We start from the raw sequence: 63,147 nt of genomic DNA on the forward strand, positions 1-63,147 counted from the left end.
AACAAAAGCAGATAGATCAATTGACAAATACAAGGCAAGACTTGTGGTCAAAGGATATAGACAAAAAGAACGTCTTGACTACTTTGACACATACTCACTAGTTACTAGAATAACATTCAATAGAATGTTAATTGCCAATACATCTTTGTACAATCTAGAAATTCATCAAATGGATATGAAAACAGCTTTCTTAAATGGTGAGTTAGATGAAGAAATTTACATGGAACAACCAGAAGGATTTTCTGTTCTAGGAAAAGAAAAGAAAGTGTGTAAATTGGTTAAATCATTATATGGTTTAAAACAAGCGCCAAAGTAATGGCATGAGAAATTTGACAAAGCAATGATGTCAAATAGATTCAAAATTAATGAATGTGACAAATGTGTTTATATTAAAAACACAAGCAAGGATTATATTATAGTATGTCTTTATGTAGATGATATGTTCATCATAGGTAGTAATAATGACATGATTAAAACTACCAAGAAATTGTTGAATAAATATTTTGACATGAAGGACATGGGGCTTGCTGATATAATTCTTAGTATGAAAATTACCAAAACATCAGAAAGTTATGCTTTGTCACAATCATATTACATTGAGAAAATACTTGACAAATTTAGCAAAGACCATGATCATCTTGCTAGAATACCTATGGATGTTAATTTATTTCTTTCTAAGAATGTACAGGAAAGTATTTCTCAATTAGAATATGCCCAAATTATTGGAAGCTTAATGTACTTGATGAATTGCACTCGCCCGGATATAGCTTATGCAGTAAGTAAATTAAGTAGATATACAAGTAATCCAGGAGTAGAACACTAGAAAACAATTATTAGGATTCTAAGATATCTCTGATTTACTCGTAACATTTGGCTAAATTATACTAGATATCCAGCAGTACTTGAAGGATATTGTGATGCAAACTGGATATTAGATACTAGAGACTTGAAATCCACCAGTGGGTATGTTTTTACTCTTATTGGTGCGGTTGTATCTTGGAAATCTTCCAAATAGACTTGCATTGCTAGGTCTACTATGGAGTTAGAATTTATAGCTTTAGATAAAGCTGGGAAATAAGCAGAATGGCTTCGTCACTTCCTTGAAAATATTCTAATGTGGCCAAAATCGGTGCCTGCTATATGTATACATTTTGATAGTCAATTAGCAATAGGTAGAGCACAGAGTCATATGTACAACGGTAAGTCACGACACATTCGTCGTCGACAAAACACCGTGAGACAACTACTCTCTAATGGAATTATTTCCATTAAATATGTGAAGTCTAAAAATAACATAACAGGTCCACTAACCAAAGGGTTAGCAAGAGAGTTAGTTGAGAATTCATTGAAGGGAATGGGACTTAAGCCTACTAAATAAGAGTTACCACAACAGTAACCCAACCTAGTTGATTGGAGATCCCAAGATCTAGGTTCAAAGGGACAACCGAGTTGTGTATGACTCATAAGGATCACTGGGGAATCAAATTCCTATCCATTTCTATGATGAAATAATGATGTCTGTAGCGTTTTAGGTTAAGTAAATAGTTTTAATGATTCTTGTATCTAGGAATACCTAGTGGAGTATGGCAGGATACTCTTCATAAGAATCACTTATATGAGTGTGAACTGGGCCGATTCTTTGAGATTTGTGAAGGGCTACAATTCTCTAGAGCACTCATGAAAGACTAGGTTGTTTAAGGCCAAAATGAACACAATAGTGAGAACTAAACTATGTCTAGTAATATACTGTATGAGTTTTATTATCTTGATTTACACAAATGGTTGAACAGTCCAAGACATCATGTTCACTGGTTAGCTAGTAAATCTGATAGTGTCTCACAATAGAAGGTTCAAAGCCAAAAGCTACCTATCCTTTGTAGAATATCTCTAATTTCTATACTCTCGGTAATTAGATCATATTGTTACATTTTCTCTCCGTCAAATTCCATTCATGTGGGGGATTATTGGAATTTATGGTTTTATAGGCTTATTTTAGGCTAACTTTGAGCCCAAATTTAAGTGGGTCCCACACGTCTTTTTAGGTGGGTCCAAAAGGTGATGGTTTCTTACTGTATGGCAAGTCACATGGTGAAGACGGTTTGTCAAAACCATTTATGAGTGAATAGGAAGTTGATATTGTTTTCGGGTTCGTGGAATAGACAATTTAAGAAGTAAAATGTGGGTTTCCTTGAAATGGTTATCCCACATTAGAAACTTAAGAGAACTTATGTGTGTGTATAAGTTCTAGATGGCAATACTTGGGTTGGGCCGCAAGGGCCACCCCAAGTTTGTAGAAGGGAAGAGTTTTGGACAATGTGACCTTTGGCTCAAACCACCGCACATACGTGTGCGCCGCCGTCCATCCATCCGTCTAACCGGTCAACCGAGCTGAGCCATGCCGTGCTGGGTACGGGTGCGAGTTATGGGTCGGGTCAGTTCTAACATTAATTTTTTGGACAAAATTTATTTAATTTTTTTCAAAAATTCTTACAGGAAAATTTAATTTTTCTGAACAAAATTAATTCAAATTTTGTGCCAAATTCGAATTCAATTTTATGTCCAAAACAATCCTCCTCCGGTCCAAGTTCCAGTGGTACAATAGGTTCAAACAGCCAAAAAGATTCAATTTTTCCAGACAGATTCAAAACTGGGTTCAAACAGATCTTACACCTATTCCAGTTTCAATTCATAGTTGTTCGGTTTGAAATTCATACTTGTTCGCCTCTATAAATACCAGCTATGTTCCAGCAATTATTTCATTATGAAAATCTATTTTCCTTGCCTTCCTTTGTACTCTCTTACATATATATTCTACATATTATTTTAGAAAAATCTCTGAGAGTATAGAACACAAGTCTTGTTCGCCGTACAGATTGTTTGAAGTGCTACTACAATCTGTGTAAAGATCATTGTATCCTAAGAGGTAGATGCCATTTATCAGTAAGCACCGAAACGGGACGAATCTGTCTTAAAAACAGAGTGTCACACACTCGACTTGATCTATTTTTGTACTTATTCATTTTGGTAAAATAAATTTTGTAAGTAATTTATTTTTATTTGTTTCAAGTAATTTATTTTACACAGAAGATTGTTCTAACAATTATTTCATGTTTAAGACCTTTATTAACACTTTTATTATTAATGGTGGACTGTTATGTTGGGCTCATTATTTGGCCTTTTATTAATATTATGTATGAGTATGTTGGACTTTTATTATGTTGGACTCACTATTTGGACTTTTATTAATATTATGTATGAGTATTTTGGACTTTGTTAGTTGAATGGTTGAGTAATAGGTAGCATTTATTTGAATGGTTGTGCTGGATGTTGCAATTTAGGTGGCTATCATTGTTACTATTCTTAGATACAATTTTTATTAGGTGGATGTCATTTGAATGGTAAGTGGCATTTATTTGAATCTTGAATATGAATGGTAGGTGAATGGTTAAGTGTATATATATATATATATATGTAGATGTGTTGGCGTCAGGTATCCTTCAATTTTGGTGTTTCAGTTTTCTTCAAGCAAGTCTTTTGCTGAGACACTAGTTGTGTTTTCAAAAATTTTGGCCCCCAAGTATTTTGGTAAACAAATCTTATTATGTTTTCAATAATTAGTTGTATTTTTAATAAATATTATTGTGTGTTCATTTCATTACTGCACTAGTAAATAAGAAGTCTTTAAATGAGTAGGTATTTAGAGATGAGTAACAGTGATGATGATGAATGGAATGGTGATCATGATGATGAAGATGCTGAAGATAAAAGCAACACATCGCAAACCCAACAAAATGATAATATGCTCTTAGCTACGCCGGCAACAGTTGCAGTGACATATGTGACAAATTATTTGATAAAAGAACCATATAGGACATCTTCTCTAACAGGGCGAAAGTGGATGGTAGAATTACAAGAAGAGAATCGGACAAGAATATTTGAAAATTTTCGAATGGAAAGAGAGATATTTTTATCAATTGTGTGATTTGTTACAGAAAAACTATGGCCTTGAAACTAGATGAAAGTCTTAGTTCAGGAGCAGGTTACAAAATTTTTGTATATTGTTGGCGGTGACATTCGAAACAGAAATGTCCAAGAAAGATTTCAACATTCCGGAGAGACAATTTCAAAATACTTCAAAAAGGTGTTAAAAGCTGTTACAATGATATCTATTGATTGGATAAGGCCTCAACCGAGAAATGGTGTACATCCATATATTAGAAGCAATCGCAAATACTATCCTCATTTCTAGGTAAATAATTAACTACAAGTGGAACTTGGGTGCTACATTCAATTAATGTTGGTAGGATATTTCTAATAATGAATAAATATATTTTTATTCTAAATTTTGTAATAGAATTGTAGTGGAGCAATTGATGGAACACACATCAAAGCATATATATCTCCAGATAAGCAACCTCGTTTAATAGGTAGAAAGGGGTATACGACTCAAAACATAATGGCCGCATGTGACTTTGATATGTGTTTCACATTTTGCTTACCAAGATGGAAAGGAAGTGCACACGATACTCGGATCTTCTTAGATACAATTAGGAATCCTAGTTATAGTTTTCCAAAACAACAACGAGGTAACTGTTTTATATTTGATTGCTACAGCAGATGCACCACACTTACATTTTCATATTTATTTTTACATTTATAATTGCTTACTTTAATTTCATTTTGAAATTTTAAAATAGACGATTTTTACTTGGCGGATGCTGGGTATCCAAACATGAAAGGATATCTTGCATCTTACAAAGAATAGAGATACCATCTAGCTAAATTTGAACATGGTCAACCCCCCCCCCCCCCCAAAAAAAAATGCACAAGAAAAATTCAAGCAAGCACATTCATCACTTAGAAGTGTAATAGAAAGAATGTTTGGGGTTTGGAAAGCAAGATGGCCAATGATAAAGGATATCTCATCAAACTACAAGTGGCCAACCCGAGTCAAACTTGTTTGTGCAACAATGGCAATTCAGAATTTCATCCGACGAAGTCAGTCCTGCGATATTGCATTTGACTCTTATGATAAATTCACGGATTATGTGCCTAATGAAGAGGAATGATCAAAGTCTCAACAAGCACGCCATGGCAATCATGCTAAAGGTGATGACAACAAGATGAAAGTGAGAAGACATAATATTTGTATGTCAATTTGCAGACGAAATTAGAAGTTATCTAATATGTATGAAGTTTTATTTTTATTGCCTTAATAGTAATTTATTGTATTTTTATTGCAATGACATTTTCTTATTCCCTTGTGAAGTCAATATTAAAAAAATAAAAATAAATAAAATAAATAAATAAAATTAAGGTAATGTAAAAATGAGGTACTAATTATATTAATTTCCATTAATGAAATAACTTTTTCAAAATTTAAAGTGAAGAAAATGATAAAATTACAATTTTTATATTTATAAGGGCAAAAATGACAATTATACAGCAAAAAGCTATTTTACAACTTATTTACCAAACACTACTCTGCTGCTTAAATCCATAATCCCACAACTGCACCAAAACAGGTTATTAGCTTATGTTCACAAATGTAAGCTATAATCTGTTAAGCTATAATCTATAATCACTTTCCCATAGCTCTACCAAACGGGGCTCCTGTCAGGATAAGTTGGATCTTCGGTGTGTTCGAGCTGGCTTCAGAACAATAGCCAAGGGGTTCTATCTCAAGTCGGTCGCACCTACAACTACATTGTTGGTGCCCACAATTTGTTAATGGTTAGTAGTGGCCTACAATAGTGGCTTGCGAGTGAGCAGGTCATGTCGGCGGTGTCCCTGGTCACGCCCATGACCAGTTTGGTCTCTTAATCATGGTCACAGTGGTGGCTTTCGTGCCCGTGGTCTATTTTTCAATATAAAGTGCCAAAAGCTGAAAATATCTCATTTTTTAGTTCATTTTCTTTCTCTCTCTCTCTCTCTCTCTCTCTCTCTCCTAGATGTCATTTTTGGCCTTCTCGAGCTATGAAGCTTGATTTCATCTCTTTCTATCCATTTTCTACCCCTAGTTCCATAGATTAAAATATAGAACTCGGCGACGGCTTCCATTTAATTTGAGTGGATTGTCGTTTTATCGCTGGTGATTTTTGGGTTATCTCATCTTCGCTTTAAGAGGTAGAGATTTTTGAGTTCCTTTTCAATACTTTGCTATAGATACATTTGTGGTAGTTTTTATTGTATTAAAAGCATAGTATTGGTTTGGGTTTAAATTGGTGGGATTATGGATTATGATTTTTAATATGATTATGGGTTGTAGGAGCATGTTTAAAATGGAGGGGTGGAAGGGTTAGTATTTAATTTGTGAATTTCAAATTATTAATAGAAATGGTTATGGTTGAATTGGGTTTTGGGTTATGTTTGGTTGTTATGAATTAGGGATTTGAAATGGTGAGAATTGGTTTTCAAAATATAGTGCGATTGATTGCCTCTTTATAAAAAGAAAAAGGGAGTTGGGATAGATTGGTACGTAATGGATGCATGTTATGATATTAATGCTATGATTATGTTATTGGCGTCTTAGAGTTTTGTCCTTGGCCACCGGTGGAAAGTGGTATTGTGTGTTGTTTAGTAAATGCTATGTTTAGGTGTTAGTGTTGGATTGTGTAATGTTTGATGGTGTAGCGATCCCGATTTTGACCCGGTCAACTTACGGGGGTCGAGCTGCCCGGTCAGCTCGCCGAAAACAAAAATGCAAAATGCATTCGAAATTGCTTACGGGAAAGTGTATTTCACGCTCGAGCAGACTATGTTATATCAATCCGTGAGGGGAGATTTCAAATCACTTTTTCAGTTCTCTCTCTCTAAAACCCTCCAAAATTTCCAGATCTAGAGCTTCTCTCTCTAGAAATCATCTTCTCTCTTTGATTCCTTCAAATCTGTTGGGAGTTAGACCGAAATTCTTTATCAAAGTTGTGTAACTTCTCGAGGGCTTCGTTGTATGCGGTGGAGATCGAGTTTCGACATCGTAAATTTTGGAGTTTCATCTCCTTTCTTCTTCAAAACTTGAGGTAGGGATTTTCTTAGAGTTATATATATATATATATATATTTGCAAGATCTATATGATTTTCGAAATCATCTTTCGATAGCTTTGAAAATTAATTGTTGATTCAAGAAGTTGAGCGATTTTAAAAGTGGGTTTGTCTCTTGTTCTTTTAAAGTGACCTTATGAGTTTGATCTTCGTTGATTGAAGAAAAGATGATTTTGGAAAGTTTTCTTTCAAAAGATTTGAGTTGTATAGTTTTGGTGAGAAAACCTAGAATTTGGGAATTTTTTTTAGAGACTGAAAATCCATGAATGGTATTGTTATATTTATTTTGTGTGTCAAAATAAATGGATGTTTGGAAATTTTCTTATTTTTATTTATATAAATGATGAATTTTAGGGAATATGAGAATTATTGTTCATTTTGAAAACTATTGTTCAATACATTGAAATAGTCTTGAAATGACTAATTGTTGAGGATACTTGAGAAGAGGGAATTGTGTTATTCCTTGGATGATGAATTGGAATAACAGTATTTATATTCATCTTGTATTATTGGCATATCAATTCATTTAATTACATTAAACTTTGAAAGTTGATTTGAAAACTTGCATTCAGAAAAGAATGTTGAAAAACAAATTTTCATGGAATGGTTTTGGGGTAAATACGTTGGTAAGTCTTGATAGGTGGTGCAGATGATATTGAATAAGTTGGCCTAAGAGTCCGGGGTGAAAGACCGAAAATCCGCGTGGATAGATGTCGAGCCTTCCGGTTAATACCGGTAAAAATGACAAATTGGTAGTACTTGTATAGTCTATTTGCAGACACTGACCTAGGGATTACCAGAGTCGTATTTACTACTCTTGATATGAATTGTTAAGTTTTGAATAATTGAAATTGCATGACATCATTGAGCATGATGGTTTTCAAAGATGAAGATATAATTTTCTTTCAAAAGGGTATAGCATGGCATGTGCATTTCATCTCTTGAGACTTGTATAAAATGTATATACTTTGTTAAGGATTTCCTATTGGGCTTTATGCTCACCCTACGGGATTTTTTGTGCAGGAAAAGATGTGGTGATGCTGCCTAACTAAAGGTGAGGAAATATGTATTGAGAGTATAAGACTCTCATTTTGCTGTGACTCTGTGTGTAAGCCAAGGGCTGTATGTGTGTGGGTTTGAATAATCGTTTGTGTAACTAGGCTCAAGCCTTGGAAACTTGTAAACCCTTGGGGGTATTTATTTGTTTATTTACTTGTTGTTGGATTAATGTATTGTTGCATGAAGAACTATTGTATCATGTAATGTAAGTTTAGAGATTTATATTCAGTTTTCCTTGAAAGAGCCATGATTGTTGCATTATCATTTGGGTTAGAAATTTAGGGTGTTACAGATGGCATGTTGTTAGTTATTGATAGCTAGTTATATCTATCTAGTATGTGTTGATGTGTGGTAGCAATTAATATTATTGTGATGTTGAGACGAGATTGGTGAAAGAGAGGAGAGTGGGATTTATTTTGATATAACTCGTGTTTTCATATTGTGGTTGAGTAAGAGGTAACCATTAGAGAGTCTTGGTGTTGGTTATAGCAATAACTCGTAGCGTATTACTTTGAAATGTTTTAATGAGAGTGAAAACCCATTACAGAACAAAGGTGCATGGAGCACATTTTGTTGCAAGTGTAGATTGATGCCTTTGGTGCATTTGATATGATTAAAATAGTTTGGTTTAATTAAATGATTAGGGTGAATCCTGGTCATGTATGGTTGTGTCATGTTGGTGCTAGTTAGGTGGTGCTTAACGATGGCCGCCAACAGAGTGTATCTTCTTATAGTGCACTAGTTTGTGGATTGGTACTCATATGGACCACAGGGTTTAGTGACGTTTAGTGATGGTCACAGTGACACTCAGTGATGGTCAGGGGTTGTGGTGGTGCTCAGCGATGGCCACAGGTTATTGGTGATTGTGTGTCAGTAGCTTGGTAACAATTTAAAACTTATAAACTTGTGCTATGTGAGTTGTCTAATACGTGGCTTGGCCACAGGTTTCGTTTGTGTTATGAAGTTTTGGTATGTGTGCATATGTCTTAAGGTTGGTATTGAGTTTGAGTTGAGAGCAGTTGTTAGTGGTTGTTTAAATCTTTTATCTTGAGTTGGTGGTTAAGAAAAGAAGATAATGTTTCTAAACCGAACAAGTGGGACTTTTGAGAGAAACTATACTTATATAAGTATATTTTGTAAATGAAAATGTCATATATCTATACATATCAATGTGGAATATGCATGGTCATATCTATCTATCTGTTGTGATTGTTTATGATCTTTGGGATCTTTACTGGGCTTTGTGCTCATGCCACATGTTGACAAACTTTTCAGGTACTTGGCTGGAAGGACTATGCAAACTTGAAGTTTTTTAATTAGTGGCCACGGGGCCTTTTATTTGTTGGTTGAGTGTCATATTTTATATAAGAGTAAATCTCTTTATTTATTTATTTTTTTAATTATATCAGATTTTATATATATCATCATCACTTTCGAGAGAGAATGTTATTGTTTATTTACTATTTGTGTTGGCACGTGTATGATATTATTCAAACTGGTAATAATATAAAGAATTTAGTAATAGATTCGGGTAATAAAAGTCAAGGCATTACAAATTTACACAAGTTGTATCTTACAAACCTAATTAAAAATAAATTTAAATAAATTGGACATGTGTACTCGTTCCACCTCTTCTACCATGATCGTCACCATGGCCACCCAACTACTACCATCCCCACCACACCACCACCAACAGCCCGCCCACTAACCCCACCATCGTTAGAAAAAAGAGCTCAACAAAGTAGACAAAATAGTTGGGTGAAATTGTTCGACCCGTACTCAATTTATCTCAATTCATTTAAAATGAAATGAGTTGTTTTAATGTACAATGCTTTTTAATTCATTCAAACCGGTTAAAATAAATAAATAAATAAAATAGAAACACTATTTAAATCCATTCGTTTGCCACCTCCAATACTAATGTTTCCAAATAACAGCCATGTTTGTTTTACTCCTTAGGCTATGGAATTGAATTACTAATCATGTCAGCCTCTCACACACACACACACACACACACACACACACACACACACACACACACACACACAAACATGTTTGGTTGGAAAAAAAATGTTATGAGACTGTGAATATCTTCTAAGGTGGGAACTAGTAGTTCCATGGGGAGGTAATATTGATAATTTGATCCCATAGAATTAGAAATTAAAAGACTATGTTCCCTTTCATTTTACAAAATCACCTCTTATATAATTAGAATTTTTACATAATTTTATAAATTTAATTCTGGCTAATTAATATCATTACATGGTGTACAAACAAAAATAATTTTTCATACCTCTCATCACACTAGTAATTCCTTCACTCAACCTCACTTATAATCCCACCAAATCTAATTCGGTAAACATACAAGTTCAAGAGTTTGAAAGTTTTAAAATGTTCAAACTGAAAAAATTGTGTGAACTAATTGAAAAAAAAAAGAAAGAGTATTACACTGAACTTTCTTACTATTCAAAAAAATACAACAAGTTTTACAATTTTAATATAATTACATTGGCATTCCTTTTAGTTAGATTAAAAAGACCAAAACTAATTTAGATGATGTGAAAATAAAAGGATAAACAATGCAAAATATGCATTTCAATATAAAAGAGATGACAATATCAATTTTTTATTCATATAAGAGAGTCCAGTGTTATATAAATTAAAATTTTAAAATATCTTATTATAATTATGTCAAACTTATAAAAAAATATTATATTTTTTTCAAGAGTTTTTTTTGTTTTTTATAGACAAAAGTCAATTGTTAGATTAACACCTATGAAAGTTAGTCTTCTCACTCTTTACAAAGTATAATGGCCTCTTAATTCAATTCCCTAAAGAAAGTTAAATTCATGACATTTATAGAAACTAAATCCTCAAAAAAGTCATCATAACTAACTACCTAGCCGATTTTTTTTTCAAAAGTCTTGTTAACTTGTGTCCATAGGTCATATATTAAAAGAGCAATGGTAGAGGGTCACAAAAAGTGTGGCTTAAATGGTTTAAAACTGTCAAAACGACGTCATTTTGGACGTAAAACGACGCAAAACGACATCATTTTGACAATTTTGAGCCATTTGAACTACACTTTTTGTGGCCCTCAAACATTTTTCATATTAAAAACTTGAAACACATTATATATTTTTTAATACGCCCACTTTTGTAGAAATGTACAAACTTTTCAAATTTTAAGTATCTCCTAAAGATTAATATTAACGAAATCTTTTTTCCAAGCCTCAAGTGAGACGTCATTGTAATTTTTTTTCTCTTCCCAAAAAAAAAAAAAAAAAAGAGGTTTGCAAATAGGTCATTAATATTTCATTAACTATTGGTCAATATTATTGTGTCTCATCATTTATATATTCGGATTATTTTGGACATAATTTATAAATTAATTTTTTTACTTATTACGAAAAAAAAGTGTGTAAAAAATTAAAAAAATAATAATAATGTGACGTTAATAAACTGATTTTTTTACATATTACTAAAAAAAATCTAAATAAAATAATAATACTCATCAATAATTTAAGAGATTTTAGTGTAATTAACCTAAATAGAATAGGGCAACAGTGAAGTAAAGGGTGGGTGTCGTAAGCAAAGACAATACTCGTATGCGAGCAACCCCACACGCAACCCCTGTCCGCATGCGTACATCTCCATCTCCTCTCTCTCTCTCTCTCTCCTCTTCTTCTCCACCTGCAACAGCTTCACATTATTCAAAGTCGCGTTTGCACTCTCCGTAAGTCTCTCTCTCTCTCTCTCTCTCTGTATATATATATGTGTGTGTGTGTGTATGTCTGTGTAAAATACTACTTGAGTTGATTTGTTTCTTCAAAACGCGTGATGGTTTTGTTCTCTTGAGGTATGGTCTTCGGCTTTTGATTCTGAAATTAGGGTTTCAATACACATGCTGTTTTGATTCAGAAAGTTAGGGTTTTGATGTAGGGATTTATCTTCCCTCAATTTACATACCGATAAATTGCTTAATTTTTACCAAATTCGATCTTGATCATAAACTCATGTTTTCGTTGAATCTTTCGTCCTTTTATGTAATTCTTGGGTAATCGTACATGAATACTTGTGTTTTTGTGCAAGTTTGATTCTTGATGAACACATGCATCACACAGAGACAATATCAGAGAAGTATACATATATGTATTTAGCTTAATGCTGTGTTTGGATCAAGGATTTAATGGGTGTTTTGTAGAGAGTCAAAACCATTTTTAAATCCTATTTCATTCACTGTTTTCTTTCTTTTTTGTTTCGCTCGGCAACTCCTTGATCCAAACACATCTTAGGGATATTAGTTTTGTTATGTTATGTAATTGATCTGATGAGTTTATAATGTTATTGTTGTCCAGCGAAGAATTTTGGTCCGATTTGCGCGTGACCCGTTCTCTTCTCCATTTCCAAGTTTCAAGCCCTTTTTGAATATATAATTTGTTTTTGTGAAAAATACTCGATTTTTACTATCTAATGGAGGTTAAGCTATGGAACGACAAGCGCGAAAGGGAGATGTATGAGAACTTTGCCGAGCTCTTTGCCATCATTAAAGCCACTGAAAAGTTGGAGAAGGCTTATGTTCGGGACATCATTTCGCCATCAGAGTATGAGCTCGAGTGCCAAAAACTAATTGCCCACTTTAAAACATTATCTTCCACACTCAAAGACACCGTTCCAAGCATTGAGAGGTTCCATGACACGTACAAAATGGATTGCTCAGCTGCCTTGAACCGCCTTGTCATTTCAGGCGTGCCTGCAACGGTTGAGCACAGGGCAGCTGCAGCAATGTCTTCCACTACTTCGGCTGCCACTGTGGCTGAATGCGTGCAGAACTTCATTACAGCAATGGACTCGTTGAAACTGAACATGGTTGCTGTTGATCAGGTCCACCCATTGCTCTCAGACCTATCCGCTTCACTCAACAAGCTTACCATTTTACCTCCTGATTTTGAGGGGAAGACAAAGATGAAAGAGTGGATTGCAAGGCTTGCTAAGATGGGGGCTGCGGATGAGCTGACAGAGCAGCAGGCTCGGCAGCTTCACTTTGATTTGGAGTCGTCTTACAACTCTTTTATGGCAGCGTTGCCCACTGCTGGGACATAACTGATTGTGGTAAGCATGTAAATAAGTGGAGATGGTGTTGCTTTGTTTTAGTGGCTCCAATATATAGTTTCATCCATTTGCTGTGACTTGGTTGATCCTTAATGATTGTTTGGAAGGGATTATTGCTGATTCTGTATATGCTTTTGGGGTGGCTGGATTGTTGATTGCTTACCTGAGAGTTTGTGCTGACTATGAAAGATTTGCTTTCTTGTTTTCTTATGAAGTTGTGAAAATGAGTTTGTATGTTAATCTGGGTTCTCTATGTTTATCTTCATTTTCTTATTGTATTTGGTAATGGCGAATAGTTCTTTAATGTCAATATAATTCTTGAATTTGAACTTTTGATTGCATGCTTTGTGTGTCTCAGAATTGTTCTTATGGTATTTTTAATTTTGCAGTTCTGTACACCTCTTCCATCTTCCTTTAGTTATGAAGGACAGGGCATACAACTATTTATATATTTTACAAGTAAAACCACTCTCTTCATCATACATTACTTAGTGGTTTGATTAAAGATGTTAATTTTATTTTTTTCTTGATGCTATGCTGTGTTCTACTTGAAGGCTGTGTTTCGTGGATTCTTCTACTTCCTTCAAAGTACCTTCATCCAGAGGATGTGACAAGGGTGTGACATGCTGTATATATTTGACTTAACTATTCTAATTTTATATGATGTTTAGACACTTGTTTATGGCTTCTCACATGAACGAGAGATGCAAGCTTTTCTTTTTCGTTTTTCTAAATTTCATTTAATTTGAAGTACATTATTAAATAATTTGTAACATGTTATATAAGAATAATGTGCATTATGCAATATATACAAGTGTTTAGACATGTTCCTGTACTCATACACAACTTTTGGATGCAAATCCCAATATCCTAAAATTTAGGCATCGGATGGTCTACCGCTTAGGCATGCATTGGCCACACAATGCTCATCCGAGTCCATGTAATGTAACATAGCTTGAAGCTTTTTGAAATACCTGGTCCAGCATCAGTTTTCATGTTCCATGATTCATGATGTTCGTGCTCATATATACAGGCCACTCCATTCCTTTACAACCTAGACTCTGCTTATAATCTGGTAATACTAGGTTAGTAGGTTACCATGTTTAACTAGGTAGTCAGTCATTAACAGATTTTGGTGGACTTTAAGCTTGACCGTCTTTCTTGCCTGCTTGTAATCTCACATTGAAGATTGTTAAGCCGGTAATGGTCCTTGACTTGTTGAATCATATCCTCCAAGTTGTTTCCGGGAAACTCTTTATCAAATCTCGATGTTCTCCTTTCTCTTGAATTATTTTTCTACCTATTTGTTACCATTTCCCAAAAAGCTTTCTTGATTGCTATGTCAGTTACTGTCCCAATAATAACAGTGTTTACTAATGAAAAAACAACAATACCTACGGTTTTCAATGTGTTTGATGGAATTATTACCTTCCAAAAATGTTGGTGGGAAGTTTTTATTTCGATGAAGTTAATAATCCGACAGCGGGATCGAGTTTAGAAATTGGAGGGAAATGAGTAATTTGGTAACCATATCACTCATTTGCCTTGGTGGAATAATTCCTAGTTGAGATGAGGAGTCTATGTGTGTTACTTATATTGTAGGGCTGTTGCATGTAGGCTTTAGCTTTAGTTGCTTTGCTTATTGTTGCTCATCCAATTAGTTGATTTCAATCCGTGTGATATACCAATAATTAAGTCTTAGTCAACTGCTGGAATACATGGCATCAAACCTGGGAGCATTAGCCGATTTGGTACATCAATACATGTTTCCATGTCCATTTCAATCTTGTCTAACTTTGCTAACTTTCCCTTCTCAACCGGTATCTTGTTCATTTTGGAAACATGTCTTCAAATTCCATCTATTATCGAATCTCACTAGGAAGGTAATCAAAAAAGAAAGAAGATGAGTTGTTGTCGTTGTCTCTTTTTTTTTTTTTTATCACTTGGGAACCATGCGAGACGAAACTCTCATGCATGGTCTTGAATCAGAGAAAGAAATGAGGAATTCTCTTTTTGATGTTGGTGTCTAATTAATAGATTCTACACAATTTGATGTTGAACTCCATTTTTAGTACTACTAAAAACTCGACGATGAAATTTGCTCATAGCATGAAAAGTTGGAATGATTTCAAATATTGTAATAGGAACTGTGGAGGCTAGAGAGAGTTGTTGCTTAAAGAACTTGTTTTGTTGACATAAATAGAGTTCTATGTTTGCTTCAATTGCATTGGGTGGCTTTTCCTTTATGGATATCCATGCATTGCTTATTCTTGCATCTGAAATTGCCAGTACTATTTTTGGTGAAACGAATTGGACATTTTGGATTTTTGGCATATATAATTCAACCAACCAAGGGGATATTTAGGAAGCCCAAAATGGCTTTTTAACTTTGAATTAAACCCATTCAAAAGGGTGTATTGTTGGGACTTGGAGGATATGCCACCTCCCTCCTCCCTTGACATTATTCTATTTCTTTTTTAGTTTTTTAATTGAGGGGAAATCACCCCACAGTGGGATCTTCAAAAAATTATTACATATCCATGGAAAACTTTATAATTTTAAGTTTTAATATTGATAAAGTTTACTATTAATTTGTAATTATTTTTGAAGTTATAGACTGATGTGATTTTCTCTGTAATTTATCCCCTCCAGCTCAATCGCTAAGTTATTATTTGGAAACTACACACACTTTGTTACTGTATTATCTTTTGAATTTTTAAGGTTTTTTTGAAGACAATAAAAAACTAAGAACCTATATTAAGTATATGACAAAAAAAATTTATAACAAGCCATGTAAGCTGAAAACATAAAACATAATTCCAAATTTGACTTTAAATTTGTTAGGTTCAACTAATTGAAAAATCAAAGCATCTCTCTCATGTAATTTGAGTGCGTTCTCATTATTTACATATGCATAAGCTTATCTTTAATAGTGATTTAGTGATTTTAATAATATTTTAATTCATTTAAACTCAAGTTACCAGATGCCTCCTTTCTAATTCAACCAACGATTGAATTCTTACTGTGTCACGGTTTGCCCATGCATGGCCAAATCCGTGCCAAGTTAGCACGTGTCATTTGATTAAGTTGCTAAGTAGTGCTTTTAAATCTTGAGAAATTTAGTCAAAGTCTCAACATTGGATTCTTATTTGGTGAAAAGAACAGACTAATTTATTTTTCTTCAACAATCCTCCTAAAGAAAAAAATACATAATTGAATAACGACAAAATAATATATATATATATATATATATAATGTTTGAGACTTCCATTGGAATGACCCCTACACCCCCAAAGTGATCTTGAGCCTCTATATATGTGTGGAGTCCACATCATAAGTGATTCAGATTTGTGCAGATGTTGTGAGGATGGAGTCTCAATCATTGCTCTATATATATTTTTTCTTTTTTGGACAATATTGTCAAAGTAACACATTACTGTAAACCAGAATAGCATATTATTGTGAGACTAAGTAACATATTACTGTTACTATTTACATCAATTTCAACGTAATAAACTTTTTTGTAAAAAAAAATCCATAATCAACATAAATCTTATTTGATAGATATTAATGAGAGAATTCTAAAAATATTAATTTTATTAAAAACTGACATCTATATCAAAAGTTATATTATTTTAAAATTTAATATTTTAATAATAGTGATATTTATTGGACTTTTTAAGAAAAAATTTTTACATTTATTCTTAGGCTAAGTTTGGCATAACTCAAAAAAGTTAAAAAGTCAAAAAATCACTATCATATTTAAGTCATATCATCTTATTTAAGTTACATCACCTCTCTACCACATCACATCAAACCCAACCCATATTTTATAAAAAAATCAAAAAATACACTTATTTAGATCATCCCAAACAACCCCTTAATGTATTAAAATTTTATTATGAGAAAATTTTAACCAAATCCCCGTTAATTTCTTAGCAGTATCTAAAACAAATCGTTCTGTAATTAGTCCAGCTCATAGACTTGCTAAATATGTAAACAAATTATTATTTACCGGTATTCGATGGTTCAAAAAAAAAAATGTAGTGGGACTATAGTTCCAACCTGAACCAACTTAATTGCAAATTTAGCAATATACACCCCTAGTTGAAATATTGTACAAATAAAAGGGTTTTGGGATTCCTGCTGCAGCAACTGGAGTGCTTTAAAACAGCAAAGTTTCAATAAATTTATAAGCTAAAAATTCAAGTTTACTCGAATTCAACTCTTCTAAAACTCATTTAAAATCGATTCAAAAATATAAACAAGGTCAAACTCAAACAGACTTTAGTTATCAAGCCAAACTTAAAACAACTTACTACTAAACTTGACTAAATTCATTTACCACCCTAGCTCCATAACAACAATGTTTAGATTGACCATTCCAACTCCATTTTGAATCTACTCGGCATATTAGATCTGGTCCAAGGTCAATCACCCGAGACAAAGAAATCATAATAATAACTATGGCTGCAAATGAACCGAACTGTTCATGAACAAGCTCGGCTCGGCTCGCTTAGTAAACGAACCGAGCTCGAGCTCGAATATTAGGCTCGTTTAGTAAATGAGCCGAGCTCGAGCTCGCATAAGCTCGGCTCGTTAAGCTCGACTCGTTTATATTTATTTAAATTATATAATAAATACATTATTTATATATTAAATAATATATATATAAATAATAATATAAATACATTTTTTATATATTAAATAATATAAGTAATATTTTTTATTTAAATATTTATATTTAAATAATATAAATAATATTAAAAAAAAAATCGAGCCGAGCCGAACTCGAGTCCAGTTCCTTATCGAGCCGAGCTCGAGCTCAATAAACGAGCTCGATAAGTAAACGAGTCGAGCTCGAGCTCAACAAAGCTCGGCTCGGCTCGATTCGTTTGCAGCCCTAATAATAACCAATCTGGAAGAAAAAATCACAATTTCAACTAGATATCATTGCAAGCAAGCAAAGCTGTGAAGAGAAAGGAACTGCAAGAAAGAAAGACATGGGGTTACAGAATTACCAGCAAGCAAATTCTTTTCAGCCAAACAAAAAAAAAAAAAAATTAAAAAGCATACATAGCTTAACTTAATTACATATTTAATACTTACCCTCACTAGGGCAGGAAGGTGAGCTCCAAAAACGCAGATTCAAAATAAATAGGCTTCAACCCACACTACCCACTCATCAAAGTCACAATTCCCAGCTTTTCCTTGCTTTTCACACTCCATTGTCCCAGTTCTATCAATGTAGAGAGGATCACAATATATAAAAGCATATTTAAGCAGCAAAATTATCGGCACCTACCTCTCTTCTCTTCTTTATGTACAGATCTACATATGCACGATGCCACTGCAGATTAATGTACAACAAAAAGCTATCTCCCCCCTCTTTTTTATCTCTCTGCGGCTGATGTGGATCCCAGTGCATTTGAGTTCGAAGGTACAGAACATTCGGCTTCAGCTTCCTGGTGACTGCTACTACCAATGGCAACACTAACATTGTTTCTTAAGTTCCCCCCTATTCCAATTCCACCCAACTGCAGCTGATTGCCCGATGAATTTCTGTTAGGGTTTGTTAGTCTCTGCTGCCTTAGATACCTCTCCGTGGCATCTTGGACCAATCTCATCATGCTGCCAGAATCCGAACCAGGTGACAGCTCCTCATCTCTCTCTGGCTGGATGTTCAGGTCAATCTGGCCTTTGAACGTTGGAAGGGATGGTCTCATCCTGCTCAGATCATCATCCGGATCCTCACTGCTTGGGATTTTCTGTTTTGGACTAATGCTTCCTCCATTGTTGTCATCGAGCAGTGTCTCGGGTAAAAGTGGGTGCTGTTGCGACTTTTGACGGGCAGTTTCTGCATCTTTCTCAGATTGTTTCTGCTCACGCCGCATCATCAGGGTCCGGAAACGGCGCTTCACCGTTAAGCAGACATTACACGTGCATGTTTGCTTGTGCTTAGGGCCCTTTCCACTTGGGGGTTGAATGCAAACAATGCATGTACAGCCGGGTCTATGGCGCGGGTGCTTCGTTGTTGCCTGTGATGATGATGCTGGGAGGGCCTCACCCTCTTCCTGGATGGCTAGGTTGGCAAGTGCGTCAAGCCCCTCTAATGCTTCCACTGAATCTGGGTCCTGTTTAGCGACCTTCATTTTCTTAGAAGCAGCTGCGCAATAACCAATTGCGAATTCCACAAAACCATGCACAATCGTTATGCTTAGATTAACATAGTATTTAAAATAGTGATCAACTTGAAATTATATAACCGAGATGTGCTATCCTATTAAGTGCAACCATCTGTGAGCGTTCTCAGGCTCTTTGAGGATTATATTTACATCCAGTGAAATCTGGAATGTTTTTTTTTTTTGGGAAAGAGGGAGAGAGGGGGGGGGGGGGCGGGGGGGGGGGGGGGGGGGGGGGTTAAGATGGTGAAATCTGGATAACAAGGAAAAAAGCAACACAAGAAATGGTTTGAGCAATTCATACCTCGATTACTGGAAGGTATCAGATCTTCAAGTTGTTCTGCTGTCAATTCTTGAGCCACTGAACACAAAGATCTGGTAGCAAAAAAGGATACAAAAATATTAACACATTTCCTAAATGCTACAACTCCCATGGATTCCAATAGTGTAATAACGCAACTTCCAGCACCTATGCATGGGTCATGTACTCCAGATGGAGGGAAAATAGCAAACAAGTGCACATAAGAGAGAGAGAGAGAGAGAGAGAGAGATAATTGAAAGTGGACAATCTTAAGTTCACAGTTATGACAGTGAGATAGGTACTTCCAGGTTTTCTCTGATCTACATACATCAGTCCAATTGAGAGTAATTGTTACAGAAACAGCTAAGGTTCCATTTAGCAACACTTTAAGAACTTCCAAATATAAAAAAGTGTCGCATAACTCTGATTTTTGCTTAACAATGGAAGTAAAAAAGAAAGGGAAGGGAAAAAAACTAGAGAGCATTTCCCAACTAAGGTACCACTCACAGCATGGAGCTGGGGGAAGGAGTCACTGTGCATGTTTGTGTCCGAGAGAGAGACAGAGAGAAAGAAACCCATGACAATAATGGTACTAGACCTTCCCAATTTACATGCTGATGATGTTAGCTTAACAGGGAGGTAGGTGCTTTCAGATTTTCTGATCTATCCATACCAATAACACAGAGATCACGTTATGGAGAAAAATGAAAAAAAATGCTTTATCATAATGAAAGTCAGGTACTCAAAAAAGTGCAGGCCAAAGGATTAAAATAGTGATAGAACTTGGAAGAATCATGGAGGACATAAATCGGCTGATCAAGCTAACTAGAAAATAGGCGGAATAGAGTTGAATGACCAAAAGACAGGGAAAGAAGTGTATTCAACCTCAGATTGTTGGAAAGGCTCAATTAAGTAATAAAAACTTAAGTTCAGAAAAACAAATAAACCAAAAATCAGAGTGTACCCGCAGTAATTGAGGCACTTCACATTGTTTTAAGGGAGCCAGAATCCAGACACCAAATCGCTTGAGGTTTCAGAAACATCTCTTGGAAAGTATAATAGGCAAAATAAGGAATATGAAACGAGTGGATAGTCATTGATGTTGACCATTTCCAGGGGAAAAAGAAAAGCAATACTCATAGCACTACACCTACAGGAGTATGAAAAAACATGTCTGAAGTGCTCAAGTTCAACTATTTTCCAAATCCAAAAGTGCTGGGACATTTAAAGTAATCCATGCATCACTCAAACGGATTTTAAGTATTGGCCATTACGTATCGTATCGCCACTTACACATCGGAATACAATCTGAGAAAAAAAATATGCCTTGTATACACATTTGCATCCCTCAACAAGATGAGGAATATATAGCAATGCATGCTTTGACAGCGGCAATCAACAACATATTTCAAAACAAAGAAACATTGTATGTAGGAACACAAAGTCCAGGTTTCATAAACAGAATTGGATGCCTATCTTACCTTTCGGGATCCCATGAGTTTTCGGAACAGGTCCATCTTGCAGGAAGAAAAGCATCAGCGGGAATTTTGCGCCACTTAAAACAGTCTTCACATTGAGCCCACTGGATATTTTCTCTGACATATTTGCAAAGCAGCATTGTCATTCACTAGGCACAAAGTGATAAAATTGAAAACATTGCAGCAAGAAATTGAGATGTGGTATAATATTACGAGAAATAAATGAAACTCAGTTTCAAGACAAAATAACTCTGTTACATTCCCAAAATGGAGACCAAATATGGATAAGATTAACATTGCAGATGCTGGATGCAACATTTAGGCCTCGTTTGGGAACAGGCTAATTTAGTAACTTTTTGGCTATTTGGCTAAAAAGGTAGGTAAAAAAAACTTGTATGTTTGGGATGACTTTTTGGCTAATTACGAAAAGATGTGCAAAAAGTAAAGAGAAAAGAGAATCTTTGACTTTTTGGTATGGGTTGTTGGCTTTTTGGCTAATTTAGTAACTTTTTGGCTAATTAGCTAAAATAGCCTCTTGCCAAACGAGGCCTTAGTATATGAAATTCAGGATACATCCCAGCACTTGAAAAAATCAAAAGTGAGGGTACACCATCCAAAGATAGTATACAAAACTAATATCAAACTGAAACTTGTATTCAAATACAAGCCTAAGCATTCAAGTGATTACCCCATAGGATCTGTTGCAAAAATTGTAGGCCTCCCAATAATTGGTGCATCCTGCTAAAGTGAATCAAGTCAGAAAGTCTGTTGGCTTTAATTAATATCAGTATACAAACAAACCCACCAAGAATATTCATCCGAAAATTAAATGTAAAGCACAAAACTAGTGAACCATAATTTGAAAAAAAACCAATACATGAAGTCAAGGACTGGCCTATCTCATGTGAATTTTAGGATCCAAGGATTTATAATTTTGAGGCAACTTCCACATTGAAATAAGTACAAACATCAAAGTCTCAGCAAGTTCTGTAGATCTTGTTAATCTTATCCTAATTCATTTTTCTCTTTTACATTTGGTCTGCTTTTTCTCCCCATAATCAGCATTTTCCGCAGCACATGCCTCTACTCCCCACATCACCAAATATAAGAAAAATCTATGGCATGCTCCCTTTGAGAACTTGAATCAGAATTTTGTGATGAACTTATTTTGCGGATAAATACTCAAATTTAGAAATGATGATAGGAAATTACCAACTAAAATATTACAGATAACATTCTACATTCTCAATGGTAGCCAAAAGTCGGAAATTGTTATTAATCACTGTACAGACAATATTGGTCACCAATTCAAGTCGAGAATTAACTGAGATGAAGTTTAGTACCTCATACTCTTCAACCTCAAAGCCTTCAATTACCACAACACTTGGGACACTGTTCAGCGGTGGTCGTAACAGTCCCTGAGCTTGTTGCCATGTCAGTTTCAGCTCTATTAGGTCCTCCTTTTCAATTCTTAGTCGTTTACTCTTTGAACCCAATATGCTGTTCTTCCTCTTATTGCGGAAAGAAGATTTAGCTCCAAGCACTTCCTTAGCTTTGTACCCAGATTTATCATCTTTAGACAATGGACTTGCTTGATCAGCTGAATTAGCCTGGTCAATTGACGAAAAGCCAGGTGATACCAAATTTCCTTTTAATTGATGAGTTGAAAGGACTTCACCAGCTTTAATTTTTTTCGCACTAACATCTCCATTTGTAGAAATCCCATTACTAGCATTGGCAGTTTCATTGCCCTGCAGTTAGAGAGCAACAAAACATATAGTTACTACGGCATTTAAACCTGCATATTCTGAAAGACTCCAGAAATTGCAGAAAATAAAACGCAAAGGCTACCGAATTGCAACATGCTCTAATTAGGGCTTTGGAATTAGGTACTTTAAAAACATAATATATTATAGATTGAAGCACAAGTAATCCACATTTTCATACATCTGCAATCTTATTGTCAGGTTGCTAATTGCCATTAACAAGATGTAACGGTTCAAATGCAGCCACGAATTTAAGATGATCTCAAATATAAACAAGCATCACATATTTTGAGTACAGCACTTTCAGGCTGACTACAATTAAGCAATATTGGTGTAAAGGAAAAAATTGAGCAATTGAGGCAATCTTTATTGCTGGGTAATATTGGCGTAAAGATATGCAATCTTTATGCCAAAAAAGATGGGATTATCCAGCAACTACTAATTTTTGGTCCACCTTTGATGGGTTTATCCAGCCAAAAAAAAAAAAAGCTTGATTGTAAAAGACAAACCTGATTTGATGATGGAGTAATTGAGGCCTTTCTGAATCCCATGACCAACTTCCCCTCTGGCTCTATCCGACTAAATGTTACTGAGGACATAAAATCAAACCTCAGCCCAGAAACAAGAGAACTCACAATAATTTCAACCAAATACTTCTGAGGGTAACTTATAAGTGGGAAGGAAAAAAGGAAGTGGATAAACAGTAATTGGAAGGCAACCAAAACGCACAAGCATGACTTTTATGTTATGGCACTAAAACATGCAAGATAGGTTTCTGCAATTCAAATGATTGGGTGAATAGTGATAACCCATAAAATATGAAAGAAACCCAAGCAACACCAAAACCATGCAAAAAAGTACTCCAAATATGAAGCAGCAGGCAATGGAAAAAGAGCAACAGTAAGCGAGATCCCAGGTGAACAGATAATAAATATGTTAAAGCTTCCATCTCTCAACCTAAGAGCATCACCCCAAACAACACGGAAGGAAACCATTCAACTAAAGCGAAAGGGTAGAACCTCCCAAAGGATTGTTTTTCCAGCAATGTTGGAAAGTTACCTGTGTCACCAGCTTGCAGTTGCATTGACTGTATACAAGGAGTGACCCCCTCTAAAACATACATTCTGCTGTTATTATTGGGCCAGAATCGGAATTGAAATATCCATTCCTTCCCTTTTAAATCTTGAACTTTGAGAGGTAAACCTTCAGGCTGCGAAATTGGTGGAAAGTAGGCCTGTCTCACAATAAGAATACATGACAACTATGTCAGGATTGCTTAAAAGCACAAGAAATTTAAAATTACATGAAAATTTCAAGAAGAAATCACTTTCAATGTATCGTGACAAAATAAAGCACACATTAGGATGGTTAAATGTCAGAGACTGAACTAATGTACATTATAGAACGCTACCTTCACCAGAGGCAAACAAATACTTGAAGCACTACCACATGAATTATTCCAGGAAGTCAGCTTTAGAAATACCCTTAACATTATCACAATTGTTATCAAGCTATAAGGCAATAAAATTTTCCATCAAATTTATATCTACTGGTAAAACAGTTTTCAACTACTTTTGTTATAACAAAGTCAGCATCAATAAATTACCACTGAAATCAACTTTATGTTTTTCAAATAAATTTGGTTTACCCATTATTCATGTACATATATATGTAATTTGATAGGCAATGTTTTCAATATTTTCCTTTAAAAAATCCAAAAATCAAAATTTTTTGGACGCTGGATTATTTTAAATCAGGTATTCGCCAATTTTTTAATGATTATGTATACGTATATATAAAGCAGAATATTGTTAATTTCCTAACACAGAACTTGCCTAACTGAAATGCTGAACAAATTGAAAAATCAAGCTGGGAAATTATGTACAAAGACTCACCTCTGCGCATTTTTTTGGAAGCACTAAGCGCCCTATCCTCCCTGCATCACTGGCGCTTAACATCTTCTCAAATAAAGGAGTAATTACAGAGTTTGAACTTACATGTGGTTAAGGTTTACAAGGCACTAAACTGCTCAATCCTGAATCGGAATATTTAGGTTAATAAAAAACTGAATTTCTTAATTGAAATTAAAAATATATAATCTATATAATTATGCATAACTAGCCCTTCCACCAATTTTGAAAATAATTAACATCTTTTGCAAAAATCAAAACAAAGAGCATGCAGAAATCTGAATTCAGAAGAACTGGCTTCTACTGCTGTATACTTACATACCAAATACCAATAACATTTGGTAAACATACAATAAAAACTCAAGAACACCACCACATAGAACAATAGGATACTTTCCAGAGATTTGCTGTAGCTCTTGATCAGTTATCCTGGGCCAGTACCGAGGAAGTAACTGATTTCGTGACCTTGCATCGCTTCGAGGCCTTCCATTGCGTATCTGAGTTTCACCAGATGAGTCAACTCCATTATGCCCACAGAACTGCTTCCCAATTAGAGGTGGAGGGGTTGGACGTGGTGCATGACAACCAGAAACCTTTGTTTGATCATTCGATTCATTTAGTGATGAAGAAGATACACCCAAGCCAAAGTGTGATGTAGATGTGTCAATTTTTAAGAAGGATGATTTCTGAGGAACATTTATGCTTGGACTAGCTTGCTCCCCACTGTTAATTCCTGCAACAAAATGCCCACATCAGGATAACAAACTACTCACTGTATGTGTGTATATTGAAACATATTTGCCTGCATGTAGCAGGGACATAGAAAGTAATACACTTTCTTTATTTGTTAGATCATACATATATGTAGGAAAAGATCAATACATGCATTACCATTCTCAAGTATTTCAGATGCACCAAGCTTCAGGCTACCATTCATTAATCTTTCAGATGAATCCTCTACTTTCTTCTTTTCCAAAGAAGAGGCAGATAGTCGCTCACTTCCAATAAGTCTATCGATGCCACTTGGTATGTCAACATCAAAAGGCATCCTTGGTTGGAAGTCAGACTGAGCAGCTGAAGAAGTGAACAAACTGGGTGCTTGTCGCCATGGTACTGGACCTGATCCTGCTATCTGGCACCAATTTTTGGTAGAGAAGTCTTTTATCCTTTCAGGCAGTACAGGAAGGAAGAGCGAAGGTGGCGGCCAGGCTGGATTTGGTGTCTGAAACATGCAATAAGATATTATACTGTAACATGATCGTTTATGCAGGCAGATGAGTATATATACTATGTAAAACAATTGAAACAGGCCAATATACAGAGAGAGACAAGAAAAAAAAATGGTGGCTATCTGCCCATGAATAAGGTCTAATACCTAGATAGTCCCTAAGAAATAAAAGAATAGTTTATGAAATTCACACCTACCAAAAAAAAAATTAGTTCATGAAATTCACATGTGGCAAAGAATTAAGAAATGGAAGAAAACAACACAATTAAATTAAGATATCAGCCCCAAGCACTTGGGTTCTACTAGAAGAATTGCAAATACTGTATGGATATGGTGCTTTGGTGTTTACTCAAGATGCACATGGAGCAAGCCCAGGCAGGAAGGAAGGCTGTTCTACACTGGAATGGGACCACGACTGACTTGTTCTTATTGGCTTCCTTTTATTGGAAGCTGGTTGTTGGATTAAGTTGCATGTGCAAACCACACAGGGAGAGGGTGAATAATCTCCTCTTATGTGGTCTAGTTGCAAGGGAGGTGTGTGGAATAAGATGTTCTCAGTCTTTGGTGTGGAGGGAGTGATGCCTTGTTATGTCATACACCTATCTACGACTTGAAACAGAGTTTGTCTGAGGGGAAGGTTTAGAGAGGCAGGGGAGGTTGTTCTTTTTGCCTTATGTGGTGCATGTGGAGTGAAAGGTATAGGAAATCTTTTGAAAATGTTGAGATTTCGATTCATTGTTTGAAAGGGATTGTGCATGGTATTTGTAATTATCTCCTCTCTCTTTTCTTTTTCTTTTTCTTTGGCACAGAGGAGCTCTTCCCTGTTCTTTAGACGATTTTGTTCACTTTTTGGGGGACTAGTACATTCCTATATATATAGGAGATCATATTTTATATCCTGTCTATTGCACCCCTTTCGTTGGCTCTTGTTTCTAATAAAACTTTACTTATAACAAAATTATTTTTACATAGAAAAATAATAATAATAATAATAATAACAATAATAATAAGGGTAAAATACAAATACACCCCCTAAGATTTACTTAAAATACAAATTGCTCCCTCTGGTTTTAGAAATTACAAATACATAACAGAATTAACAAAAAAAAAAAAGAAATTTCTGACTATTCTCCTATACAAGAATAAAATTACCTGAATTGTTAACTGAAATATATTTCTGATATCATTAAAAATTGTTAATTGAATTGGTGATTTATTAATAAAGGGAGTAATTTGTTGTGCAATTAGAAACTTGAAAGAGGGGATGTAATTTCTAGAACCACAAAGGCAATCTGTATTTTAAGTAAACCTCATGTATTTATAATTTACCCTAATAATAAGAGTGTTGCTATTAGCACCTGCCAAAATTCTGTGGACCTCCCATTTTATAATTTTTTTTTTATTACAATTATACCCTAAAGTAAATTTACATTAAAAGGCATTATTAAATGGAACACCCACCTATCAATAAGAACTAATACTCTATAATATTGGACACCAACCCCAACCCCACCTCCAACTCTAACTATACGTATTCTACGTTTGTAAATCCTAAACCTATTACTTTTCATAACCAACTAACATAAACCATAAATCTATTATTTTTCATAATCATCTTAAATCTTGAATGTGTCATCTTCATTACCATCATCAACGCTATTGAACTTGAAAGTTTTACTTTAAGTATAACGTATACTTCATCATCTTATAAGTTTATCTGTCTTGCATTAACATTCTCGGTCATTTTCGGTCGTTCTTGTTTCGTTCGAACTGTTCGATACTGGTTTGCTGACTGTTAGAATTATATTTGATAATACAGTACTGAACATAATCCTTTCGTTCAATACATAGGTTCCGAACATTAATGCAGATAGTCAGTTATGTAATTTTCTTTGTTAAACTAACTTAGAATGAAAAAGAGCGAATTTGAATGGATTTCAGTTATGTATTTTGAATGGATTTAATTCATATTATTTTAAGTTGTGAATTGGAATGGATTCAAGTTACACAGTGATGAACAAATTTTGTTTGGACATACAGTGCTGACAGGATCATTATTATTCGACAAAATAGTTATGAACAAAATACATTTTTTCAGCTACACAGTTGTGAACAAATTGTTTTGGGTTACATTCAGAATTCTAATAGCGATTCAGACAATGATTCTGATAGCGATTCAGACGATGATTCTGTTTTTCCTCATCTTGCAAACGGTTATACAAATCCCGTAGAAATTGGAGTATCTTCGATCGATCTCAGTGATGACGAAGATACAAAAAGTAACGAAGAAGATGATGATGAGAGGATGAGAGAGGTTACTGATTCGGCGATACGGAGAGCGTTCAAAGAAGATGAGAGTCGTCGGAATGCTCTGTTGACGGCCGAGACGGCGATGAGAGTGATGGGGGGTTGGGGTCCAAGAATTCTATACTAGACCAAAGCTCCAAACTCTGAAGATTGAGTGAGTCAGGGAAGGAGAGGGATGAAAAATTAGGTAGGTGTGCATTTCATTGTGACAATATGTTAAAATCCACCCACTACACCACTACCACCTCACCTACTCCACTAAACCTAACCCACTACACCACTATCACCTCCACTTCACCTACTCCACTAAACCTAACCCACTACACCACTACCACCTCCACTTCACCTACTCCACCTACCACCTACTACCACCTACTCTTCTATATATAGGAATCATTGTAACATATCTATATATCAATCAATATATCAATCAATAATACACAAATCTCTACATGGTATCAGAGCAAGGTTAAGAATTTAATATTTTTCGTTTCACCGGCGGGCGGCAACCTCGCCTTGGCCGCCCGCCGGACCTCAACCTAGTCCGCTAGAATTTTCTACACATACCTTCACTCTTCTTCATGCCTTTTGTGATCATGGCATGAAGAAGCCTGGTGTCCAAGTCATCAGGATCTCGAGCTGATCCATAAACCACCTTCACGAATTTAACTCCTTTCCCTCCCATCACCAACTGTACAGCAAGCCTACCAAGCTTCTCTGCTAGCAGAACATAAGGAGCCAACTCAGAAAGAACCTCAGCAGGGACCATGGGAGCATTCACAGCAGTTGAAGAGCTTGGAGCTGACATGGATCAGAGAGGATGAAGGACTCGTCCGAGTCGACTCGTTTTCGCCATTTCCAGACGAAGGTCTCGAAGGAGTTTTCTCTCTTTTGAAGTCCCACAAAGATCGAAGCTCAATATCTCTCCTTTGCAGAGACTGGTACAACGCCGAGCGATGGACTTGAACCCATTGCTTCAACTTCGAACCCATTATCAGCCTGTCCAAATTTTTCCTAACTGTGGATTTCGACATCCTAACAGTGGGGTGGTGCTCTCTTGCTTGGATTGTTTCCTTGCTAATGGATCCTTGTATCGCTTCGAGTATGGAGTCTCTAAAGCCAAGCTCCTATTCAAACTCAGAGGTGGCACGTGCACCACTGCAGAATCATGACTTTACCAGCTAAAGGGTCGTGGAATCTTTCGATCAATGCAATTACAGAACTCTTTCCATACTTTTCCACCACCCACTATCTCTTAAAATATTTTATCATTTTTTTCCATCCAAAACCTCATCATCATATATTCTCTCTATATTTTAATCTGTACACATATACCTATATATAAATTGCTTTCTTTTACTTTATCTATATCTATATCTATATATATTTATTTTGCTCCACCTTTTTCAGCGTGTTTCCATTCTCTTCCACTTTCTTTTATTTTCTATCTATATATCTACATATTTTTTATTATTATTATTTACCTCCACATACGAGCCCACAGATTCCCCCACCTCTGCTTTTTTAACTCTTTATTTTATTTTATTTCATTTCCCACATTGATGTTTTTCATATAATCCATCTACCAATATTTTTTATCTATTTACTTTATCCCTTGTTTTATTTCATTTTCTTAAAAAAAAAAAAAAAAAAAAAAAAAAAAAAACAACAACAACAACAACAACAACAACATTTTACAATCTTATCATTTCTTCATGCCGGGGATCAACCCCGATCAGCATTTTACACACACACAAAAAAAAAAAAAAAAAAAAAAAAAACCAAAACAAAACACCCAAAACAACCACCTCTACAGGCAAGCTTTTTCTTCTCTACTCTGCCGCCGGTCTCTTCTTCTTGCCTCCGTCCTGGGCGGCCCTTGACGGTATTACCTCCGTGTTTCCCACTCCACTGGGCACGATCACTACTCCCTGCTCCTCCACTGCAGCATATGGCGGACCTCCAAATCGAAACATCACGGTGGCCTTCCGCTTCAGTTCCTTGTTTTCTGCCTTTAGCACACTTATCTCTGCTCGCGCATCCTTATACATGCGTTGGAGCAGAGCCAGCTGGGAATTTAACTGCTGCACCTCATTTGTCCTACTCTGCAGCCGGTGCGACAAGTTTGTGACCGCCGTCATGCTTTCCACACATGACTTCAAAGTATACTGATTGGCCTCCACATCCGACTGCACTGCCATTCTTTGCTCCACAGACCGCATCGGAAAGTTCAACGGAGTAAACTCCGGGGCGCTTGGTTGAGGTTCCAGTGCCACCGCACCAATTGTCTCTCTTGTTGACTCGTTGAGGTCGGGAAAGAGAGTGAGCAGCCCACGGGACGACGAAGCCATTTTCTGGGCAAGTGTTACAGAGTCTCTCTCACAGAAACGGAAGAGTTTTTTCAAAGGATTTTCGCAGTTTTTTTGTCTCAGCCTTTTGCCTCGGCCTCAGCCTCCGTCTTGGTTAAATAGCCGAGGCAGCCACGCGCATCGCGCGCCTCTTGCCACCAAACGACAAAACGGGCGCGCAAGCCAAGGCGCCCACGTGCCTCGCCATCATGTCCGGCACACCTTTTTATGACTTGGGCTCGCCTTTTGATGGCACGCCTTTTTATGGATTGGGCACGCCTTTTGATGGCACGCCTTTTGATAGATTGGGCACACCTTTTGAGGGTGCGACTTTTTAGGGGTCCGACAAGACTCTGTAAACTGTCCCGACATTGATTCCGGTTAGTTTCTACAAGGGTCCGACAAGACTCTGTAAACTGTCCCGACATTGATTCCGGTTAGCTCCTTCATGGGTCCGACAAGACTCAGTAAACTGTCCCGACATTGATTCCGGTTAGCTCCTTCATGGGTCCGACAAGACTCTGTAAACTGTCCCGACATTGATTCCGGTTAGTTTCTACAAGGGTCCAGCAAGACTCCGTAAACTGTCACAACATTGTCTGCTACAACGGTCTGACATGACCCCATAAACTGTCTTCTACATCGGTCTGACACCGCCATCCAGTGTCCTCTACAACGTTATGACACCCCCATACAGTGTCCTCTACAAAGTTATGACACCACCATCCAGTGTCTTCACCAATGGTCTGACACGACCATACAGTGTCTCCTATCCTCTTTTATTTTTATGTATTTTCTTGTTTTGTTACTCTCTCCAAACTCAAGTTGGTTAGTTCCTATCCCCCTTGAGTTTGCGGGGGGCTGTTAAAATCCACCCACTACACCACTACCACCTCACCTACTCCACTAAACCTAACCCACTACACCACTATCACCTCCACTTCACCTACTCCACTAAACCTAACCCACTACACCACTACCACCTCCACTTCACCTACTCCACCTACCACCTACTCTTCTATATATAGGAATCATTGTAACATATCTATATATCAATCAATATATCAATCAATAATACATAAATCTCTACACAATATTATGAATATGGGTAGATTTGGTAATAAGTGGAGTGTCCAAAAAAATATTATTAAAATTTAGGCCTAGTTTGGGAAGATTGAAAAAAGACAAAAAGTCAAAAAGTCACTATCCTATTTAAGTCACATCATCTTATTTAAGTCACATCACCTCTCTAACACATCATTTCAAACCCAACCCAAACCCAACTCATATTTCATAAAAAGTCAAAAAGTGCACTTATTTAGTCTTCCCAAACTAGGCCTTAGGATTGAGGTCCAAAGAATTTTGGTAGGTGCTAATAGCAGCACTCAATAATAATAATGTAAAACAACTTACCAAAATGAAACTTTTTCTTGCACAAGTTATGCACTCAATTCCTCCAGCATCCAACAGGACAAACATATGGAATGACACTATACATCCACAATGTATTTGCTGCAAAGAGAAATTAATTGTTATAAGATGGACAATAAATTACTAAAAGCTTAATGCAAACAATATGTGGAAGATGCAATTCATATAATCTCATGTCAACTCTAAATAAGAAAGGCTGTGAATTTTTTTTTAATTTTATAATTACATTAATAGGCTCCTTTTTTTCCTTTTTCTTTCTTTCTTCTTCTTCTTACAGAAGAAAGCATATGAATCTCCCAAACAAGCCTGGAAAATAAAATCTTTCACTCACCTTCCCGCAAGATTCACAACACCTCCAACCAGATGCATTCAAGTGGAAAGTCTCGCAGAATTTTCCCTCCTCATAAGCAGAACTAGAGTCATAAAAAGCTATAGTCAACATCTCAAAGTAACTAAAGAGAAAAAAGTCGATACATTTGAAACACAATAAAAGTTATCTTTGAAACATCACCAAACTGCTAATATAACACAAGGACCAAAATTTAATGACTTTAACATGTTGAACCCAAAACCCAACATGAGATCCAGGAACACGAACCACATCAATTCAGCTGCCGTCTTTTTCAATGCTTCTTTCACTTGTTATTTTGTCAAGAGTTTTAAACAACAATTTCTTAACTAGTGCAATAAATCAATCATATATGAAAGTAATCAGCACATGTGCAAGCTTACATATTTATAGGCTTTCAGAACACACCCTAACCTTAGGTGATTTTCTAATGCTTGCACTGGCCTTCTTATGATGCATTTATTTCCAATTTTATGTGAAAATCACAAACTGAACATTTGTTTTGTAGTTGTGGAGTTACTTGAAGTATGTTGTGGTAACCAGAGATGGTTTAATTATTCTAAATAGAAGCTAACATCAACATAAAACACTGCCCCCCACCCCATAAAAAAAATAAAAATAAGAAATAAAAGGGTAAAGAACCAAAAGTGAAACCACTAACACAAACAAAAGAACAAAGGTGAGGACGAACAAAAGATCTCATGAAAAAGGTGACTGAAGAGCATCTTCAACTCCAATTCTATGAGTTTGGGTTTACTTGTTCCTTGCATATGTATGAATTGTACCCTTGTTTGTTTAGCTGACAAGAAAATATGTTGATCTCATTTTAAAAAGCAAAAATAGTCACAAATGCAACACACATAGTGCTACAACCTGGCATTTGCCATTTTTGTTAAATCTAATACTTCAACAGTTGCATCAGATGTAATAGCTCACCAATATAACTATTTTATATGGTCACCAGGAAAAATATAATATAATCTGGCTAAATCCCATGAAGAAAGAAAACCAAATTCCTGGATTAAAACTACCCATGACTATATTAATGTACATCTAAACAGTTTAGAATATCAACTAAGTCAGAGATTTGGTACACATACTTTTCACAATAACTTTTTGGGCAAAATTCAATTTACCCCCTTGTGGTATGGCTCTGAAGCACCTCTTTTTTTTTTTTTTTTTTTTTGGGAGATCGGCAACAAAGAAAATTTTATTAGAAAAAGAAAAGGGGTGCAAAGGGAGGACAATAAAAGGGGTGCAAAGGGAGGACAATAAAAAGGGTACAAAGGGAGGACAAGATATCCCCTACAAAAATTATTTAACCATCACAAATTGCTTTCCTATCTCTAAAAATTAGAAAAAGTGGAATCCCTTGGAACAGAGCTGAAATGAAAGCCCAAAATGAAGCCAAATGACGAACTATATCCCATAGACTTTGAATTAGCAAACTTGTCCTCAAATGTCCTTGCATTCCTTTCCAACCAAATAACCCAAAAAATTGAAAAGACAAAACAATGCCACATCACTTTTGCTCTATTCGAACTGCTGAATCCCCAAACATCCATTGAAATCATGAGTAGACAAGATCCTAGTTCCACCCACTGGACATCAACCAATCGAAAGAGACAACAACAAATATCCAATGATCCATCACTCCTACATATGATGCACCATTGAGGACAAAGAAAGCGATTAGGCCTTCTTTTTTGGAATAAATCGTTAGTCATGATTCTTCCCAATCTTATTAAAGGCAATAGAAGCACTGAAGCGCCAACATTTCGTAGGGCCTAGGTGCGAGTCATCAAAGCAAGGCTCTTGTTGACGGTAAAATATAGATAATTTAATACAAGCAAATAATTCAACATAAGTGAAATGAAATATTAAATATTTTAAAACATAAACACTAATAGTTTATCATAGACTAACAATCCAAGATTCACATAAACACAAACATCCAACTCATAAATCATAAGCATGAACATTTAAAAATAACAATAAAATTAAAATGTCAAACAAGATAAGCATAGAGAAAAAGTAGAAGGAGAAGAATAACGACAAATGTTAGTCTAGTTGAAAAGAAAGATCTATCCAACAGTGTTGGGTTATAATGTATGTTTAGGGGTTTAATCCCTTGTAGTCACATGTAAACACAACCAAAAAAAAAAAAAGAAGAAGAAGAAGAAGAAGAAGAAAAAAAGAGAGATTAAGTGAAATTGAAGGATGTTATTGTAATGAACAAACATTTTAAAAAGCCTAAACCTAAAGCGCATACTTCATGCGCTTTTATGGGATTTGTTTTACATCGCCTAGATGAACCTTGGGTATAAGGCGTGCCTTTAATAACATTGATTCTTCCATGAGCCAAAGACCACATAAAGAATACTACCACTTCACCCCCTCATGTTTAAAAATAGCCAAAAGCCTTCCTATGTGGTTTTGATCATTTTGCATTTTATCTCCCTACTATCATTTTGTCTCTCTACTATCAGTGTGCAATGGTGTGTTAGAGAGGGTCTTGGCGGGGTGGAAGCAACAATATTTGATTCAGAGTGTGTTGTGTAGTATCCTAACTTATTGCATGTCGATGCATATTATTTTGGTATCTATGACTCGTCGATTGGTGAAGTTACAAAGGGACTTTTTGAGAGATAGTGGTGAGGATGAGTTTATGTATCATTTTATTGGTTAAGATGGGATTTGTTGTCCTAAGGAGGTGGGAGGCTTGGGGGTGGGGAGGTTGCGGTATGTGAATTATGCCTTGTTGGGGAAGTGATTGTGGCGGTTTGCTTGGGAGAGAGATCATTTATGGCGTCGTGTGGTAGCCGTGAAGTATAGGATGGGTAGAAGGAAGTGGAGTTCGGGGAGAGTTGGTGGGTCTCATAGTTGTGGTTTGTGGAAGGGTATCTGGCTTGGAAAAGGGGAGTTTTACGAGCAAATCCATTTTCGGGTGGGCTCGGGAGATAGGGTGATGTTTTGGAGGAGTCGATGGTGTGGTGAGGTGGCTTTAGAATTTCAGTACTTGTTGATTGTTTGTCTTGCCGTGGATTCGAATGCTATGGTGGCTTCTTATTTGGGAAGGGGTAGATTGGGAATAAGGTGATTTGGGATCTTCAATTGCATCGCCAGGTTTAGGATTAGGAGCTTAACCAGTTGTTGGATTTATTGGGATTTCTTCATGGGGTGCATGTTCAAGGGAAGAGGGAGGATGCTTTGGTTTTGGGTGAGTGGGTTGGGGGGTGGGTGGGTTCTAAAGGCTTTTTTTCAATATCTTCTTTCTATCGAGCTTTGTGTATAGAGGTGAGGTAGGGAAGTTTCGTTGGCGCTAGGTTTGGGTTACAAATATTCTTTCAAATGCGGCTTTCTCTGTGCCGACAACAGCTTTTGGTCGGATCCTTACGTTTGATAATTTGGTTCAGCTAACAGGTATTGTATGTGTTGTGTTGATGCATAATCAATGGATCATTTACTTATTCAGTGTCTGGTAGCTCACTGATTATGGATGCTTGTTTTTTTTCTACTTTTGGAGTAGTGTGGGTGCAGCAGAAAGGGGTGATCGTAGTCCTTTGAAGTTGGGGTAGGGGTCGAGTTGGTAAGAGGCATTGCCAAGCTTGGGCTTTAGCTCTTTTGTGTTTAATGTGGTTGTTGTGGTTAGAGTGAAATCGGCGTGTTTTCCAAAGAGTTTTCGCTCAGTATCCTGGTTAGAAGATAGGTTTTTACAAGTTCTATGTAACTAGGTGTCAAGGAGTGTAGATCCTGATTTGTTCACCTTTTTAGATTTTTCTTGATGATGTGATTGGTTAGTTGATTCTCGTTTTTTGGGGTCCCTCAGTTTTCTATTCTTTAGCATCTTCTTGATGCTTTTTCTTCAATAAAATTTATTTATCAAAAAAAATGGGTTGGGGGGTGGGGTGGGGTGGGGTGGGGAGGGGGGAATTTAATCAAAGTCAAAATACAGTATAAAATGACAATTTGACAAATATAACCTTATTTCCGTCTTCTTCTTCAAAATCCCTAACCCTAACCCCTCTCCATCCTCCAAATTCTAGCCCTAATCCTTAGTGTTATGTTGCATTTTTATTATCTTTGAATTGAATGACATATTCATATATGTGAAATATAATATAACAAATATATAAAATAATGTCGTGTCCTGCATGTTTGAAAATTAACAAGTTGTCGTGTTCATGTCATGTTGCATAGAAGTCCCAAGCAACCAAATACACAAAGAAACACGTTCAAGACAATAAGCACACCAATAAATAAAACATACAATGCGGAAGTGATGGATTATGGTAAAGTCATTACTCCTTAATATCATCAAGTGGTTTCGCATAAAAATCCTATGAAGATTTGAGCTAAGGTTTACTACAGCTTCTTCTATAGGCCTAGTTCTCAACACTTAAATCTAGCATGAATAAATTGAAAATTTTATTAGAGACTTGATAAAACTTGATATTTGAAAATTCTCAAGAATTTTTTTAACAAAAATCATTGGAAACCAACAATAGCATTATGTATCTACTAATAGACAACATATTGAAAAATCATACCCAACTAGAGCCACACAATTTTTCCTCCTAAAAATAGGTTGGATTTAAACTCACCCGCATTATAGAAACATGATTTCATGAGGAAACAAAAATGTCTAATCATTGACTGTTGCAAGTCTGAGTCAAGTAACAAGTAGAGGAATCAAAATATTTTTTAATGTAACTTGTTTGAACTTTGAAGAAAAATGAAAGCGAGGATAGAAACTTGCAAATCATAAAGTACAGTTTTAAATCTTTTCTTTCCACAAGTGTAGGGTGTTCTCAGATCTTTCCTCATTCCTCATATATATATATATATATATAATATATTTAAGTCTTTAAATGTCATAACTAAGCCATCATAACACCTAAATTGTAAGCTCTCAAAAAAATGACAGGATCCAAAAAAATATGTTTTCAACATTTCTTCACTTTTATGGTGCTTTGAACCACAATTGAAGCAATTTTTGTTACTTTCTAGCCCAAATAACACATAAACCTCTTTGATAATCCTATATATATCTGACACATCCTAAGCACCTATACTTTGTGGATTTTCATAATTAATTCAGATAAGTAGCCAACACTTTTAGACTACCCTTGCCATCACAATTACTGTCTTGGCAAGTCCTTATTGTGACAAATTGAGGATGAACCTAAGCCACACAACCATTCTTAGATTACCAGACTAAATTCAACTGCAACCCAGCTGTTAACTCCTTAAAAATATATAAATTTTAGTAATCCCAATAAATGTTGCAATGTTTATACATTTTGCAATAAGCCTGCCTTTTTTTTCTTTTTTTTTTTTTTTGAACAAAGTAAGAAACCTATTCAATGCATACAAAACTCACAAGCAATATTGAGTTAATAAAAAAAGAGAGAAACAAAAAATAAATAAATAAATAAATGAAAATATAACTTCCATGGTCCAATGCAAGCACTATAACAGTTCCTGTGGAAATTCATGAAGAAAAAATAGTTCTCATTGTCTTAATGTATTTGTGTTAAAATCTGTGGAGCATTTATAAAAAAAATATTCAATTAGCTTCAAACCTCTTATTTCTCTGTGTCTCTTTTAGGGGGTGTCTTTGTTTTCCATCAATTTCAATTATTCTCTGTGTCTCTTTTAGGGGGTGTCTTTGTTTTCCATCAATTTCAATTATTTACCAACTCCATTACTGCAGCGGGAAAAATAATATTCCATTAAACTCATCTCATAACTTCCATTTCATCAACCAAACTTAACACCACAGAATGCACAAACCCAACCACGAAGTTTTCCTATTCAGCACAACGTGCATATCAAGGAGCCATTATTTCTTGCACTACAAATTAGTCCATAACCACCTAATTAAACCTCCACAAAGCAACTACCCAACTCAAACAAATGAAGAAAAATCACTACAAAAGCCCTAAAAAGACCCACTTTTTTCCCTTTCTGTTTCATATTGTTTTGACTTTTTTCTGCTAGACCAAAAAAAGCATTCCACAAATTTCCAACTACTAAAAATAAGAAGTAATTACAAGAAAGATAGAAGATATAAAACAGAACAAAAGCCAGTGAATCAGTCAACAAGAGTAAACCAAAAGTGAGTGAGAAAATTGCTTACGCGCATCGATCACAGAGGTCAGCGAACTCGCCGGTGCGACGACGCCAGCCTTTCCTGGACCGTTCCAACACATCTTTACAGTTCGAATTGAAGCAGAACTTGATCGACGAAGACGACGACATCGAAGCTTCAAACACACAGCACCAACAAAACTAGCCCAACATCAAACCCTAAGCCAACTCTAAAAAAGAGAGAGAAATCAAATAGAAAGAGTGCTAGCGAATAAGACAAAGAGCGATTTCACATCTATGCACAGTTCGAATTGAAGCAAGAAACGAAGACGACAAGGATAACTCAGAACAAACAAAAATGGACGAACATAAACCCTAGGCTTGCGCTTTTAGTGAGAGAAAGTAGAGAGAGAATGACAATGGCTGTGCTCCGATCAGTAATCATGAGAGAGAGAGCGAGGGTTTTAGAGAGAGAAAGAGAATAATATAGCAGAGAAGAGAGAGAGAGAGTATAGATATAGAAATTTGTGTGCGTAGAGAGATACGGGTTTGGAAACACGTCGAGTTGACTCGAGTCGTGTAATGTAGCGTCGTCGTTTATTTCTTGTTTCGGCGTCTTTCTCTTCTCTCTCTTCTTTTAATCTGTATATCGTCGTACCTTTGTCCTCGTGTCATTGGATGAATTTTAAGCATTATCTGAAAAAAAAATTTACTTGTATATACAACTGCCGCTGCCGGTGCATTGAAAGGGCATGGATGCAAGGGTATTTTTGGAAATACAAAATTAATTGTTTAAATTCGTGGAATATATTATGGATCTAGTTTGATGATTCGAATTGTTCATTTTGTTGAATATTTTGTTTATGTCATTATAAAAAAAAAATTAGGCCGATCGGATATTTATAACTTATTCAATTTACCGTATTTATTTGTTTTCAAGAAAATAAAAACAAATGTTTAAAAATATACTATTTATTTTTTTTTAGTGACAAATATGATAAATTGAATATGTTACGATTATCGAATCGATTTAATATTTTTGTATGGATGTATGGATGATATATAGGAAGAACCCAACAAAATAAACAATTCGAATCAACAACATAGGCCTAAACAACATCTTCTAATCCAAAATACAAATTGGAAGGGATCCAGCTCCTCGGAAAAATTATATTTCAATTGGATAGTGAGAAAATAATTACATATTTATAATGATGCAGGTCTCTTGTGTGTAGAGACGTATGCGATACAATTCAGACAGTTTGAAAGTAAATTTATAAATCGAATGGCAAATTAGCAGATTGACGGATTGGCAAATTACAGTTTGAGTGATTTTAGGCGGATTGGAAAATTAAAGAATATTTTAACAATTTTTCAAGTCTTTGCATAATATATAACACTAATTTGCATAATATTTTTCATATATGTAACACAAACTAATTTTACATAATATTTTTCATATATATAACTACAATTTTGTAATAAATTTCATATATTAAATCTCTTTCACATTCATTTTTAATTTGATATTTCACTATATGTTAAAAAATATATATGTACTATTTATAGCAGAGCGGAACAATTTCAAATGCGGATTATAATTTTAAAATTTAAACCACAATTAGCGGATAGAGCAATATAGATTGATGTGGATCGATGCGATTTTAGTGGATTTGATTGTATTTTGCAGAGCCCTACTTGTGTGTATGGTGCAAGTTTTTGAAAATTAGAAAATATGAAGAAAAAAAATACTAAAGATGAAAAAACAAAAAACAAATGAGAAAACAATTTTTGAAAAGCAAACAAAATTCTTCAAAAATTTTGATTTCTTTTTTTTATCTTTTAAATAAAAATTCCTTTTTACCTACATATATATACCATGTATTTTTTCCATAAGATAGAAGGTTCGCAATGCATATAATAAAGCCTCAATTGGAGAGCAAGTATTTTAGTCAAAAAATCACTATAAATTGTTACATCACTCTCTCTACTTTTCTAAGTATATTTTGAAGCTCTCGCATTGTTCTCTTAGAAGTATGATTGTAAACAAGCCATGCTGAGTTGAATTTTTAGGTGTTTGAGTTTAGCTTGTTAGGAGTTCAAGTTCAAATCGAACTTAGCCCCGGTTTGGTTTTCCTTCGAGGCTAATAAATCATAAAAGGATAAAAAAAAATTAAAAAAAAAACCAAAAAGTTAAAAATCACAAAAGGACAAAAAAAATATTTGTCATTCTAAAGCCAAAAAGCCAAACAAGAAAACCAAACAAACAAAAAAGTCTCAGGTTAAAAAAGTCAAAAAAACAAAAAGCCAACGAAAAAAGTCATTGCCAAACGACCCCTTAAAAATTCAAATTAAAGCTCGGCTCAAGCCAACTAAATTTTATAAATAAATCGTGCTCAAGCATAAAGAAAAGATTAAATCAAATTAATTTAAATATAATGAAAAAATAATGGGCAAAATATAAAAGAATACTCATATTAAAGATAAATTTCATCAATCAAATATATAAATATACACAAACACAAACATAAATAGATAAATAAAATCAATTAAGGAAAGTACTTGATGTATTATAAAAAAAATATACTAATTTATCTTCATTATGTTCTCGAGTCTTATCAAGTCGAATTTGAATAAAATTGAGTTCAGCTAAATTACTAAATGAGTCTAAAATTGTGCTCAAGATTATTCACTTCACAAATAAGCTAAGCTCAAACCAAATTTGATGCTCCATTTGATTTTGGAAAACATTTTGTGCAAAACATTTCATGGTCAATGAAAAGAATTCCCAAAAAAACATTTGCATGGTCAACAAATTATTTTGCCCGAAAAAAAAAATTAATGAGTTTTATATTTTTTTTTTCACCAAACTAGCTTTTACAAATACTTCAAAAACAAATTTTAAAAATTCAACCAGATAGAGCAAAACTTCATTTGAAGGAAAATTATTTTTTACTTTTAAAATGTTGTTTTTTGATTTTTGTTTGTTACGAAAAAATGTACAACAAACTAAAAGATAATGTGATAGAAATAAATCAATAAATAGTTTATTTGGGGCAAAAATTCTATCACTTTCAAAGTGATAAAAGTATAAGTGATTTATGCATTAAAATGTGTAAATAAGTCCTATACGCCTATCATTTTCAAATTATTATTTTTACTCTCTACTTTTTTGAAATTTTCCTTTTTTTTTTAACGACCTTATTAGTTATTGGGTACATAAGTGTAAAACGACAATAATAACCCCACATGCCAGCGGAAGTCATGCAATGCAATCACGTAACGCTTTGTATTTGACACGCGCGCGTTTTGTTTTTAACTTTTCTTGGCAAAAAGGGCATTTGTTTGGTTTGGTTTGGTTTGGTTTTGTGTACTTTGTGTAAAACACAAGGCATGACTTGCAAAATTGAAGATGGCCAAAATGTCATAAATGTGCAACTACTCTCCCCTGTGCTTTGCTTAGGGCCACACTACCTTATCCAAATTAGCATGAACGGTTCAGATTTTATATGTCAAATTTTATGAGTCACTGAAATAATATAATCAAATTTTATAAGTCACTCAAATAATCATAGGAGGTTACTTTCTTTGAATAAAATTTTAATATAACAGTGACATTGCGTTATTGTTGACACCTTATATCACTATTTAATCATAATACACTAAATAGGAAAGTGAACTCTATTATTTAAATCTAACCACTCTATCCATCTTATTTCATTAGGGGTGTAAAAATGGCTTGCGGTTCGTAGACGGCTCGAAACTCGCTCGCGATTCAAGGTGGGCTCAACCTGTTTAGGACCATGCCCAAGCCCAGCTCTCTGGACCGTTATTTTGAAGTTCGGACCAACTCAAAAAAATTTCGTCCTATGGGCAGCCCAACCCAATCTGCAGCCTATCCCCCAACGGCTTTCTGCTATATCCAGCAGTCAAAATTCACCACAAAAAAAAAAAAAAAAAAGTTCTTTCAAATGGTCAAATGACCGTTTAGTTCCAATGGTAATTTTTTTTTTTTTTCCACAAATTGACTCTATCCTCCCAAACTCTTATAATTATCCCTCATCTCCCATTTTATTTCTCACAAATAATTCTCTCTCTCAACTCTCTCAATTAATTTTGTAGTCTCATCCCTAAGTGGTAATTGTAATTATGCAAGAATAAATTTTATCAGAAGAAGTTAATTTTTGTATCTCATTAGCCAGTCAGTAACATTAATCATTTCTTAACATATATTAGTTGCTAGTGTTTAATCATTATTTAAATTAATTATTAGTTTACTTATATTACCATGGATCTTAATATTCCTAATATTTATGTCGATATTGATGCATATGATACACAACATGAATATGCTGATTCTCCTTCTAATGTACCTAATATCTATTTTTCAACAGCTGGATCATTATCTAGGGGCACGACTAGTACTGTTTGGGATTATTTCGAAAAAATATATGTAAATAAACCTGATAGTACAATTACATTTAAAGCAAAATATAAATATTGTACACATTAACTTAGTGTTGCATCTGCAGGGGTACTAATCATCTAAAAAGACATACTCGCAAACATTTACAAAGTTAACAACCTGACATTAGAAGTCAAATGCAATTAGGGGTTTCATCGACTAGTATTTTGCAAATATTTTCATACGATCATATATGTGTACAAAATTCTGTAAATGATTATATTATTAAAAAAGAACAACTTTTTACTACTAGTGAATGTTTCGATTTTTTACAAATGGTTCACGAAAGCTTTACACCGCAATATCAAAGTTTTTCAAAAATACTACTAGAAACAAGATTTTAAAGTGGGATCACCTTTTTAAATACCTCGAGATAGTTGAAACACACATGATGGCACACCATTGATCAACACCGAATATGAGACAAGCGAAACACAGTGCATGACTAGCTCAACATATTGCTGCAGAAAACTAACAGAAATGTTCTTTGATAGATTTCAATTGATCAATCATACAAATATTTATATACTTGTACAAGAGTTAGTTAAGAGTTTGTTATAACCACCACTACTATAACTCTTATATCTATTACACTTAGTTACAATCAATACACTAGGTTGAAGTTGAGATTGATGATGCATATGCTCCAATTGTTGTTGATAATGATACTACTCTATAGGCTTATCATTCCCCTTCAAGATGATGGGGCTTAGAAGCACCAAAAGCTTGAATTTGAGATAATAGAATTGAGATGAAGTAAGTGGTTTGGTAAAAATATCAACAATCCGATCATCAGTAGAAATGTAAGCTAAATAAATTTGCTTAGAAGCAACTATTTCTCTAATGAAGTGGTAGTCTACTTCAATGTGCTTGGACCTCGAATGAAACATAGGATTCAAAGCTAAAGCCATGGCAACCACATTATCACACCACAATATTAGGATAGATGAACAAGGAACATATAAATCTTTGACCAATTATTGAATCCAATAGATTTCAGTCGTAGTATGTGCCATGGACCTGTATTCAGCTTCAGTAGAAGACCAGGAAACGATGGGCTACTTCTTTGCAAACCAAGAAATGAGGTTAGGTCCTAGATAAATGCGAAACCCAGATGTGGACCTCCTATCCTTGGAATCCCCTACCCAATTAGAATTAGTAAAAGTATGAAGGTCATAAGAACCTTGTCTGAAGGTGAGACCATGAGAAATGGTGCCTTAAATGTATCTCAGCAGACGTTTAACCAAGGCAAAATGAGCATTAGATGGAGCCTGCATATGCTGGCATGCCTGATTGACTGCAAAGGTAATGTCAAGCCTAGTAATAGTCAAACACTGTAAGCTCTAACAATACTACAATAAAAAGAAGGTTGATCATATGGAAACTCATCAGAAGAAGAAGGAAACTTAAGGGCAATAGAGGTAAAGTAGGGTTTACAATTCACCATGCCAGCTTTTTTGTAGAAGTTCTTGAGCATACTTTTGCTGAGATAAAAAATAACCATTAGAAGTAGAGTGGACTGAGATTTCCAAAAAATATGAGATTTCTCCTAGTTCCTTCTTAGAAAACACCTCATGCATCTGCGTCAGTAAATCTTGGATCAAAGTATGTGAAGAATGGTAAGACTAATAGATGTTTTTCTGATCAGAATGGCTATGGCTAAACCCTTAGCAAGGATGAGAAGGTAGAATACCAAGCCCTAGGGCCTTGCTTAAGGCCATACAAGGCTTTGTGCAATTTGCAGACATGATAAGGAAACTTGAAGTCAATAAAGCCCTAAAGCTGCACCATATAAACCTCTTCTTTCAATTTTCCATACAAGAAGGCATTAGAGATGCCTAATTGCTTAAGAGACCATTTACCACTTGTTTTGGAGAGCAAGACACAATAGAATGAAAATAGTGGGTTGCTTAGCAACTAGACTAAAAGTTTCAGCATAATCCACACCTTCTTGTTAAAGGAAACCCTTAGTAGCCAACCTAGCCTTGTATCCTGCAATAGTCTCATCATAATTCTTTTTAGGGCAAACTTCACTTTACCCCCCTATGGTTTGGGCCGAGTGCAGATTATCCCCCTGACATTCAAAAATCACCACATAACCCCCATGTGATTTGTGGACTAAAACGCATACTAACTTCTGTTAACAGAAGTTGTAAATTGACAATTATACCCTCATTTATCTTCTTCTTCTGCTTCTCTCTCTCTCTCTCTCTCTCTCTCTCTCTCTCTCTCTCTCTCTCCATTTCATCTTCATCATCTTGCATATAGATTATATATATACAGAGCCTATTCCTAATACAGTAGATGCAAAATAAGCTACACATACACCAACATATACCAAGCGAATTGCCAACTATATATATACAGAGCCTATTCTCAACAGATGCAATATATATATATATATATTAAACATAACACATATATATATATATATATGGATTTGATATACATATATATAGATATATTATATAATCAATTTTTTTTTTGATTAATTGAAATTACCTTTGATATACATATATATATATAGATTATATAATTTGCATATACATACATACAGATTATATATATAGCTATACATTTCAAACCATATTTAGTAAGATTATATTTATACAGATTATACATATAATTTGTGGCCGTGGCTATGGATTGAGGTTGTCCAAAGCTGTTGGGGGTGATCGACTGTGGAGGTCATGGTGGAGTTGACCGGAGAGTGGCTCTATGTAATAACCCCGACCTCTGATTAATGCTAAGCCATGATTATTTATGCCTAACAGTAATTTAGAAGGAATTCGGAATTAAATTGCATATGTATTGCATTATCTTAGTGTTTTTTTATCTGTTTGCCATAAAATGATCTGTTCGTGTTTTATGTTTTAAACTGTGAATTGAAGGCCTTATCGGCGGCCGAATCCGAAACTGATTAGTGTTTTGTGTTAATTAGAATAAATGTGATTTTATGGTAAATTTAGTTGAAATTTGATTTGGTATGATTAAATTTGACTAAATAAAGCTAAATTACATTAGTTGGACTTATCTACCATTATGCCACTTAGTGGCTTGATTTGGAGACCAACCTTATTACACTTTGAAACATATTTCCTCAACCATTTTTTCCTTGTCAAAACTGACTAGAGAGAGAGAGAGAGAGCTAGGAGAAAATAGGATTCATCTAGAGATTTGGCTTGGAGCTTAGGAGAATTGAAGAGGCTTTGCAAATTTGAGCCTCTAGGCTTGGAATTCAAGGTTTAAGGTAGGAGATTTTCCTTTCAATTGTGCATTTAAGATTAATTCTTGCATGGTTCATGGAAGATTAGAGTTTAAAGCCTAGAATTGGTTTAAAATGTTGAATTGGGTAATAATCCATGCATGCATGTTCATATCATAACATTTTGAAGTGTTTTCATGGAAATTCTTGCATGCAAGACCATATTCTAGTTATAGTCCATGAGTTCATCATGATTTTGAGTTTAATCTTGCATTTGGTTATATTTTTTGAGCATTGAATTCAATTGAACACTTGCATGTCATGTTCTTTAATAATTCTTGGAAGTTTGTTTGAAATTGTGTTTAATTGACTCACCTTTGGGCTTTGATTTTACAAATTGTTCTTTGAAACATCCTATACTATGAGTTTACAAGTGTTTTCCAGAAAATGGGCCCAAGAGGTCGAGTTTTGAGGTGTTGAATGCTTGGTTTGAGCTTGGGAGGCAAATCTAGAAATTCCAGAATTTGGCTTCCTCGCTCGAGTGAAGGATTCCACGCTCGAGCGACCATCGTTTGTTCAGAGCTCCGCTCGAGCGAAGGAATGGTGGCTCGAGTGTAAATTGCAAGCTCTCAGGTTTTTGGTGCATGCAGACGCACGCTCGAGCGACGAGACCTACGCTCGAGCGAAGGGCTGTGTCTCACGCTCGAGCGAGCATTGAGCGGGTATCGAGCGTAAAATTTCAACAACTAATACTTTTGCATTTTTGTAGACCGCTCGAGCGAAGGAGTCTACGCTCGAGCGACCCCTCTGTTTTGACAAGCTCGCTCGAGCGAAGAAAGCCACGCTCAAGCAAGACCCCTGTTTTCAGCAAGTTTTGAAAAATGTTTTTCAAGGCATCTTTGCATCCTCATTCCATCCTAGGCATTTCTAGGCCATGTTTAAGACTCTATAGTGGGGATTTAAGGTTAGAAACACACTAAGAACCAACGACGTAAGTTTTGTGCAATTAGAATGTGTGTTTCAAGTGTGTCTGTTATGTGTTATGTAGGTCACATGCCGCGTGTCGTGTGATGAATCTGCTCCGTCTGTCTATTTCAAGGCCAACTGTGAGTTATAATTTAGTAAAATTATGTTCAACTGTATCTATTTTCTGTGTGATAAAACAAGATCTATTTTCTGAAATGATATGTTCTGTATAATGAATGATTGTTCAATTTCTAATATATATTCGTGACATCCTTAGCATCATATGATATCTGTTAGCTGTTACCCGATATCGGAGGATCCTTTATGGAACTTATTTCTATCTGCACTCTGTTACCTGTACCGAAGGCCCTGTCATGGGGGCTCAGGTTCTGTTCTGTTCTGTTACCCGGATCCGGAGGTTCCTTTATAGAACTGGTTATTCATAACCCCACGTGTATACGTTCTGTTCTATTCTGTTAATGCTAATGGATGTATCACGTAAACTTAATCATGACTTGTGATTTCTGTCTGTATAAGATCTGGATAAACTATGATTTTGATATGAACTGAATTATGATTTCTGAATCTATACGAACTCATTCATTGAAACCCTTTACACTATTATTATTCACTGGGCTTTCGCTCACAGTTTATATTATGTATGTAGGTGAGCCAGCACATGACCAAGGCCAGAGTTGATGGCCTTCTGTTCTGCTTTTGTCAGCCAATCGTTGTGCCTCTCGATGAGGTTCTAATTGAGTCTAAAGCCATGGCTTTTTTTTTTGTATTCATGCTAGTCTCTGTATGTGTTTTGTAAAGACAGGTCTTGGGATGTAATACTCTGTAAATATTGTGTATCTGGACTGGCATGTTTATGTATATATATAAATAAGTTTTGAAATGTTCTGTCTCATGTACGTTATCACAGCTCATTGGACCTTGTCTATTTTGTATTATTACTTCTGCAGCCCCTTATTATTTGTTAATCTGTTCAGAGGCCTTTGGTAATCTACGGATTACTGGCCGGTTACGGTGCCAAACACATAGGGGCGGGTTTGGGTCGTGACACTTTGGACTGGGGTTGATCGGAGAGTGGCACCGGAATGGGATTGACCGAAGTTAGGTAGTAAGAAGCTTAAAAAATTTTGGTAGTACGAAGATCAAACCATATTCAGTAAGATCAAACCATCTTTCATCTTCTTTTTTTTCCTGGGTAAAGGTTTACAGATCTAATGGCATTGTTTATACTCTCCTTGCAAGCATGTGACTCTCACTTTAACAGAAAAGCTAACTGTGTGTTTTAGTCCACAAACCACATGGAGGTTATGTGGTGATTTTTTAATGTTAGGGGGATAATCAGCACCCAACCTAAACCATAGGGGGGTAAAGTGAAGTTTGCCCTTCTTTTTAATGCGAAAAACCCATTTGCAACCAATGACTAATTTGGTAGGAGGAAATAGAACTAATTGCCAAGTGCCTTGCTAATACAAAGCCTGAAATTCTTCATTCATGGCATTAACCCATAGTGGAGATGCCAAAGCTTAAGTAACAATTTGAGGCTCAATAAGAGAAAAATCCACAGAAGAATGAGTAAGATGATAAGAAGGAGCTACTGGATGCTGAGAAAGATTGGAAGCCTTAGACCTATTAGTCATAGGATAAGTGTTAAAAGAAATAGAAGAAGAATGAATAGGAGAAGAGAATGGTAGATGAATGGAAATAGATTGAATAGGAATAGAAGTAAAAGAATGAGATATTGTAGTGATAGGAGAAGAAGAAATATGTGAAGCAAGAAGTGTAAGTGTGACAAAATGAGGTGCTATGGGAGCATAAATAGACGCAGAAGAAGCAAGAATAAGGTCAGAAGTAGAAATAGGTGCAGAAAAAACAAAAATAGGGACAATTGAAGGTGAAACATAAAAAGGTGCTGCAGGCTGAGGTATAGGAGCTGCTGAAGCTGCAAGGACGGTAACTAAATGAACTGTAGGTCTGGGAGCGGACTAGATAAAAGAAATAAGAGTAGGGAGAGTAGGAGAGATAAAAGAGTGAGTAGCAAATGAAAAGCAAGACTCATTAAACAAAACATGCCTTCACAAATAAATTTTGCCACTTAAGGAATCCAAACACCTGTACCCTTTAGTAGAAGGATGATAGCCTAAGAAAATACAAGGAAAAGATCTGGGCTGAAGTTTATGACCAACATAAGGCCTAAGCCAAAGAAAACACTAGCAGCCAAACACTCAAAAAAATGCATAATTAGGTATGGCATAGAACAACAACTAAAATGGAGATATATTATGAAGAGACAAGCTAGGCATTCTATTTATTAGAAATATAGTTGTAGCAAGAGCTTCAAACCAATAAGTAAGAAGCATGAAAGATTGATTGTAAGGTGAAGCATAAAAGACTGATTGTAAGGTCCTGGTGTCCCACATCGGGAATGGAGAAGGAGTTTTGGGCTATAAAAGTAAAAACCTAGACCCTTATATAGTATCAAGGCCTTTTCCCGGGTGGTGAGATCGCTTGCAGAACTTCCCAGTTAAGCGTGCTTAGACTGGAGTAGTTATGGAATGGATGAAAAGAACAAATCCATGCAAGCGTGACCCAAAGCGGACAATATCGATGACATGTGAAGGGTTGGGGCGTTTCAAATGGTATTAGAGCCGACTCTCCGGAGTACCGAGTATGGGCCCCTGGCGTCTCTTGGTGCATGTGGGTGGGCTTGTGAGCTGGTAGGCTATTGCACGAGGACTTGCAGCCCTAAGAGATGTGGATTGTAATGTCCCGGTGTCCCACATCGGGAATGGAGAAGGAGTTCCTGGGCTATAAAAGTAAAAACCTAAACCCTTATATAGCAACGAAGCCTTTTCCCATGTGGTAAGATCCCTAGTAGAACTCCCCAATTAAGCATTCTTAGGTTGGAGTAGTTCTAGGATATGTGAAAAGAATAAATCTGTGCGAGCATGGCTCAAAGCGGAAAATATCGATGACGTGTGAAGGGTTAGGGCATTACACTGATACATTAATGCAATAGCAGTTTCAACAATGTGCTGATGTTTCCTTTCAGTTGCGCCATTTTGTTCTAGAGTGCAAGGGCAGGTAAGATGATGCACAATTCCATAATTAGCAAGATAAGTATCAAATTGATGATTAACAAACTCAATCCCATTATTAGTCCTTAGTATTTTGAGAGATGTATCAAAATGTTTCTCAGCATAGGCCTTAAACACAAGAAAAGTGGAAAATACATCATTCTTGACATAAAGAGGATAAATCCAAGTAAACCTTGTAAAATCATCAAAACAAGAGGTAGTATTTATAACCAGAAAGAGAAGCATGAAATAATTCCCATACATCACTATGCACAAGAGAAAATGGTATATTAACAGTAGACGTAGACAATTTGAAAGGCAATCTATGTATTTTTACAACACTACAAGGATTGCAAGCTAATGAACTACAATCTTTTTTGGTGAATGTAGTAAGTAGGTGCTGTGCAATGTGATGAAATTTTAAAGAGAAAGGGTGACCAAGTCTTCAATGCCAAGTAGACAAAGAGACTTGTGATTGTGCCTAAGCAATATGTGCTTGATGAAGCATGGAAAAGGAAAAAGATGCAAAGTGATAGAGACCATGAATATTAGGGCCTTTGTGTAGAACCCGGTTCATATGCTTGTCCTGAACCACAAATGAGTTAGAATCAAAGGTTACAGAACAATTGTTATCCTTAGTGAGTTGATGAACAAATAAGAGATTAGAGGAAATATGTGGCACATGAAGCAAATTATTTAGAGAAAAAGAATATTGAGGAGTAAGTAGCAAGCCCTTACTAAAGTGCTGAATGGGAATAGCTTAACCATTACCAACAGTGACATGGTCTGAGCCATGATAAGGTTGGTATAGTTGAAGATTTGCTAAATCATTTTTGATGTGATTAGTGGCCACTGAATCTATATACCAAGGAGTAGTTGAACCAGATGGAGCAAAGAATTGATTAGAAAAAGACTGATCTGTAGTGGTAGAGTAGGCTCTAGTTGAATGAGATTGAGAATGGGATAGTAAAGAGCTCTGATTTGGTTGATATGTTAGATCCATTCGAAACCAGCAATCAAAAGCACTGTGATTATAGCCATCACAAATTTGACAACCATAATTTGAATTTGAAGTATGTCCTCGAGAAAAATTTCCTCCATACCTACCTCTGAAACTGTAAGTATTGTTACATCTTTCATTACCTCTGTATCTTCCCTCTCTACTACCACAAAATTGATGCCCACCTTGATTACCAAATGAATAGGCTCTGGCATACTGGTGAGATGAAGCAAAACCAGATTCAGATCCCTTAGTTGCAACACAAGCCATAGGCAAGTCATGAACAAGAGCATTTTTAGCCTTATTTTCCACATAAATTGCTTCAGAACATAACAATGAACACAGATCCTCCATATTAATTGCCTCAAGCCTAGCACATATGGCCGTTTTTAGGGCTTCGTACTCATCTGGTAATCCCTTGAGTGTTATTAGAACAAGATCTTCATCTTCTATTGTGGAAGAAGCAAGACTAAGTTTAGTAGCAAAATCTTTGATTTGAGTCAAATACTCTTCCATTGAGAGTTCTTTCTTGGAGACTGATTACAACTTGTTCTTAAGTTAATGGACATGAGATCGAGAGAGTGAAGTGAATCTCTTCTCTAGAGCATTCCAAACTTGAGCACAATGTTAATGTTGAAGAACAATGGAGAAAACAGAGGAAGAAAGAGTTGCAATAATGCAACTTAACAAATGTGCATCTATGATTTTCCATTATGTGAACTCTGGATTAGCAACTAATGTACCTTATGGATCAAGAATTTGAGGAATTGGACATGGAACCGTTCCAGTCACAAAATCGAGTAGATATGTGGCTTCAAGCACATTTTGAATTAGAAGATGGTAGGGATGCCATTGTTGAACCTTGCTCGTAAGAGCTATCCAAGGCTCCGATACCATAATAGAAAATGAGAAATGTTCTTTGATAGGTTTCAATTGATCAATCATGCAAATATGTATATATTTGTACAAGAGTTAATTAAGAGTTTGTTATAACAAATTCTAAATGACTTGCATACACTAACCACCACTACTATAACTCTTATATCTATTACACTTAGTTACAATCCATACACTAGGCTGAGGCTGAAGAGATTGATGATGCATATGCTCCAACTCTTGTTGATGCTGATGCTGCTCTATAGGCTTATCAAAAACCCATTTGAGTCATAACTTCTTGCAAAAAGATCCACTCCACTCGGTCATAGGCTTTCCTCGTCTCAAGCTTCAATACAAACTCCCCAACCGCACCCCTGGACTTATTTTTGAGATAGTGAAAAATTTCGAAGGATATCAATGCATTGTCACTAATCAGACGACCTTGAATAAATGCACTCTAGTTGGGCGATATGATATCATTCAAAATCACTTTGAACCTATTAGCAAGAACTTTTGACACAATTTTATATATGACGTTAAGAGGCTAATAGGCCGAAAATCCGCCGAGACTAATTTTGGGAACAAGAACAATAAATGTATGATTGATCCTATCAATAGCTTTATGTGAATTATATATATAAGGGAGACTTATGTATAGATCCTAATAGGTGGACTCATTGTCCAATAAGCTTTATGATAATTAATAGCGTTTTTTTATCAAATATTATTAAAAAAACGTCACTAATTGTTAATTTTTAGCGACAGTTGGAAAATTTTGTTATAAAAAATATCACTAATTATAATTTTAGAGAAAATTTTAAAAAGTCGACACAAAAAACTTCACTAATTTTTAACTTTTAACAACAGTTTAAAAAAATTATCACAAAAAAATGTCACTAATTGAAAGTTTTGGCGACAATTTATAAAAATCGTGATAAAAAAAAGTTACTAATTGTCAATTTTTAGCGACATATACAAAAAAATCATATTGATAGTTTAACCTATATAAATTTATAAAACTATTAACTATATATAAATTATTAATTGTTAAATAATATTAAAATAGTTTAGAATTTTTTTTCATATTTTCTTACTTATATATATATCATATGCATATAAGCAACACAAATACAAAACTTACCATTCATTTTTCTTTCTCATCAATGATAAAAATTATTTTGTATAACAGTTTCTCAATTCTCATCTCTCTCTTATTTTTATTTTCTTTCTCATTATTTACATTATTTGTTTTAATCTTATTAATGATTTTATAGCCAAAAATATTACTAGATTCTAACCTTAACAAATCAATTAGTCTAATTGTCAAAAACAAAAAACTCAAATTTGTAAATAATTCAAACAATTCGGGCATAGTACAATTCAATTTATTATTTTCATGTCGGACTTATGTAGGACTTATGTAGATGAGTTCAGGTTGAAGATCAGATTTTGTGGGGGACGAATAATTATGTGTTGAGGAAGGCCAAAGAATTTGAAGACATCTGGCCTTAGTCGATTTGGCTACAATCGAAGGTAGAGAATAGTCGGCCATGGGAAGAGATTTGGAGATCTGGCTGAAGACATTTGAATATGCAGTCGGCCATATGAAGAGCTGAATAAGAACCAGCACGCAATCAGAAGGTTGAGTAAGCCATCAAGTGCTAGATTAAAGGTGGGCCTGACCCATGGGCCCAAAGGGTAATATAAAAAGAGGAACGTTGACAAAAGAAAGATATGTGAGAATAGATAAAATAACGTGAGATCGAAGTAAACCTGAGAGCGTACTATCTTGACGATCGAAGTGCTAATTCTGGCACCCTCGATTGGAGTGTTCATCTTTTGTTTTAGGTGGCAATCAGGGGATGAAGGACATCTGACTGGATACTGGAGTATTTCCAAACCACTTCTCCACAATTAGCGCCGTCTGTGGAAATACTTAAGCACATCCATAGCTGGCGTAACAAATGATCCTCCAATAGTCGCTGACGACTTTACGCCAAGAGATGACATCACTCCAAGAAACATGCCTGGACTGGAAAATATCACCGCACAACGGGTCTTGAACTTCGACTCAATTGCCCAGACCTCACCCTCAACATCGATGCAAGAGACAATGCAGACAATCGTGGATCAAGCAAAGCCAAATGAACAGTGTCTGGAAAACATGATGGCTGAGAACGAGCGCCTGTGCCAGGAGTTGGCCCTAGAGCTAGCTAAATCCCTGCAAGTCGCATGCCACGACCGGGGTCGACCTTTAGGAAAAAAGAATGATCAACAACGCCGACTTCGGAAACATGATAATGACAGCGATTCTGACTCACCATCCCCGGAACCCAGAAAGAAGGGACAAGTCGATGTATCCAGCTCATCTAAAGGAAGTCCGTATGTACAGCACAAGCGAGGGAGGAGAAGTGATGATTTGGATGAAGAAAATAAGCATGACCCTTTTGTGCAATGAATTGTAAAGGCTGTGCTACCCAAGAAGTTCAAAGCACCGTCATTCACCTTGTATGACAGAAAATTAGATCCCACTGACCACATTCATCATTACAAACAAGCGATGACACTGCATGCTGACGATGAAGCCCTCATATCGAGGAGTCTGGGACCACTAGTCGTCAGATGGTACTATAAACTGGAGCCGGCATCGATTAAAAGTTTCCATCAACTCAAAAAGTCCTTTAAGGTAAGATTCATCACCAATGAAATCCAGTCAAAGCAAGCCGATTCTCTCTAAGCAATGCAAATTAAACTAGAAAAAACCCTTCGTGAATATTCGGCACGCTATTGAGAATGCTTTAACCTGGTAGACGATGCCTACAATGACTCCATGGCCATCACTGCCTTCTCTCTGCAGTTCGCTGACCAGATGGCCTCCAAAACAATTTGGGCATTAATGAAGAAAGTTAAAGAATATTATAAGGTGGAAGACGATGCCCTGCGGGTCAAAGCCGGATAGAAAGTCGTTAAGACAGCTCCGCTTGGAATCGTTCAGCCGATAAACGTCGTGCCATCAAGGAGCCCTAAACCGCGGAATCGGGCTAAACGAGACAAAAGGCGTGACTTGCGCGCGATCGAGTGATCAGTGTTCACACTGATCAAATGAACAATATCAGGTAGATAGCAGGCGCACAAGACGCTCGGACAAAAAGTACACGGAGTTAGCAGAGCCGGTCAACAAGATTTTGTCGAAAGTTCAACATTTTTCGTTCTTTAAATGCCCCTCCAAAATGATGGAACCTCTTGATACAAGGAGAAGATACAAGCGGTGTGAGTACCACAAGGACCATGGTTATGATACCGACAGTTGTTATGCATTGAAGAACCACCTGGAGGAACTGGTATAAGACGGCCGGCTGGCACAACACGTTAGAAAGAATAATCCATCGAACACGGTAGCCCTACGGCCGGATTCACCTCCACTTAGTGTGATTCACATGATATACAGCCTGCCTTCATCAGCCGAGATACAGACAATTCAATTGCAACCTAGCTTGCATAGGCCGATCACACCAGCAAAACGGCCCCATGAGACTGGAATGATTAGTTTCGATGACAGTGACTTGATTGAGGTAACCTTTCTCCACAACGATCCCCTCGTCATCGAGTTACGCGTGAACAGATTCACCATTGAACGTGCTCTTATTGATCAGGGAAGCACTTCGGAAATAATGTATTACAAATGTTTGTTAAACTCGGATTCACCGACTCGGATTTGTGGCCAGCTGATTACCTATTATTCGGCTTCAATGCTAACCCTGAGTATCCTTTGGGCAAAATCACACTACCAATTCAGGCAGGCACCAGATCAGTAGACGTAGAATTTTTGGTTGTCAAACTTCCTTCAACATACAATCTCATTATGGAAAGAACTTGGTTGCATACCATACAAGTCGTGCCGAGCACCTACCACCAATTTCTTCGTTTTCCGACTGAGTATGGCATTGAACAAATTTGGGGTTCTCAGAAATCGGCACAGGCATGCTACCTTGTTGCTGCTGCAAAGAGACCAAAGGAACTCGAAGTGAATTCGATTGAAGTACTGGATCGGGAGAACTTCGAGGATATTGGGAAGATCCCCAATGAAAAAGAAATTGAAGACCTGGATCGAGTCGAGATTCATGGGAGTTATGACAAGTTCTTCATGATCGGCACTTTCTTGAACGAAATTGACAGGCACGAGCTTATATCCTTCTTACTTGGCAACCTTGACGTGTTTGCGTGGACACCATACGAGATGCTAGATGTGGATTCATTTGTGGCCCAGCACCGCTTAAACGTTGATCCAAAATGTAAGCCAATCATTCAGAAAAGTCGGCGGTCAACCGCGGAGCATGCTTCGACCGTTGTTGAAGAGGTTGACCGATTGTTGGAGGCCAGGGCAATTTGCGAAGTAACCTATCCTACATGGTTGTCCAATACCGTAGTTGTAAAGAAAAAGAATGGATCTTGGTGTGTTTGTGTGGACTTCACGGATTTAAATAAAGCCTGTCCCAATGACTGTTTTCCTCTCCTCAAAATAAACTAACTTGTAGATGCAACGGCACACCATCAACGCATGAGCTTCTTGGACGCCTACAGAGGCTATCATCAAATTGCTATGCATCCGAAGAATCAAGAAAAGACTGTATTCCTCACCCCGAGAAGAACCTATTGCTATAAGGCCATGCCTTTCAAGCTGAATAATGTAGGGGCAAGTTACCAGAGACTAGTTACTGTCATGTTCAAGGAACAGCTCGGCCGCACCATGGAAGTATACATCAACGACATGGTGATCAAATCTACGGAAAAACACACCCACTTAGCTGACTTGGAAGATACATTCGGCATTCTTTGAAAGTACAAAATGAAATTGAACGCCTCAAAGTGTACATTCGGCATCGAATCTAGAAAATTCCTAGGCTACATTATGAACCACCGCGGAATAGAGGCCAACCCGAGGCAGATAACAACAATTCTTCGGTCAGTTAAAGAGATTTAGAAGCTTATGGAAATAGCCGCCGCGCTCAACAGATTTATCAGCCGTTCCACAGATCGCTGTCGACAATTCTTTCACACACTTCAGCAAGGCAAAGCTTTTGAATGGACCCCCGAGTGCTAGGCCGCTTTGGATGGCTTGAAAACTTATCTCCGATTAGTACCACTCCTGGCAACCCCTTCGGCAAGCGATCCGCTCATTCTGTATCTGGCGGTATCTGACCGGGCGGTCAACGCCGTACTTTTAAGGGAGGAACTCGGGGAGCAGCGATCAGTTTACTATGTAAGCAAAGCAATAGTCGACACCAAAACACGTTATCTACCAATGAAAAAGCTCATCCTTGCTCTCGTTATGGCTGCAAGAAAACTAATGCATTACTTTCAGGGGCATGCGATAGGTGTACTAACGGACTATTCCCTCCGGTCGGTGCTCCATAGTGCAGAACCATCAGGGCGCGTTTCGAAATGGGCTTTGGAACTCGGCTAATATGATATCTAGTTTTGCCTAGAACTGCCATTAAGGGGCAAGTACTCGCCAACTTTATAGCTGAATTCACGGGATGCCTTACTGACTTCAAGTCCGAACAAGTGCAACCTAAACCCAACTGGAGAATATATGTTGGAGACATTTGGTAGTTGTATTGTGATGGTACATCCAACCAACGTAGCAGTGGGACAGGCGTAGTAATCATGACCCTTGAAGGGGCAATAATCGAGCAGGCCGTTAAACTAGGCTTTGATGCATCAAATAATGAGGCCGAATACGAAGCATTGTTGACCGGCCTTCGAAATGCACTTCACCTCGGTGCGCGGCGGTTGCTTATTTTCTGTGACTTGAAACTAGTCATCAACTAGTTGAAAGGGGAGTATGCAGCTAAAAATTACCGCATGACGGCCTACATGACAACGACGAATTCCTTGCTCACAAAATTCAACCACCACAAATTGAATCAAATAACCCGGGATCAGAACACGCATGCGGATGCCCTTGCTTGCCTAGCCTCTGTCATCAATTCAAAAATCAAACGGACAATCGAAGTAGGATTCATCCCTAAACCGAGCATTACCTTTTCTGAACCAGTTCAGATTAATGTCATTGAACTAGGACCAAGTTAGATGGACCCTATCGTCGCATTCTTTTCCTCAAAACAACTCCCAATGGAAAAGAAGGAAGCCCACAAATTGTGAAATAAAGCCCCGAGATACTACTTGGATCCGCAAGGAAAGCTTTACAAAAAACCCTCTTTGGGCCGTATTTAGAATGTGTTCACCCAGATAAAGTTGAGGAACGCTTAACTGAAATACATGAAGATTGCTGCTGTGCCCATTTTGGAGGATGCTCATTGACCCACCAAGCCGTAACACAGGGATATTATTGGCTGACCATGCGAACAGATACTGAGAATTATGCCAAGAAATGTGAACAGTGCCAAAAGTTTTCCCCTTTAACTCATCTTCCAGCCGAGGAATTAAACTCTATCACCAGTCATGGGCCGTTCACTCAATGGGGACTCGATATTGTCAGACCACTACCACGAACTCCAGGAAACAAGCGATTCCTGATTGTCGCAATAGATTATTTTACAAAATAGGTTGAAGCAGAGGCCTTAACACATATTCGAGATATCGATGTTAAATGTTTTGTATGGAAAAACATCATAACACGATTCAGCATACCAAGAGCACTCCTCTCAAACAACAGCACCCAATTTGATTATGGCGTCTACCAATAATTATGCAACACGTATGGTATCCGACCTTACTTTTCCTCGCCGACATATCCACAAAGCAATGGTCAGGTAGAGGCCTCCAATAAAATCATCCTAGATGGCATCAAGAAAAGGTTAGAAAAAGCTAAAGGTAAATGGGTCAAAGAGTTGCCCAGTGTGTTGTGAGCTCATCGTACTACTCCAAGGCGATCCACTGGGGAAACGCCGTTCACTTTATGCTTTGGAACCCAGTCAATTATTTCCCTAGAGATCAGCCTACCTACGATGAAATCCATGGCTTTTGACATGGGCCGTAATGACATGATATTAGCCTTGGACTTGACTCTGATTGAAGAACGTCGAGATTGTGCCTTTGCTTGCATGGCACGGTATCAGCAACAGCTCGCTAAATCATATAATCAGCGTGTGCAGTTGCATCGTTATAAGCCTGGAGAATTGGTCCTCAAGAAAGTACTTTTTGCTACTAAGAATCTAGCAGATGGAAAATTAGGCCCCAACTGGGACGACCCTTATCAGGTTGATTCAATCGCCGAAACTAGGGCATATCGGCTCAAAGATATGGCTGGGAGAAGTTTACCACGCCCCTGGAATTCCACACATTTGTGCAAATTTTATCACTAAGCCAACTTGTACGGCATGCTAGTTTGTTTCAAATTTTTGCTGCTGTTATGCATAGATCTTTCAATTTCTCAGTGTGGTGCCCTTTTTTATCGCAATTTCGTTAATAATGGTTTAATAATAAATATAAGACTCCGAATTCGGAGTGCCCTTCGTGGATATTACGATTGGCCAAGACAATAAGACTCCAAATTCGGAACGCTCTGCGTGGATGTCACGTTTGGGCTGAATAAACCTCCGAATTCGGAGCGCCCTTCGTGGATATCATGATTGGCCAAGACAATAAGATTCCAAATTCGGAGTGCCCTCCGTGGATGTCACGTTTGGGCCAAATAAGCCTCTGAATTCGAAGCGCCCTCATGGATATCACAATTGGCCAAGACAATAAGACTTTGAATTCGGAGCGCCCTCCGTGGATATAACGTTTGGATCGAATAAGCCTCCAAATTCGGAGCTCCCTTCGTGGATATCACGATTGGACAAGACAATAAGAATCCAAATTTGGAGCGTCCTCTGTGGATGTCACATTTGGGCCGAATAAGCCTCCGAATTCGGAGCGCCCTTCGTGGATATCACGATTGGCCAAGACAATAAGACTCCAAGTTTGGAGTGCCTTCCCTGGATGTCACATTTGGGACGAATAAGCCTCCAAATTCGGAGCGCCCTTCGTGAATATCAGGATTGGCCAAGACAAGACTCCGAATTCGGAGCGTCCTGCGTGGATGTAACATTTGGGTCGAATAAGCCTCTGAATTCGAAGCACCCTTTATGGATATCACGATTGGCCAAGACAACAAGACTCCAAATTCAAAGCGCCCTCCGTGGATGTCATGTTTGGGCCGAATAAGCCACCGAATTCGGAGCACCCATTGTTCGAAAGCCCAGACGGCTGATAACCCTCAGAATTCAGAAGGACCGAATTTGACAATAGAATGGCATGGATCAATATACGATTGTCACAAGTAGATACAAACGTGAATCGAAATAATAAAACAGATATTTATTTCATTAAATAAATACAAATACATGACTTTTTGATATCTAATTCTATTCAGCACTCTCTTCATCGTCGTATTTCTCGGCATCATAAGCCTCGAAGGGAAATTTGTAATTCTGATACAGAAATGACGCCGATCGATACCCGCAGCCTGCAGAGCCTTGATCCATCCATGCTTAAATCCACGATTTTCGTACTGATAGACATCCTTAGCTAATTTTTCATTTGTCTTGTCAATACTAATATTTCGGCCATCATGAAAACCTTGTTCATAGGCCTTTATTCTTATTGTTTCTCTTGTGAACATGCTCGCCGTATCTCGGTCGGCAATTGCATGATCCAGCAGACACTAGTTTACTCTTTCCGCCACAATCGGGGTTCATCTGACTCACCGATTGTATTTTGAAAGCCTTTGCTTTCTTCAGCTCGCTCTCAGCTTTCTCTGCGGGAATTTCTAAGCTCCGAATGTGGCCGTCTTTCTGCTCTATCTCTCTTCATGCGACGCGAAGACGTATGCCGATTTCATAAGAGGTGTATACTCCCCTTACCGCTCCATGGACTCCCTCCCGAAAAACTTCGTGATCGGGCTGACCGACCATTGATTACTAGACTTCGGGCAAAAAAATCTGTCGAGCAAACTGAACTGCCACATTTGGATCGCGGATAATCGAATCCGCTTCCGTCATCGATTTATTCCCAATAAAGACTGAAAAACTCAACGGGCATGGTGTCCTGCTGGCTTCATTTCGTGAATAGGGGGAGCTCCCCCGCTGCTGCCTCTCCTTCCTGGGTAACTTCCCTACCGCGCCCCCTCTTGGAGATCTACTTCGACGATAGGGGAAGTGTCGCTTTTTGCACTCCTCCGACGTCTTGTTTCCCATTCGCGTCGGTTCGTCACCTTGATTCATCTTTGAGTCCAGCTCAGCTAGTGTCCTACCTTCCTCTCTACTGTTGAAGAATATTCTTCTTGACATCCAATTTTCCTCATTTGACACAATGCTCCTTTTCCTCGTGCAGTCAATTAAATTTGAAAACGACATAGAACTCACGCTCACTTAACCCCCACTCCACTTATTAATTACGGGTGCAGCATTCCCAAAGCGATCGCTTCAATGCATTACGCCGACAAGTTAACTGTGCCCCACCCAATCCATGAACCACAAGTATTCGGCGATTCTATCATTGATAAGCTAGGGCAAGGGCAGATTAATAAATCTATTCGGCTTAAGTACAGTGCATTGCGCCAATAACTGTGCCCCACCCAATCTATGAACCACAAGTATTCGGCAATTCTGTTTATTAATAAGCTGGGGCAAGGGCAGATTAATAAATCTATTCGGCTTAGGTGCAGTGCATTGTGCCAACAAGTTAATTGTGCCCCACCCAATCCATGAACCACAAGTATTCAGCGATTCTGTTCATTGACCAGCTGGGGCAAGGGCAGATGCAGTAAGATATTTGGCCTCTAACAATACCCCTTATGATCGGCAGATTATATTCAATATGACATTACAAGCTGTATGTTTTATTCGGCTCTTCAATGTTCAAATCGACACAAGACATGATTATTCGGCTTTGAAACGACTTATCCATATGACTACACCATGCTTAGCCAATAATTAGCATATGCAGAAGACAGACATGCAGAAAGATTATGTTATAGCCGATTATGTTATTGCCGAATTAAGTTACATCACCATACTTGGTTAATAATTAGCATAGGCAAAAGATAAACAAAATGGCGATTTTCATTGATAAATTGAAAACAAACAGTCGTCATTTTACATATGAAAATTGCCCTATGTTTAACTTCTGAACAAAATAAACAAACAACAATCTACGAAAACTACGTGCAGCAAAACACCAAACAAAAAGCAAAAAACAAAATTATATTGACATATAAAGCTTATTCTTCAGGGTCAGACTCCAACGACTCAACCTCTAGCTGCTCGTACGGAATTAGCTGCTCCAATGTCACATTAGCGGCAACCAGAGCTTTGAGCCAACCATGTTTGAAGCCCCGATTTTCAAACTTAGGCACTTCCTCCACGTATTTTCTAAAGTGGCATTTTCTTCGGCTTGGAACGCCATGGAGATCTATGAGTTAACAATTTCTTTTGCCTTCTTTGATTCTGCCAAATCGGCCTCCAATTTGGCAATCACCTCCTTGGCCAACTTGAGCGCATCCTCGCTCACGTTCGCCTTTTCCTTGATGGCCTGCATGAGTTGATCTGAACATTTAGCCTTTTATTCCTCGGCCTTGGCCTTGGCTCACTCTTCGGCCGTTTTGCCCGCCTTGGATTCGACTCTAAGGAAGGCCTCTTCAGCCTTGTCTTTTTCAGTTTCGAGTTCGGATTTGAGCAAGTCGGTTTGCTCAATGACGTCATAATGATCGCAGCCTATTTCTGCGATCCTGCCCGCCGCCTATAAACAAAGGATTAATAAGATAGCTAGCATAAAAAGGAACGAATTATTTTGTCTAAGTTACGTACCACTATCGCCGATTGAGCGGCTAATGTTATTGACATCACATCTGGCTCTGCACGGAACGCTGCTCTGTCAATCAGCTGAGAAATCGACGAGGCCACGCTTAAGGCCACGGCGGCGTCCTTCAA

General features: G+C 36.6%; 4 protein-coding genes across 7 annotated transcripts; 2 read left to right on the top strand and 2 right to left on the bottom strand.

Moving 5' to 3' along the window:
* Positions 1 to 11,651: 11,651 nt before the first annotated feature.
* LOC114260835 (vacuolar protein sorting-associated protein 28 homolog 2) lies at positions 11,652 to 13,554 on the top strand. 3 transcript variants are annotated; one of them, XM_028201015.2, is made up of 2 exons: positions 11,652 to 11,837; positions 12,460 to 13,554. In XM_028201015.2, the coding sequence occupies exon 2, from the start codon at positions 12,575 to 12,577 to the stop codon at positions 13,202 to 13,204; it is 630 nt and encodes a 209-aa protein (XP_028056816.1). In that variant the 5' UTR covers positions 11,652 to 11,837; positions 12,460 to 12,574; the 3' UTR covers positions 13,205 to 13,554. The 3 variants fall into 3 exon arrangements, with proteins under 3 accessions (XP_028056816.1, XP_082744709.1, XP_028056817.1); XM_082888583.1 differs by having other exon boundaries at positions 11,709 to 11,841; positions 12,465 to 13,554; XM_028201016.2 differs by having other exon boundaries at positions 11,778 to 11,960.
* A 4,591-nt stretch (positions 13,555 to 18,145) lies between these two features.
* Positions 18,146 to 39,293, bottom strand: LOC114260834 (B3 domain-containing protein Os07g0563300). Of its 2 annotated transcripts, none has more exons than XM_028201014.2 (13): positions 38,656 to 39,293; positions 32,496 to 32,577; positions 32,147 to 32,245; positions 25,742 to 26,072; positions 25,244 to 25,583; positions 24,836 to 24,932; positions 24,000 to 24,174; positions 23,450 to 23,529; positions 22,518 to 22,925; positions 21,863 to 21,912; positions 21,178 to 21,291; positions 19,700 to 19,770; positions 18,146 to 19,379 (listed from the first exon to the last, which is right to left on the bottom strand). In XM_028201014.2, the coding sequence occupies exons 1-13, from the start codon at positions 38,775 to 38,777 to the stop codon at positions 18,607 to 18,609; spliced, it is 2,742 nt and encodes a 913-aa protein (XP_028056815.2). In that variant the 5' UTR covers positions 38,778 to 39,293; the 3' UTR covers positions 18,146 to 18,606. The 2 variants fall into 2 exon arrangements, with proteins under 2 accessions (XP_028056815.2, XP_028056814.2); XM_028201013.2 differs by having other exon boundaries at positions 21,863 to 21,915.
* Positions 39,294 to 51,094: 11,801 nt separating this feature from the next.
* LOC145799863 (uncharacterized) lies at positions 51,095 to 51,850 on the bottom strand. The gene has a single exon (XM_082889496.1). It carries the CDS (start codon positions 51,848 to 51,850, stop codon positions 51,095 to 51,097), a length of 756 nt encoding a protein of 251 aa, XP_082745622.1.
* Positions 51,851 to 55,892: 4,042 nt separating this feature from the next.
* LOC145799864 (uncharacterized) lies at positions 55,893 to 57,047 on the top strand. Its single transcript, XM_082889497.1, has 2 exons — positions 55,893 to 56,502; positions 56,746 to 57,047. The coding sequence occupies exons 1-2, from the start codon at positions 55,893 to 55,895 to the stop codon at positions 57,045 to 57,047; spliced, it is 912 nt and encodes a 303-aa protein (XP_082745623.1).
* The last annotated feature ends 6,100 nt before the right edge of the window (positions 57,048 to 63,147 follow it).

Source organism: Camellia sinensis, chromosome 9 (genome assembly GCF_055761805.1).
Source record: "Camellia sinensis isolate YWXY chromosome 9, ASM5576180v1, whole genome shotgun sequence".
NCBI classification, from domain to species: Eukaryota; Viridiplantae; Streptophyta; class Magnoliopsida; order Ericales; family Theaceae; genus Camellia; species Camellia sinensis.

Bases quoted from the DNA above. Each gene is read 5' to 3' on its own strand.
- LOC114260835 (XM_028201015.2), top strand. From the start codon at position 12,575: ATGGAGGTTAAGCTATGGAACGACAAGCGCGAAAGGGAGATGTATGAG.
- LOC114260834 (XM_028201013.2), bottom strand. From the start codon at position 38,777: ATGTCGTCGTCTTCGTCGATCAAGTTCTGCTTCAATTCGAACTGTAAA. The intron at 32,246-32,495 runs GTGAGTGAAAGA...TTCTCTTTGCAG, and splicing joins GTTGTGAATCTTGCGGGAAG to CAAATACATTGTGGATGTAT. The intron at 19,771-21,177 runs GTAAGATAGGCA...TTTTGCTACCAG, and splicing joins AACTCATGGGATCCCGAAAG to ATCTTTGTGTTCAGTGGCTC.
- LOC145799863 (XM_082889496.1), bottom strand. From the start codon at position 51,850: ATGGAAGAGTATTTGACTCAAATCAAAGATTTTGCTACTAAACTTAGT.
- LOC145799864 (XM_082889497.1), top strand. From the start codon at position 55,893: ATGTTTGTTAAACTCGGATTCACCGACTCGGATTTGTGGCCAGCTGAT. The intron at 56,503-56,745 runs GTAAGCCAATCA...ACTAACTTGTAG, and splicing joins CTTAAACGTTGATCCAAAAT to ATGCAACGGCACACCATCAA.